This window comes from Budorcas taxicolor, chromosome 4, assembly GCF_023091745.1.
Source record: "Budorcas taxicolor isolate Tak-1 chromosome 4, Takin1.1, whole genome shotgun sequence".
Lineage (NCBI taxonomy): Eukaryota > Metazoa > Chordata > Mammalia > Artiodactyla > Bovidae > Budorcas > Budorcas taxicolor.
The window spans coordinates 30772606-30844694 of NC_068913.1; the positions used below are offsets into that span (position 1 = coordinate 30772606).

Here is a 72089-nt window from a genome sequence, read left to right on the forward strand (position 1 = left end):
CGACTTAGTGACTATAGTTCAATGAATTAATTGAATGTGCACATGGTTATGCTTAATACTGGTTTTTATAAACAAAAATAACCACTTTGACAAATATCCTTCCCATATGCTGCTGCTGCTAAGTCACTTGAGTCGTGTCCGACTCTGTGCGACCCCATAGACGGCAGCCTACCAGGCTCCCCCGTCCCTGGGATTCTCCAGGCAAGAACACCTTCCCATATACTGCTCAGTAAATGTGCACTTTTTTTTAACCACTGTGTGTTTTTTTTTTTTTTACTGAACTAAGTTAATAATTCAGTGCTTTGTGGTCAGAGAAACTGATAATTAAGTAACACACTTACAGGTATCATTCCAAAGATTATCCACATCAGAGTGGCAAGAGTTTTATCAGTTCTGCTCCTCAGCTACAATTGTAGTTAGCAAAGTTTGCATTCATTATCTCTCCCTGTCAACTTTTGCACCTTGTACTTACTTTCAGTTTTGCCCATTTCTCAAGACAATCCGTCTCCAAGTCAGTGACACATTCTTGGTACTTTCCATGTCTCCCTTCAGCTATAAAAATATCCCATGTCTTTTTCTAACACAGCTTTAAGTATTGTGATTATTTGACCCTATGGTACAAAATGCCTGATAATGATTGAAAGAGTTATCCTTCCCAGTTGCCACTCTTATTTTCAGCAGTATCTTTCAGTGTTTTATACCTAGAGTGACCAACTGTTTCAGTATGCCTGGGACTTTCCTGGTTTCAGCAAAGAAAATTCCAAGTCTCAGGAAACCCCTCAGTTCCAGGCTTGTTTACCCTGATGTTCCTGAAAGGCCTGTGAGAAACAATGGTGGGGAAGACTTTTCACCCTTCACTCTCAACTGCTGTTTCCAGCTAGAGATTTTTCTGCCGTTTCTCTCAAATCTCTGCCCAGGATGATGTACTCGACTCCCTCGGGAGTCTAGCATACCTCTTCTTCCCTCCCCACCCACACACTTGTCAGGACAAATTTCCCAGATTTGCGCATTTTGCTTTCTGGGTGATCTAAGCCTCCCTTTATTTTATTTTGCTCAATAAAAGATATTTGCTTTCCCAGGCATATCTGTGTTCACACCAAAAAGTCCAGAATCATGTCATAATCCTTACCCACAACACTATTCTTAGACTCTCTTCATGTTCTCCACCTGTAGAAAGAGCATTCTTTATTTGCAGCACTCAGATCCTAAAATGACAAGAAAGAAGAGCCAAGGAAAATCATCTACAGGTATCTTTATCTACACCGATATTTTCCATTCGTTCTGACAAGCAGAATGTGATGCTACATCTTGCTTGAAATAAAAGGACAATGCAGTGAAAAGGTCCAGCTGTCTAGGTGGGTCACCTCACTACAATCTGCTCATTCTGTGGCTCTGGAACATCCATCATTTCTCAGGCATCTATGATTTGCCTATGATAGAGAAGCAAGGACGCAACATTTTTATAAGACTCATTGCAGGATTATATAAAATGCATTCAAACAAAGTAGCTGATTTCACTAAATTTTTTTAAAAAAATCATTTTTGTTTTAGGCTGAATAGTGTCCCCTCCAAATTCATACGTTGAACTCCTAACCCCCCAGGGCTTAAGACTGTGATTGGATTCGGTGATAGGGCACTTTAAAGGGTAATTAAGATAAAATGAAGTTACTAGGATCAGCCTCACTCCAAAACTGGAAGCTATTAGGACACAGACACACGCACCAAGACAAAACCACGTGAAGACACAGAGAAGACAACCATGTGCACGAGACAGGAGACAGGCTAGGATACACCCTTCCCTCACAGCCTCTCAGGAAACCAACCCTGCCAGAGAGTTGATCTTGGATTTCTAGCCTCTAGAACTGGCAGAATATAAATTTTTGTCGTTTAAGCCACCCATTTTATGGTACTTTGTTATGGGAGTACTAGCACACTAATAAAATTTTCTAGTAGATAAATACAGAACATACTAAGTGGTCAAAATGAGCTCTCATTAAAAAAAGATTTAGAACCTTGCTCAAGGCAAGAACCCAGGGCATTGGATTAATTACTTACAGGGGTTTGCAGCTCTCACATTAGAACTTGGACTGTTATCCCTAGGCATATAGTAAACTTCTCAGCAGTCCAAATGGAAATAAATAGAAACGTTCTCTAAGAACATGAAAGTAGGACTTTAGATTCTTTTTCTTCCAACCTATCAGTGAAACCTCTTGAAAATAGCTTTAGGAATGTAACATCAAGTGCTCTCTCATCTTCTCCTGAATAACCTTGATCACTAATCTCTTATTTCTCCACAATCCACAGCATTTAACTTCATCCTAAAAAAACATAATATGATATTCCCTCCTGAAGAGCATTTCTCCACTCAGGGTAATTGATGACTATAAGTGAACATATATTAAACACATATTAAACAGAAACTTGTATTAAGAAAGAAAATGTTTATAGGCTCTTAAAAATGGACCAGATGAATTGTGAGTTTTATCTTTATAACGTTGCTCTGTATACAAAACAAGCAAAGAAATACACCACCCTTGCCCGTGTATCCCTTTTGTATCATTTTGGATTTTTCACTGCTGTCTTAGAATCATCTGATTTACTTTGTTCACACTGCTGTTCTACATTTCCCTTGGGCAGCATTTAGAGGTTATTACTGATTCAGAAGTAGAGATAAAGGTCTCCAATGAAAAGTCAGATGGCTGAAAAAGATAGAAATACTCCTGACCTTGGACTTGCTTTCATGATTTTCAGAGACTGTTCAAAGGATTTTGCCATCATTTCCACCCCCCACCCCCACCCCCCCACAGGCAAGTGATGCCTGCCACTCAATCTGAACTACAATTTTCTCAGTTAGTCATTCTGGGAAATCCTCCTCTCTCTCTCTCTCCCAGTCAGCTTCTTTCTGGCAGCAGTTGAGGTGCATGGACTAAGTTACAGATACTGCTTAAAAGAGAACAATTAGGAGTAATAGGAGAACTGCCCCTGAACCTCCCGGGTCAGGTGAACTCAGAATCTTGATGGGGTTTTAGATGGCTCGGCCATGTCACCCATATTTTATAAAGTGGTATGTGAAGGGCAGATTGCTGGTGAGGTTTCACTTACTTAGCATTTGATTTAGTGCAGAAGTTTATAGAAGCGGGCCCATTGCCCAGTCTCGTGAGAAGGGCTCAGATGACTAGAGTCTTGAATTACACTCGAGGGAAAAAGTTTTTCCTGGTATAGGAAATAGTGCTGAGATTATATAACTTCACATTTTAAATGGAAAATTGCTGTTGACATCCCCAGCATCCACCTCCTCCCCATTCCAGGAACAAAACTCAATTCTATCTGTTGACTGAAAACTCCCAAATCCAGTGGTTTGAATAGGGTGGTGGTGGGGGTGAAGGAAGGAGCAAAAGACCCAGGTCTGACCAAAGGTTCACTGGTTACAGCCCTTAGTGATTGACTGAAAGATGAGCACAAAACCGAAAACCTGGCCTCATCAGGACTCTTCTACTGGGGTTATCAGGAAATACTTACTATTGCCCTACCTATCAAAGTCCACTAAGGAAAGCAGAACCATCAGCATTGATATACAATAAGGATTTATTACAGTGACTTGATTTGATGCATATGTGAGAGCTGGTCAGAGTCTTGGCCTGGCTCTTCCTTCTGCCTATGGCACCGAGCTTGAAGTTTAAGGTCAGGCTGAGGGAAAGAAAAGATAAATACTTGACTGAGGAAGAGCAGGGACAACTAGACTCTCGTTTGTCTGTTACTGGCACAGTTGTTGGTCCCTCTCTGACTCCAAGCCTGCAACCCTGCTGCTGTGGATATTCTGCAGGACAAGTGGCACTCTGGCTGCAGAAGGGCAAGCCAATCACCTGCCCCTCACCAACAAGCTGAGTCGGGAGCTGCCGTGGAGACATGCCTACATTCACCTTCCAAGAATCACAGTGGCTACTGCTCCACGGTGACCTTCCAAATCGTCCACAGATGACTCTTGTTACCAAGCCTAACGGGAAACAGTTAGTCAGGAGAACTCGGAGAAACATCATTTAGTTTAGCCCAGATGACACATTACAAAGCCACCACAGTCTGAAACTAGAAATGGAGAAATGTGAGCCTGGAGCTGCCACAGTCATCAGGTCCCAGGAAGGGAGAGCCCAGAGTTGCTGGGCTGCTTTGTGGAGCCCAAGGATGAAACTAAGATAATCAAAGTCAGAGAAGGGTGAAAAACAGTCAGTTTGATCACACCCTTCGAGCCCAGAATCCTGGAATGCCTGAAACTACCCCTGGGGTTTTCAATTGTGAGAGACAATAAATCCTTTGTGCTTAAACCTGTTCAATAGGTTTTCTGACACCAGCTCCCGAAAGACTGCTAAATGACAATCTTAACACAGAGCCACTGTATTTGCTCTAGTGAAGTTTCTTAATAGTTTCAAGGAACAGTTTTAAGTAGCATTAAATCCATCCAGAGGAAACCAAGCAATAGTTCATTTGTACCTTATTACTGATCATATAAAGAGAATCAATGAAATATATTTTCCATTTTTAAAAAGACCAGCAAAAAGAAGTTTCCATTGTCCCCGAATAGTCTCCTTTCATTAGACCATAATCAAACTAGTTCCTATCTCCCCTTCACATATTCCTTGCTTTCCACCATGATATAGAGGGGACTAGGTGAGCTCTGAATACACATTTTTCTGGAATAAAAGAGTATATTTTCCTCCTGTAGAATGAATTTTTCTACTATACAAAAAAAAAAAAAAGAGAGTATATAATTTTATTGTGCTATTTAACCTAATAAGTGTAAGGTCAACATCATACCAAACTTGTCAGTCACAAATTCTATTTAAATGACTTAGTTTTGCAGAATCAGCTTAAGTGAAAGCAGTAATATCATGGCTAAGTTTGACTTTCAACTTAAATATAATCATATTTATATAAATATGTTAAATATTTCAGCATATTCCAAGGGTTTAAATGTCAATTTACATATGAGGAACACTGAAAATCTGCTTCCAAGACCCAAAAAAGAGTCTCAAATGTCTCTAAGAACAAATTTTAAAAAAGTAATTAAAAATAAACTTTTAGCAAAGGATGAAATATGATACATTAATGTCAAAGTGAGGTTGCTCAGCTCATCACCTATTGTCAGAGTCACCATCCCTTTAAATGTGAAACTCCTCATTGGAAAGAGAATATCTATCTACCTTAACAACAATGTTTGTGATCACTTTGTAATTCTACAAAGAAAATGGGTGTATTGATCACATTAGTTAGAAATGTTTACTTTTTCCCAAATGGGGAAAAATTAATTCAGCAAGACATTTAACAAGTGATGGGTCAGTAAAAAGAAGGCTTTCTCCCAAGAAGTTTTATAGAAACAGTGGATATATTTTGCAAAATCATCTTAACACACAATAAATTTCTCAAATTGTTAATCTTTTTATTCAAATGTGATTACATTTTAGGTGAGATGCAGAGATCTTTAATTAATTTTCTAATAAAATTCATTTTGAAGCTTTTATGAGTTCATCAACAGTTCACTTTATATATGAAAATGGAGCCATTATATAATCTTTTTTTTTAATTCAAAAACTATTTTTTGATGGAGTAACATAAAAATTTGTTACCCAGAAGTAAGGTTTTCTGGTTTTATAAAAACTCCTTTATTCTTAGAGATGAAGGATGTGTAACACTGTGGTTCTCAAAGGAGCGTCTTTGGACCAGCAGCATCTCTATCACCTGAGAACTTACCAGAAATGCAGATTTTCAGGCAGCACCACAGACCCACTGAATCAGAATTGTGGGGTGGAGCCCAGAAGTTTATGGTCCAACAAGCCCTCCAGGTGATTCTGCAGTTGCTAAAGCTGAAGAACCTCTGCATAGAGGTTGCTTGGTTGAAGGCCTTTATAATGGGAAGGGAGCATGTTTTGACAGTGTGCTTTCGGTAGCTCTGAGCAAAACCATTGGTGACCTTCTCATACCTCTAGTCTAGTTTGTTCTGAATAGTTGATGGTTTTCAACTATTCAAAATAGTGCATACTGTGTAACCTGAAACTTCAGGCGATGTGAGTAATAAATGACATAGTATCTGTGCATAGCTTATGTGTGTTATGCCTCACATGCAGGACTTTATGTTAATGTAGATAACTGATATTCAGACTATAAGTTTTAGTTTATACTTTTCCCTCATAGCAAAATAAATCTATAAAACCTATAAAATATCCCATTCATTATACATTCATAATGAGTGAAGTGAGTGAAGTTGCACAGTCGTGTCTAACTCTTTGCGACCCCATGGGCTGTAGCCTACCAGGCTCCTCTGCCCATGGGATTTTCCAGGCAATAGTACTGGAGTGGATTGCCATTTCCTTCTCCAGGGGATCCTCCCGGTCGGGAAGAGTTGGACACGACTGTGCAACTTCACTCACTTCACTTCACTCACTCTCTCATAGCAAAATAAATATATAAAACCCATAAAATATCCCATTCATTAGCCATTCATAAATATTTAAGCCTAAGAGGACTTTAGAGACTACCCAGTTGGAGCCCCTTATTTTACAGATGAGAAAACTGAAGCCTGGGGAGGCTGAATGACAGGTCAAAAGTCTCTTAGGAAGTGATAGGAAAAAATTAGAAGCCACAGCTGCCATCCCTGGACTAGTATCTTATAGAATAAGCCTTTCATGTTGTACTCACTACTACAACAGCACTGCTTGCTCTGGAATTTTCTCCTTTGCCATAATTATTCAGTTCAGTTCAGTCACTCAGTCGTGTCTGTCTCTTCGAGACCCCATGAACTGCAGCACAACGGGCCTCCCTGTCCATCACCAGCTCCTGGAGTTCATTCAAACTCACGTCCATTGAATCGGTGATGCCATCCAACCATCTCATCCTCTGTCGTCCCCTTCTCCTCCTGCCTCCAAATCCTCCCAGCATCAGAGTCTTTTCCAGTGAGTCAACTCTTCGCATGAGGTGGCCAACGTACTGGAGTTTCAGCTTTAGCATCATTCCCTCCAAAGAACACCCAGGACTGATTGCCTTTAGAATGGACTGGTTGGATCTCCTTGCACTCCAAGAGACTCTCAAGAGTCTTCTCCAACACCGCAGTTCAAACGCATCAATTCTTCAGCACTCAGCTTTCTTCACAGTCCCACTCTCACATCGATACATGACCACTGGAAAAACCATAGCCTTGACTAGATGGACCTTTGTTGGTAAAGTAATGTCTCTGCTTTTTAATGTGCTATCTAGGTGGGTCATAACTTTCCTTCCAAGGAGTAAGCATCTTTTAATTTCATGGCTGCAATCACCATCTGCAGTGATTTCGGAGCCCCCAAAAATAAAGTCTGCCAATGTTTCCACTGTTTCCCCATCTAGTTCCCATGAAGTGGTGGGACCAGATGCCATGATCTTCGTTTCCTGAGTATTGAGCTTTAAGCCAACTTTTTCACTCTCTTCTTTCACTTTCATCAAGAGGCTTTTTAGTTCCCTTTCACTTTCTGCCATAAGAGTAGTGTCCTCTGCATATCTGAGGTTATTGATATTTCTCCCGGCAATCTTGATTCCAGCTTGTGCTTCATTCAGCCCAGCGTCTCATGATGTACTCTGCATAGAAGTTAAATAAGCAGGGTGACAATATACAGCCTTGACGTATATTTAGAACCAGTCTGTTGTTCCATGTCCAGTTCTAACTGTTGCTTCCTGACCTGCATATAGGTTTCTCAAGAGGCAGGTCAGGTGGTCTGGTATTCCCATCTCTTTTAGAATTTTCCACAGTTTGTTGTGATCCACACAGTCAAAGGCTTTGGCATAGTCATAAAGCAGAAATAGATGTTTTTCTGGAACTCTCTTGCTTTTTCCATGATCCAGCAGATGTTGGCAATTTGATCTCTGGTTCCTCTGCTTTTTCTAAACCAGCTTGAACATCTGGAAGTTCATGGTTCATGTATTGCTGAAGCCTGGCTTGGAGAATTTTGAGCATTACTTTACTAGCATGTGAGATGAGTGCAATTGTGTGGTAGTTTAAGCATTCTTTGGCATTGCCTTTCTTTGGGATTGGAATGAAAACTGACCTTTTCCAGTCCTATGGCCACTGCTGAGTTTTCCAAATGTGCTGGCATATTGAGTGCAGCACTTTCACAGCATCATCTTTCAGGATTTGAAATAGCTCCACTGGAATGCCATCACCTCCACTAGCTTTGTTTGTAGTGATGCTTTCTAAGGCCCACTTGACTTCACATTCCAGGATGTCTGGCTCTAGGTGAGTGATCACACCGTGATTATCTTGGTTCTGAAGAACTTTTTTGTACAGTTCTTCTGTGTATTCTTGCCATCTCTTCTTAATATCTTCTGCTTCTGTTAGGTCCATACCATTTCTGTCCTTCATCGAGCCCATCTTTGCATGAAATGTTCCATTGGTATCTCTAATTTTCTTGAAGAGCTCTCTAGTCTTCCTCATTCTGTTGTTTTCCTCTATTTCTTGCTGTGATCACTGAGGAATGCTTTCTTATCTCTTCTTGCTATTCTTTGGAACTCTGCATTCAGATGATTATATCTTTCCTTTTCTCCTTTGCTTTTCGCTTCTCTCCTTTTCCCAGCTATTTGTAAGGCCTCCCCAGTCAGCCATTTTCCTTTTTTGAATTTCTTTTCCATGGCGATGGTCTTGATCCCTGAATCCTGTACAATGTCACGAACCTCCGTCCATAGTTCATCAGGCACTCTATTAGATCTAGTCCTTTAAATCTATTTCTCACTTCCACTGTATAATCATAAGGGATTTGATTTAGGTCATACCTGAATGGTCTAGTGGTTTTCCCTACTTTCTCTAATTTAAGTCTGAATTTGGCAATAAGTTCATGATCTGACACATAGTCAGCTCTGGTCTTGTTTTTGCTGACTGTATAGAGCTTCTCCATCTTTGGCTGCAAAGAATATAATCAATCTGATTTTGCAAGCGCCCCGGCTGCAAAGGACCTCACAGAAGCGTGGCCAAGAGGAGCTACCCTACATCCTAGGTCAGGGGCGGTGTCCGAGAGGAGCTACCCCGCATCCGAGGCCAGGGGTGGCAGTTGAGAGGAGCTACCCTGTGTTCAAGGTCAAAGGCGGGGTCCAAGAGGAGCTACCCCACCTCCGAGGTCAGGGGCGGTAGCCGAGAGCAGCTATCCCACATCTGAGACCAGGTGCGGGGGCCATGAGTGCCAGGCTGTGACAGCACAGGAGCGGCCCAGAGGAGCTACCCCATGCCCGAGGCCAGGGGCGGCGGCCGAGAAAGGCGACCCCACGTCCAAGGAGCGGTGGCTGCGAGGGTGCAGGAGGGCCGAGAGGAGCTACTCCATGTTTAAGGTCAGGAGTGGCGGCGGTGAGGAGATACCCCTCCTCCAAGGTAAGGAGCAGCGGCTGCACTTTGCTGGAGCAGCTGTAAAGAGATACCCCACGTCCAAGGTAAGAGAAACCCAAGTAAGATGGCAGATATTGCAAGAGGGCATCAGAGGGCAGACACACTGAAACCATAATCACAGACAACTAGTCAATCTAATGCCACTAGGACCACAGCCTTGTCTAATTCAATGAAACTAAGCCATGCCCTGTGGGGCCACCCAAGACGGGCGGGCATGGTGGAGAGGTCTGACAGAATGTGGTCCACTGGAGAAGGGAATGGCAAACCACTTCAGTATTCTTGCCTTGAGAACCCCATGAAAAGTATGAAAAGGCAAAATGATAGGATACTGAAAGGGGAACTCCCCAGGTCGGTAGGTGCCCAATATGCTACTGGAGATCAGTGGAGAAAGAACTCCAGAAAGAATGAAGGGATGGAGCCAAAGCAAAAACGATACCCAGTTGCCAAGGTCCAATGCTGTAAAGAGCAATATTGCATAGGAACCTGGAATGTTAGGTCCATGAATCAAGGCAAATTGGAAGTGGTCAAACAGGAGATGGCAAGGTGAACATCGACATTCTAGGAATCAGCGAACTAAAATGGACTGGAATGGGTGAATTTAACTCAGATGACCATTATATCTACTACTGCGGACAGGAATCCCTCAGAAGAAATGGAGTAGCCATCATGGTCAACAAAATAGTCCGAAATGCATTACTTGGATGCAATCTCAAAAACGACAGAATGATCTCTGTTCGTTGCCAAGGCAAACCATTCAATATCACAGTAATCCAAGTCTATGCCCCAACCAGTAACACTGAAGAAGCTGAAGTTGAACGGTTCTATGAAGACCTACAAGACCTTTTAGAACTAACACCCAAAAAAGATGTCCTTTTCATTATAGGGGACTGGAATGCAAAGTAGGAAGTCAAGAAACACCTGGAGTAACAGGGAAATTTGGCCTTGGAATACGGAATGAAGCAGGGCAAAGGCTAATAGAGTTTTGCCAAGAGAATGCACTGGTCATAGCAAACACCCTCTTCCAACAACACAAGAGAAGACTCTATACATGGACATCAGCAGATTACTAATTATTACCCAGTACTAATTTCTCCATCACTCCTTCATGTATGTGTGTGTGTGTGTGTGTGTTAGTTGCTCAGTCGTGTCTGACTCTTTGTGACCCTATGGACTGTAGCCTGCCTGGCTCCTCTGTCCATGGAATTCTCCAGGCAAGAATTCTGGAGTGGGTTGCCATACCCATCTCCAGGAGAACTCCCAACCCAGGGATAGAACCAGGCAGATTCTTAACCATCTGAGCCACTAGGGAAGCCCCCCTTCATGTGTGAACTGACACTATTATTCAGAATTGCAAAGCTATTAGATTTAAAGCTTTCTGGCCCCCATAGGCCTAGAAATGTATAAAAAGAAAAGGTAAAATATGTATTCAAAAGCCACAGATTTCTACAACAGTTAGTGAAATACTGAAATACTGTAGTGTATCCATAAGTCACTTATTTCATGTTGTGGTCTAGAAAATAAGCATGCAAGAAACCAAATTTCAACAATTATGTTATTCTGAAGAAAGTCTTTGGGTTAACCCCACCTCTTTAGAACTCTGGAATTCACTAAATTATACAGCAGCACGTGAAGGAAACTTCATATGGAAGGGGAAGAAGTTTGTAGATATAAAAAGAAAAAAAATCTACTTAAACAGGAAAAGCCTTCAGAGACATAATTTTTATTATCTCTCTTTCCTTTATAGTGCCTAAAATATTCCTTAGACATGAAAAAATTATAGGAAATATAATTTACAACAGCACAGTATGAAAATTCATTTTGAAACTTCCAATTATGTATTGTATTGTATGATTTTGAAAGCATTTCCTTCATTGTATTTACATATAACATATTCAAAGCTATTTAGCAGTAGCAACATTTCTTAGACAAACACCATCCATTAATGTAATGCATTCTGCTCCTTCCAGAGACCTAGTTATCCCCAGTTTCAAAACTTCATGTGGTATTTTCTACATTACAGAACATGAAAGTGTGCTGTACTCATGACTGGCATGAACAGTTAATGACACACTATTACTTCCACCTCCTTAATTGACTTTCATATTAAGGCTTTAACAGAAGGAAGTAGAGGATCTGTGGCTTACATAGAAAAATTACTACACTGCAAGCTGAGCACCAAACAAGAATCTCATCCTAATTCACCATTAGGCGAAAAGCCTGAGGAACTGAAAGAATCAGCTATGCTTTTTCCAGTTTCCAAATGCTTGAAGAAGTTTTACATTAATGGCTTTTGATGCTTTTAATGATGTCAAGGATGGGATTTAATTGCCTTATTAATTCTCTTGATTTGCTGCCAAATGTTAAAGGCAATTTGTGATTACCGAGCTAATCTTTTCTGATTATGAAAATCCATTATAGGAAGAAAAATATAAAATTCAGAAAAGTGGAAATGATTTATAAAAATGTTAGAATATATTTAAAAGAACAGAATGTTTGGACATGGGTTTAAAATTCCTCTGAAAGGATTTGTTATGAGATTGTAAGATATCTTTGTGTATATTAATATTTAAACTGTTGTTTCATCCTTAAATTAGAGATAATACTGTTCATTTTTAAAACTCTTCTTAAACTTCCCAACCACAATCACAACACTCTGATGTGATAAACCTGAGTGATTTATTTAATCTTACTACCCTAATCAACTCACAAGATCTCTGTTGTCTCAGATCTTAGAGCCTGGAAAAACCCAGTTATTAATTCCTTATTATCCTTTCCCGAAATTCTCTGGTTTGCTGACATGCTAATAAGATTCCAAGAATGTTCTAAAGAAAGCAAAAGCAAAATCACCACTAAAAATGATGGTGTTCCGAACTTACAGATTGTTTCTTTTTTCTCCCTTCTCCCTGAATTCATTTTCAACTGAAATAAATTCTGTCCTTGAATGTGTGTACATAACTTCTTGGGCAGGCTGTATTCACTTATCATCAAATATAAATATTAAAAGCCTTAAAGATCTTAAATCCTAATTCAAATTACCTTTGCCAGCATACCAAATACCTCAGGGTGGGTGTATTAAAAGCTCTAAAATGATTCTGCTTTTACTTTTTAGCCAAATGGACATGTTTTATTCAGGATCCCTAAATAAAATCCTTATTCAGCTCATCCACATTACCTTTGAAGACTTCTCTTTCTTTCCTTCACTCCTTCACCCTTCCCAGCCCTTCACCTTGGATACCTGCATCTCCTGAACTCCCTTCCTGCTTGAGGTCTTCAGTGCATTGAGGAACTGCCCCCTCCACCCTCTCCAGACAAGAAGCAATGTCTGATCCTCCTTCAGGCTCATCATTTCTTTACCAGGGAAAACCTATGTGATCTCCCTGGTCCACATGATCCCGCCCACCCCTCCCCCCACCTCTCCCCCCACCCCGCCAAATCTATATCTCTTGGCATTCCAGCCTTTCCTCTGCAGCTGGTATTGCAGATGCCATTTTAAATAAAATTAATTGTATAATTCTTTATTATTGCCTCTATCACTTCAGCAGTATTGAAGTCAGGGGGATCATGCTGTTTTTCTCCCATTATTAACCTCAAACATCTATGCATCTGCCACCAAGTGGGTACACACACTCTGTCAACTGAATGACAATAAATGAGTGACTGTCTAGAGCACATAAACAGAGGCAGGCAGCCAAAGGACTGGACACAGGAGTAAGCACAGACCATCCCTTATCAACTCTCTAACAGTTAGCATTTATACTTGCCTACATTTCTATACAATCTTTGTATTCCAAAAGATTTATAAAACATTCTGAAATACACACACATACACATGATTACATAAACATCTGAGCATGTACACACACACACAGGTATCAGTGTTTCTGGTAGACAAGATGGCTGCATTCAGCAGCTAGAAATCAGGCTTTTAAAAAATAACCCTCCTTCTTAAAAAATCTTTGACAGTTAAAAGAATTACTCTGCATTATGATCCTGAAGGAAAAGTTGAAGGATTAGCTAGACCTCAAGATGGAGGAAGGTGGTAAAAATTCCAGTTGGTGGATGCAGAAAACAGATTTCCAGTCGTATCTTTCTTCTGGCACTTTCATGAGATGGTAGAATAGAGCGGAGAGCTTAATTAAAAGGAAATAATTACCCAAAGTTTTAATATGCATTGTGTTTTTTTTTAAACTATATTCCCATGTGCTGTTTTCTTAAAAAAAAAAAAAAAACAGAGCCAGATTTTGCAAACAGACAACCTGCTTCACACTGGCTGTATAGCCCTGACTGTCCTCTCCAGTCCTTAGTTTCTTCACATGAAAAATGGGAATAATCCTAACAAATGCCACTGGAAATAAAAGAGATCAGCTAGAGAAAGTATGTAGTCTGGTGCCTGGCCGCAGAGCATTGCTTCCTTCTCCTCTCCCTCTACCTGTCTGCTGGCAAAATTCCAGTGTTTTTATTGAGAGCCTCTGGATTATCTGGGTTTCTGTGTGATGTAATTATGCCGGCAGTCATTTAACTAAAAGAAATTAAGAGTAACTTTGAAAGGGAGAAAGAGCTTTTTCTTTCTTTTCTCAACAATAAAGCAGCTTAATGTTTGCATGTGAAAGGGAGACACAAAAATACATATTTGATTATAAAACCCATCCTTGGATTTTGTGTTAGGCTATGTTTTCACCAGGAAAAACTTTTTTTTTTTCTTAAAAGCAATACTTTTATGAGATTCTTTTCCTTTCTCTCTCTCTCACACACACCCCTTTCTCCCTCTACTCCTTCCTCTCAAAATGTATCCTTCATTTCTATACTTCCTCACAAGTGGAGAATGCAGTTGCTCTCAAAACCTCTAAAGAATTCACTAGTATTAAAGCTCCAGTTAAGTCTCGCCACTGTTTGGTCACAGGGTTTTTCATTCTGTCCAAAGCTGATTGTAGGTCTTGTAACACATCTCTGTAGCTGTTTCCATAGTGAGCACTCCAAGTATAAAGAAAATCATAGGCAGGTTTCCACATCATCTATAAAGAAAAAAAAAATTAGACTAGTTTGTAAATAAGTCAGAGAGGAAAACAGATGCTTTAAAAAAGGGTTAAAAAGGTTCTTAAAAATTGAAAACAGAATACGTATATATATATTTACACACACTTATTTAACGTCACAGATGATGCTCAGTCGCACAGTCAGGTCCAACTCTTTGTGACCCCACGGACTATAGCCTGCAAGGCTACTCTGTCCCTGGAATTTTCCAGGCAAGAATATTGGAGCGGGCTGCCATTTCCTCATCCAGGGGATTTTCCCAACCCAGGGATCAAACCCATGTTTACTGTATCTCCTGCATTGGCAGATGGGTTCCTTACCACTAGTACCACCTGGCAAGCCCAGTATCACAGAAAATATGTTTTAATAACTATCACTCCTGTTATATCCCTGTGTTTCTAAAACTCTAGATTTTAAAAACAGTGACCATAATAGGGCCTTTTTTTCTAGATTCATCTAAATACTGCTCATTTTCTTCATGTGAATTCCTTGTGCAATTCTTTTATTATAACAAATATTACTGATAAACTTTTCACTCTCTGACACAATTTTAAGGTTTAAGTCATAACTCTTTTATTGTTATATATGTATCTGTGGTGATCTTTACCACACCATATATAACAAGAAGGACCTAAACAGTATATCTAATGCTTTAAGTCACTGTATTTGAGCAAGTCTCAGTTCAGTTCAGTCACTCAGTCATGCCCAACTCTTAGCAACCCCATGGACTGCAGCACGCCAGGCCTCCCTGTCCATCACCAACTCCTGGAGCTTATTCAAACTCATGTCCATAGAGTCGGTGACACCATCCAACCATCTCATCCTCTGTCGTCCCCTTCTCCTCCTGCCTTCAAACTCTCTCAGCATCAGGGTCTTTTCCAAAGAGTCAGTTCTTTGCATCAGGTGGCCAACATATTGGTGCTTCAGCTTCAGCATCAGTCCTTCCAATGAATACTCAGGACTGATTTCCTTTAGGATAGACTGGTTGGATCTCCTTGCAGTCCAAGGGACTCTCAAGAGTATTCTCCAACACCACAGTTCAAAAGCATCAATTCTTCAGTGCTCAGCTTTCTTTATAGTCCAACTCTTACATCCATACACGACTACTGGAGAAATCATAGTTTTGAGTAGACATACCTTTGTTGACAAAGTAATGCCTCTGCTTTTTAATAGGCTGTCTATGTTGATCATAGCTTTTCTTCCAAGGAGCAAGCATCTTTTAATTTCATTGCTGCAGTCACCATCTGCAGTGATTTTGGAGCCCCCCAAAATAAATTCTCTCACTGTTTCCATTGTTTCCCCATCTATTTTTCATGAGCAAGTCTATAAATAAGTAAAAATGTAGCTTCATGATCAAGTCAAAAGGAACACAGAAATATACTTCTCTACTTAAAAAATAATTTAATGATATATTTTAATAACCAAAAGAAGAATAGATATTCAATACTTCATTGCGCTTTCTCTAAAGCACCTACCCATACCAATGATCTCATTGTTTCCATAGAAATAAATGTACGTCAAAGAGGAACCTCACAAAAGAGGGTGTATATAATGGTAACCAAGGCAACCAGCGTCAGAGAGAATAGAGACAAAGGCTGACCAAATAAGACAAACTGTAGAAAACACACACAGACACATAGCCAGGTTAAAATACATTTTTTCTAGGATAATAACAAAATGAACCCTGTACTTGTAATCAGAATATTTGGAATATAAACTTTGTTACTTGCTACTTTCTGGGTTCGCTAAACTAATTCATTTGTGATTTTATCACTTGCAAAGTGCAGGAACACAGACTGTGAGTGACATATTATGCAGAGCTGCCCCTTTAAAATAGAGCCTCCATTAATAGTAATATCACGTGAAGCAGGGCCTTGAGATCTAATTGTCACCCTTCACTGATATCGCCATATACTCTACATTGAAGCTAACAGAATGAAAGACCTAAATAAGGAGTTCTGCTATGTTTCATTTCAATCTATATATTAATGAAACAGTAGGCATCAATACCAAAGTATAATTTTATGTTATTTATTCAACTGGCATTCCTGGGAAGCCATGAACACCTGTATTTTCACCTCTCCAGGCAAAGCTTGATTCTTCAGGATACTGAATGGAAGAAAATTATCAGTTAAACCATATTGATGTGGTCTTGATGCAGCAACAGAAATCACACCATATTTCTGTATGTAAGATTTATCCTCACCAAGCACTGTATCTTCCATCACAGTAAACTGTGAATGAGGTGTTCTCTCATCTACTTTCCTGAACACTCACACTGAAACCAAACTTCCCAAAGTGTAGGTTCCACCAATACTCTGCCATGCAAAATGAGTTGAGGCACAGTAATAGAGCCTTCCTGTCAGATTCAGTCTTGCCTATCACTGCTAAGATGCACAGAAACACTAACTGAATAGTTTATTCTGTAGCGGGTATATCTCAGTTCAGTTCTGTTCAGTTGCTCAGTCATGTCCAACTCTTCGTGACCCCATGGACTGCAGCATGCCAGGCCTCCCTGTCCATCACCAACTCCTGGAGCTTATTCAAACCCATGTCCTTCGCATTGGTGATGTCATCCAACTGTCTCATCCTCTGTTGTCCCCTTCTCCTCCTGCCTTCAATCTTTCCCAGCATCAGGGTCTTTTCAAATGAGTCAGTTCTTTGCATCAGGTGGCCAAAGTATTGGAATTTCAGCTTTAGCATCAGTCCTTCCAATGAATATTCAGGACTGATTTCCTTTAGGAGGGACAGGTTGGATCTCCTTGCAGTCCAAGGGACTCTCAGGAGTCTTTTCCAACACCACAGGTCAAAAGCATCAATTCTTCAGCGCTCAACTTTCTTTACAGTCCAACTCTCACATCCATATATGACTACTGGAAAAACTATAGCTTTAAATAGATAGACCTTTGTTGGTCAAGTAATGTCTCTGCTTTGTAATATGCTGTGTAGGTTGATCATAGCTTTTCTTCCAAGGAGCAAGCATCTTTTAATTTCATGGCTGCAGTCACCACCTGCAGTGATTTTGGAGCCCCCAAAATTAAAGTCTCTCACTGTTTCCATTGTTTCCCCATCTATTTCGCATGAAGTGATGGGACCAGATGCCATGATCTTCGTTTTCTAAATGTTGAATTTTAAGCCAACTTTTTCACTCTCCTCTTTCACTTTCAACAAGAGGCTCTTTCGTTCTTCTCCACTTTCTGCCTAAGGGTGGTGTCATCTGTGTATCTGAGGTATTGGTACTTCTTCTGGCAATCTTGATTCCAGCTTGTGCTTCTTCCAGCCCAGCATTTCTCATGACGTACTCTGCATATAAGTTAAATAAGCAGGATGACAATATACAGCCTTGATGTACTCCTTTTCCTATTTGGAACCAGTCTGTTGTTCCATGTCCAGTTCTAACTGTTGCTTCCTGACCTACATACTGATTTCTCAAGAGGCAGGTCAGGTGGTCTGGTATTCCCATCTCTTTAAGAATTTGTTGTGATGCACACAGTCAAAGGCTTTGGCATAGTCAATAAAGCAGAAGTAGATGTTTTTCTGGAACTCTTGCTTTTTCAATGATCTAGCGTATTTGGCAATTTGATCTCTGGTTCATCTGCCTTTTCTAAATCCATATCTAAATCTATATCCTATACCTCTGTAAAAGCTTTAAACTTGTAATCTATGTTGAATTCATTTAAAATTCCCTGATGTTCAACTAACTGGTACATTATTTTTCAACTTTTTATATATTGTTTAAAATGCTAATGTTTATAGCTAAAGACATCTAGGACTTTATTTTAAGCCCCCCAGTGACTGAGTCTGATGAAAAGATGTGTTTGATGATATGATAAACAGCAACTGAGAGCATTTCAGTACCGAGATAATGACACAGTATCACAGAGAACAGATGTCTCTTAAGGACAGCGAATGGGTAATTTTCAGGTTGTGCACTACAATGCAGATTCAAAGTATATACCTTCACTAACTTTCTTGAGTAGAAAAGCTCTGTGTCAAGTATCTTGTCACAGTACAGCAGATTGTTATGTACAGAAAACACCTGAGGCATACTCAGTCACAAAGCAGCTCCTTGGTGCTGTCAGAAGCAGGTAATACACCAAGGTGATATGGGAATTAGAAAGTACAGATTCAGAAATCCAATGGTATATCTACCCACTTACTAAGGCAGCTGCTGCTGCTAAATCACTTCAGTCGTGTCCAAATCTGTGCGACCTCATAGACGGCAGCCCACCAGGTTGCCCCATCCCTGGGATTCTCCAGGCAAGAACACTGGAGTGGGTTGCCATTTCCTTCTCCAATGCATGAAAGTGAAAAGTGAAAGTGAAGTCACTCAGTCGTGTTTGACTCTTAGCGACCCCAGGGACTGAAGCCTACCAGGCTCCTCCAACCATGGGATTTTCCAGGCAAGAGTAGGGGAGTGGGGTGCCAAAGGCAGAGGGCCATATAATCCCTTCAAGTTTGGTAATTTGTACTGATAGCATAACAGTATCACCAGTTTTTGCAATTCAGCGGAATGTGGATAGATTGCTGAGTCCCAGATCCTAATTAGGACCTCTGAAGTGGGAAATGACTTCCCAGGAGTCTCCTGTATTTGTCAGAAATACAAGGAGACATTGCCCCTACACTCATTAGAAATCCCCTGGAGTCTAAACTATAAGATACCTAGAAATAGGTATAGTGGTTTTGAACTATAAACACATGGTAAACTTCATGATTTGTACTAAAACATGAGCACATTTTGCATCCCGTTTTTGCTCCTATTGGCTGCGAACTAAACCTGGATATTCCTTTGGTGGAAAATTTGTTCTGCTATATATAATATCATTGGTGGCTCTCAATACAGATGACAGAGAAATACCACTGTGGTACACATTCAATGAAAATGTTTGAAATACATTGTTGTTAGTTATTTCACTTTTTAAATCAAAATTATTGAGCAACTGCTATAAGGAAAAGGAATAAAATGGATATAGCAGAGCTCTTGTTTTTGGAAGTTTTATAGCATGGAAGGGAGATCGATTCTTGTGGAAACACTGGCCCAATGTATGAACAGACAAGATTTGGTAGTAAATAATAATTTAGAAAAATTCAAAACTACTTGCAGATTGTAATTCAATGTAAGACCAAAAAAAAAAAAAAAAAAAAGGCAGTTCCATCAACTGAGAAGCACTATGCTGTAATCAAAGATGAGAATTGATTTCAGAATCCTGGGTTCATATCCAATTTCCTTTTTCTTTTGGAGCATTCTTGCTTGGAGAATCCCATGAAGAGAGGAGTCTGATGGGTACAGTCTATAGGGTCTCAAAGAACATGACATGACTAAAGCAACTTAGCACCGTATGTCAAGACATGGGATAGTTACAGTAAACTTATCAAATTATCAGAGCTTTTAATTTCTATTCTATAAAACAGTGATAATAATCTCTGTGTCTGTGTCCAAAACACCTCATGAAGTGTCTGGCATATAGGATGCATTTCATACTTTTCAATAGGATATGATTGTACTTTTTGGTGAGGGAAAGATAGGCAGTAGGGTTTCAGCCTTACTAAGTTTGAAGTAAAGCAGGGGCTATCTGTTATCCCCAATAAGAAACTGAAATAGAGAGACGACCTCTAGGGAGCAGGCAAGGGTTTAGCATAACTCATGCTAAAGTGATGGTGAAAAGAATGAGAGTAGAGGAAAATGCCAAGGAGGAAAATAAAGGTGTAAAAAGTTTAAGCCATAATAAAGTCTACAATTGGGGACTACAATCAAGAAACAGAAGCAACAAAAGGGTGGAGAAAAGCTGGTGTTAGAGTAATAGAAAAATGAAACAGATTGCTTCATGCTGCAAAAGTTAAAGACTAGATAGCATCCCCCAAAGGACATTCAATGGTTTGCTCACACAAATTTATGTTCATGCAGTTTCCCAATTCCATGTTCAGTGATACACTGGAAGATTAAAGTCATCCATGTTGGAAGAATTTACACCAAGGACAGTGGTAAAAGCTATAAATTAGGGCTTTTCCTCCCAGGACAAACTTGTAAAACTTCTACCAGCATAGCACTTTCTCACTGAAGATGTCTCTCTTCTGTTATTTCTGCTACTTGGAACATCAAGTGATGTGGAAACATGAAAGAAAATGGAAAAAGTTCAGGATTTTGGCAATTAATAGGAATTTGGTAACCTTGGAGGAGGCAGTTTCAAGAGAGTGAAAGGCAGACTGCAGGTATAAGCAGGCACCAAGGAACTGGAAGCCAAAGAACAAACGGGTCGCATCTGGGATTTGGAAGTTAAGGGAAAAGAGACAACACTAGAAATGGAGGCAGTGGAAGATAAAACTACGTTTCAAAGGAAAATAATCTGTAAAAAGTGATATTATATAACTGAAAGGAGAATTTGGTTTGAATCCTAACTTAGCCAGATGGAGAATTTAGGGCTGCTGGGGATTAAAGAGGTAGCAAATGCAACATATTCAAGGAGAAAAGTCAACTTTCTTTAGGCAGAAAAGACATAAACACAGACAAACATTAAAATAATTATGGATTGGGGCAGGTAATTAAGGGGGCAAGTATCAAGAATAATTGAGAAGGGATTAGATCAAAAGCATATGTTGTAGTTATGTACTTGATACACTGATGAGAAATATTAAATTTGAGGATCTATATTTTCCCTCAAAAAGCAAACCTCTGCCAAGTACAGTAAATATAACTTTTTCTATATTAAGATTTGCCTTAACAAAGCATGATAGAAGTCCAGCTTTCATCAATGCAATAGTCTAATCAGTTGTTTGTTGTCCTATATGGTATAGGTATATGACAATAGGACTCAAATTCTTAAATACTTACATTTTTCTTTCTTCAGCACTTTTTATTGTTTAAAATCATTCTAGTTTTCTTAGCAAGTGAATATATGTTATCATAGGCAAAGACAAAAAACATAACTTGCATACATTAATTAACTATGGCCTTTATGTCCATCACTAACTCGATGGACATGAGTTTGAGCAAGCTCTGGGAGTTGGTGATGGACAGGAAAGCCTGGCGTGCTGCAGTCCATGGGGTCACAAAGAGTCAGACACAACTGAGTGACTGAACTAAACTGAACTGATGGACTTTATGAAATTATATCCAAATAGACATACATAGTAAGACAACAAAGGATTCTAAACTTTATAATAAATTAAAGAGAAAACAAAATTATTTGCTCTGGGAAAGTTTGAATGAATAAAATGAATAGAATTAACAATTTTCTTTCTAGGATGATCTAAGTTAAAAACTCTAGGATGATCTAAGTTGAATCTAAAAAAATTGGAAATGAGTTGTGGACTGCCAAGAACTCTTCCAGGTTTATGTTATCTTATATCTATTCAGTGGATTAAAAATAGTTCTTCCTCTCTTGCTCAATGCTATGATCTAAGGAAAGATATTCAGGAACTCTGCACTAATGCTCTGACTAATCAAAAGGACAACATGCTCTTGAAGGTTTGTTTTTGTTGAATTTTTCCTAATGACAAAACAATTTCCTCAGCCTTCTCATCTTTATCATAAGTATTTGACACAGAGGCATCATTCTCATCTCTTTAAGATTTTTTATGTTAACTTCATGGTATTTATGGGTTCATCTTTGAATAGGAAGCATGAGGCTGATGAAAGCCGAGAGTTGTTAATTTCTCACCTCTGTGCTATGATCTCTTTGTATAAAGGGCAGCAGCATCACTAAAGCATTTAACCTATGAAGTCTGAGCAGTTTCCAAATCCTCAGAATTTTTATAGTAGAAATATGTCTTTGATTTATCTTTCAGATATTAGAAGACAAATAAAAAGGTAAAGGAGCAGTGAAAAAGTAATGTGTGTTGCTCAAAGAAATGAAACAGGATAGAGTTTTCCAAATTTAGAGTGCTTGTTCCTGGAAGCCAATCAGATGTGTTAGATAATGCAATAGATAATGAAATGCAACATGAACAAAAGCAATTCAAATTGAGCAAAGCATTCCTCATCTTATTTTAGCTCATAAAATATGAATAGTATAAAGAACACAAGTGGTTTTAACTACCTTGAGATAATTACATTTTGCCACATTAAAGAATTAATAATCCACCTACTTTCCTCATGAAACTATAGAAGCAATGTTTCATTTTAAGTGCAATTATCTGATGTATCAAGGCAAATTTGCCTCATTAGTGATAATTATATGCGTTCTATCTTCAGTGCATCATTTACAATATCCAGGTGGTCCTTCCATCACTTGTAGTCGGTAAATACATAAATATTACTGAAGATGAGGTTGCCATTATCTTCAGAAAAGAAAGGAGGCTAACATATCAGGCATCCTTATTTCCTTAGAAAGGAGACAGCACTTGGACTTGGTTAAAATTTGACCTAAGATTCTCTTGGAAAAGTCTCTTTGGGCGGAGACAGCTGTGTTTGCTCTAGAAATAACCTCTTGAAACTTCAGGGATTAAGCAGGGGCTGCCGTCTTCGGGGTCTCACAGAGTCAGACAGGACTGAAGCGACTTAGCAGCAGCAGCAGCAGCAGCAGAGGAAGATAGAAGACCCATTCCTTGCTACTACGTCAAAACAGTCTAACATCTTAGGAAAACCTAGGTAGGAAACAAGTCCAGGTCACCTGGCTATAAATATGAGGCCATTTCACTAAAGTATTACCACAAATTTATTTCAGTATTAGATTGTTAATAAATACTAATTTAAGTCTTATAATTAGCTATGCTTTGGTTTTTTGAATTTTTTTGTGATCGTTAATAATAAAACTTGATGGAGAAAAATCTAAATTCTAATACAAATATTAGTGTTTATAAATACATTTTTAAATATCTTTGTAATATTTAACCTAATATGACTATTACTTCTATCTGATTTTTAGTGTGCTAATCAGACACATTGTTGTTGTTGTTTAGTCGCTCAGTTGTATCTAACTCTTTGTGACCCCATGGACCGTAGCCCTCCAGGCTCATCTGTCTGTGGAATTTCCCAGGCACGAATACTGGAGTGAGTTGCCATCTCTTATACCAAGGGATCTGCTTTCCCATGGGTCAAATCCGCGTCTCCTGCACTGACAGGTGGTTTCTTTACCACTGAGCCACCTGGGAACCCAATCAGATATATAATGCGGAATTAAACCACATATCACAGGAATACAGTGTGTTACCCCATATATTACACTGTGATGTCTTTTTTCTTTATTCTATCATCTCAAAAAAAAAGGAATGTATATTTTTAGAATTACAGATTATAGCACCAAGCATTATAGTACTCTACAAAATAAACCATGATAGTCTAAATGTTATGTCACTGTGCCAGATCTCTAGTACAAACAATGAACATCTGAGAAATTATTCTAAACACTTTACCACTGGTAGATAAATTTTCATATAATATTTTCTCTTTTTAAAGAAACTATTAATATATTTCTTACTGTAAAACAGCAGCAAACCATTGGCATAAGCACCAAGGCTAGACCTGAGCCAGGCCCAGATACAAAACCAGGCAATACCACGCTCTATAAGCAGAGTCCCTACGTTGCAGTGTGAACCAGAAAACCATAAGAGTACAAGGATGTTCCTTTCACTTTTTATAAGAGATATTTTCCAAAGAAAATTAAATGCTGTTAACCCAGTAAGAAAAATCTGATCAGCCAGGTTTTTTTTTTTTCCCCCCTCATTTTTTCTGCACATTACCATTTGCCAGTCTCTCAGAAGAGAAGGTTTAAAATCACTGTGGGGCTGGTGCACTGAGACGACCCAGAGGGATGGTACGGGGAGGGAGGTGGGAGGGGGGTTCAGGATGGGGAACAACACGTGTATACCTGTGGCAGATTCATGTTGATGCATGGCAAAACCAACACAATATTGTACAGTAATTAACCTCCAATTAAAATAAATAAATTTATATTAAGAAAAAATAAAATAAAATCACTGTGGTTTTTCCCTTATCTACATTCTTTCTATGGTTACTCTTGGCTATATTACTTAAAAATTATTATACTTCATTCCCTTTTTCAAAATCACGCATTGTCACACCGTTGTCACATTCACCTATTCCTCTTAGACAAAATAATAAATAACATGTATTTAGCTATTACAATGTGCAAAGCATTGTCCCAAATATTTCACATGTTTCAATCCTTCAAACATCTGAAGAATAGGAGAGTATTATTTGCTTCATTTTACAAGAAAAAGTGATTCCTAAAAACAGTCAAGTAATGTGTCCAAGGTCTTAGGCTAATAGCTGGTAGAGCTGGGACAGAAATCCAGACAAGGAAATTTAACCAATGCTCTGGCAGTCATTCAAGACTCTCCAAAATATATCTATGTCCAGCCATATCTCCTCATAATTATTAAAATGACCTCTCTCCTCAAACACTCAGTGGTCTCCTCAGTGGCCTCTAGAAGTCACTGTATCCTGAGCCCTGAAATCTCCTCTAGTCCTCACCAGTTAGTAACATGTTACCTATCCTTCAGGACTAAGATATGCCCTCTGAAAGCTCCTGATTCTTTGATTTTCTTTTATTTAGTTAACTCTGAAAAGAAGTTATCATCAGCAGAGCACAGTGAATAGAACTGTGTAAAACAAACCTAGATTTAAATCCTATTTCTGTCACTTATCTGCCACGTAATTCTGGATAGCTAACACAAATGTATTCACTCAGTTTGCATATCTGCAAAAAGAAAATGGTTTAATATTTGCCTTGAAAAGTTTGTTGAAGTAAAGGAGATATTGTAAAGAAAACACTCATAATGATTGGATGACACACAGTAAACATATAACAACTATTATTCTCATTATTATTTATATTCACTTATTTTAGCATCTAATCATATATGTCTTTGAAATATAACAATGCAAATATTAACAGTTTATCCCAATTCCCATGCCAAATGAAATGTGACTTCAGAGAGAAAAATATCATATCTTTCATTCTGTGTTTGTTGTAGTTCCTATGTTCCAATGCTGAGAACTGATAATCACAGAAAACATGTTAATTGTATGGATGATTTAAATACTGAATAAGGATACAGAGGTGAGAGTCTAAAAAAGTAGGAAGAACTCCATATAGAACTTTCATTCAGCTATAAAAATAATAATAAAATTACCTGTTTAAGGATTCCTACTTTACCATTTTAAAGCTAGACTTAAAATAAAGTGCTCTGAACACTGCAGCAGCCAATTGGAGAATGGGGAGGGAAAAGATTGCTAGAAGATAAGACAGAGAATTATCTTCTCACTGATTAAGTGCAGATGGCAAAACATAAATATTGCCTAGTACAACTCTCTATAAGTGAATGGATTCTGAGATGAAAAAATATTACCATTAGGAATGTTGACTTCACTGGACTTTTCTACGGGAGGATGGCCCATTTTGGTAAATCAGACAAGAGATCAGCCTCAGCAGGTTTATTGGTGCCTGTTGAGGTGGAGGTGGAGCCCAGTGGGCACTGCCAGAGGTAGTTTAAAAGGGGAAGTGAACCTTTAGTGTCCTTGGTGAATAAATGTTCATACTGAGTAAGATGGAAAGAGCACAGCCTTTATTGTTAGGCAGGGGACCAATGTGAGACAGTTGCTAAGGAAATTACTTCTGTCATAAATGGTAATAATCTCCAGAAAGTTAAATAAAAAATACCTAGTTTAGGCTGGTGAGTATCTTGACCCCTAAATCCCCAGCATTCTACTTGTAAAATACAACTGCTTTTAAATATGGACTCATTTTTAAAATGTTTTATTGCTACCTATTTTAAAAAAAATAGGCTCAGAAAAACTCAGGAAAAAATTTTACTAACATTCACAGGAAATTTTTCTTTGTATAGTGTAAATATACGCTTTTCTCAAAAGAAATACTCTGAAAAACACGTTTTGCTTATAATCATATTCTAGGTTGTGTAATTTTGCTTTTTATGTAGGAATTGTGACATCATTAGAAAAACTGAATAACTTTTCTTAAAATTTTACTTGGGGCAATGGTTAATTTAAAATTGTTGTTCTCAGACATCTCCAGAGAGAAGCTTTTTGCATCTTATAAAAGAATAAAAAGTGGCCAAAAGAAAAATGTGACACTCTTTTGATAATCCATTCTTAAACTGGCTGAGGCGTTGAGACAAATTTTGATAGAATCATGACATGGCTTGAAAAAAAGAAAAAAAAAGAAATGAGCTTTTTAAATTCCCCATCCCAACCATAACTCCCAGCTCTGCCACTCAGCCACTATACTGTATTTGAATTGGCGGTCAATGTGTAGGGGTTAAAGTATAAGGACCCCAAAGTCAAAGGTCTGTGCTCCAAACTTGGTTCTGTGAGTTTCTAGCTATGCGCATTTGAGCAAGTTACTTAGCCTCCCTACAGCTCAGATAACATTAGTATCCACCCCACAAGTTTTTTGTTGAAAGGATTAAATAAGTTAATTTTTGAACTGTTACTGGAATAGCGACTGGCACAGAGTAAGTGCCAGATAACTGTTAGATAAAATAAAAATAGAACAAAGGAAAAAGGGAGAAGTTGAACAGCAAAAAAAGTAAGTGAAAAGAAGCTGATTGTAGGCATTGGCACACACAGGAGGAAATTTTCTAAATGCATGTCCACTGAGGAAGTGAGATAAAGGAAATAAAAAGCAGCATGGGAACCACAAGAACTTGTTATCTCCTTGCCCCAGTTTCAATACCCTCCCTCTGCATACACTATCCAGAACTAATAAAAGTATGTTTTGAAATCAACTGCTTAACCTGTAAATTAGTCTCATTGAAGAATCATCTCCTTAAGAAAAAAATATTGTACAGGTTTTTTTCTTTTTTCAGAGACATGGAAACTAGCACACATTTACCCTTCACAGTACATAGTCTAAAAGGTAAAGAATCTCATAGATTATTTGGAATAGCTTGAAGCCAATATACTATGAATTAGTTTCTAAACATTTAACCATATGCACCAAAGTGATGGGGGCTTCCCGGGTAAAGAAAACAGTGGTAAAGAAGACACCTGAAATGCAGGAGCCGCAGGAGACGTGGGTTCAATCACTGGGTCGGGAAGATCCCTTGGAGGAGGGCATGGCAACCCACCCCAGTATTCTTGCCTGGAGAATCCCATGGATAGAGGAGCCTGGCAGACTACAATCCATAGAGCTGCGAAGAGTCAGACACGACTGAAGCGACTTAGCACAGCAAGCACCAAAAATTGAACAACAGGCCCTAGAAAGACACACAGAGGTTTTCCTTTCTGCTTCTGAGTATTTATCAGCCTCAGGCATAGACTTAGTCATTCGTGATTTGGGCTGTGCTAAAGTAAATAAAGGAAAAGTAGGCTGTTAGCTGGCCTCTATGAAGATTTGCAGGGAGGACAAACTGAAAACAACCACAATTTGAGAGAAGTTGGATATTTAACAAAATTCCTTGATAAACAACTCTATGTAAAATCTTTTTAAAATCAGAGCTTAGTGAGAAAAAAAAAAAAGCCCTGATTTCAACTGGACAACTTTTTTTGGAAATATATATATATATATATTATAACTGTTTTAGGTTCACAGCAAAATTGAGAGGAAGATGCAAAGATTTCCCATTTATCTCCAGCCTCCACACATGCATAGCCTTCCCCATTATCAACATCCTTCACCACAGTGGTATATTGGATACAACTGATGAATTTACACTGATACATCATAAACACTCAAAGTCCATAGTATAGGGTTAACACCTAGCTTTGTACATTCAATTGGTCTGGACAAATATAAAATGATATGTATTCATCACTATGGTAAAAATCCTTTGTATTCTGCCTATTTATTCCTCTCTTCCAAACTCTGGCAACCACTGATCTGTCTCCATAGTTTTAGCTTTTCCAGAACATCATATGTTTGGAATTGTACAGTATATAGCGTTTTCAGATTGGGTTCTTTTCTTTAGTAATGTTATTTGAAGGATCTTCCATGTCTTTTCATAGCTTGATAACTCATTTTTTTATGTGCTGAATAAAACTTCATTGTCATGTAATATTCTATTATACCACGGTGTACTTATCCATTCACATTCACCTACTGAAGGACATCTTGGTTACTTCCAGGTTTTACTAATTATGAATACAGAAGCTTTAACATTCATGTACAGGGTTTTGTGTGGACAAAAGTTTTCAATGCCTTTGAGTAAATACCAAGGAGCATGACTGATGGATCATATACCAAGAGTATGTTTCATTTGCCGGAAACAGCCAAGACACTCCAAAGTGACTGCGTATTTCCACGAGCAATGAATGAGGGTTCCTGTTACTCATATTCTCAATAGCATTTGCTGCGGTCAGTGTTCTGGATTTTGGCTACTCTGATAGGTGTGTGAGTGTGTGCTTGTGCTCAGTTGTATCCGACTCTTTGAGACCCCATGGACTGTAGGCTGCCAGGTTCTAGTCTGCAGACACACACTGCACACACAGGTGACATAGTTACTTCAAAGTAAGAAAATGTTCTCAAGACATTAATACCCAGTTCTATGCTCAAAAAGGAAGCAGAGAATATAGATTATGCCTACTGTCAAGTCATTATCTAACTAGAGAGACAATTTTTCCTTAACTGAAGTATCTTGAAAATGTTTGCACTCATGTGAAAAAGAGATACAGGCCATTTTATATGTGCTCATCACTGGAATATTTTTATTTCAGTTCAGTTCAGTTAAGTTGCTCATTTGCAACCCCATGAACTGGAGCATGTCAGGATTCCCTGTCCATCACCAACTCCCGGAGCTTCTCAAACTCATGTCCTTCGAGGCAGTGATGCCATCCAAGCATTCATCATATGTCGTCCCCTTCTCCTCCTGCCTTCAGTCTTGCCCAGCATCAAGGTCTTTTCCAATAAGTCAGTTCGCATCAGGTGGCCAAAGTATTGGAGCTTTATCTTCAGTATCAGTCCTTCCAATGAATTAGTTCAGTTCAGTCGCTCAGTTGTGTCCGATTCTTTGCGACCCCATGAATCGCAGCACGCCAGGCCTCCCTGTCCATCACCATCTCCTGGAGTTCACTCAGACTCATGTCCATCGAGTCCGTGATGCCATCCAGCCATCTCATCCTCTGTCGTCCCCTTCTCCTCCTGCCCCCAATCCCTCCCAGCATCAGGGTCTTTTCCAATGAGTCAACTCTTCGCATGAGGTGGCCAAAGTACTGGAGCTTCAGCCTTGGCATCATTCCTTCCAAAGAAATCCCAGGGTTGATCTCCTTCAGAATGGACTGGTTGGATCTACTTGCAGTCCAAGGGACTCTCAAGAGTCTTCTCCAACACCACAGTTCAAAAGCATCAATTCTTCGGTGCTCAGCCTTCTTCACAGTCCAACTCTCATATCCATACATGACCACAGGAAAAACCATAGCCTTGACTAGATGGACCTTAGTCAGCAAAGTAATGTCTCTGCTTTTTAATATACTATCTAGGTTGGTCATAACTTTTCTTCCAAGGAGTAAGCGTCTTTTAATTTCATGGCTGCAGTCACCATCTGCAGTAATTTTGGAGCCCAAAAAAATAAAGTCTGACACTGTTTCCACTGTTTCCCCATCTATTTCCCATGAAGTGATGGGACCGGATGCCATGATCTTCATTTTCTGAATATTCAGGACTAATTTCCTTTAGGATGGACTGGTTTGATCTTCTTGTGTCCAGGGGACTCTCAAGAGTCTTCTCCAATACCACAGTTCAAAAGCATCAATTCTTCAGTGCTCAGCTTTCTCTATGGTCCAAACCTCACATCCATACATGATTACTGGAAAAACCATAGCTTTGACTAGATGGACCTTTGTTAGCAAAGTAATGTCTCTACTTTCAATACGCTGTCTAGGTTTCTCATAGTGTTTCTCCAAGGAGCAAGTGTCTTTAATTTCATGGCTGTAGTCACCATCTGAAGTGACTTTGGAGCCCAAGAAAACAAAGTCTGTCAGTGTTTCCATTGTTTCCCCATGTATTTGCCATGAAGTGATCAGACTGCCATGGCCTTCATTTTTTGAATGTTGAGTTTTAAGGTACCTTTTTCACTCTCCTCTTTCACTTTCATAAAGAGGCTCTTTAGTTCTTCTTGGCTTTCTGCCATAAGGGTGGCTTCATGTGCGTATCTGAGATTTTTTTATATTTCTCCCAGCAATCTTGATTCCAGCTTGTGCTTCATCCAGCTTGGCATTTTACATGATGCACTCTGCACCCTGTTAAATAAGCAGGGTGATAATATACAGCCTTGATGTACTTCTTTTCCAATTTGGAACCAGTCCATTGTTTCATGTCCAGTTCTAACTGTTGCTTCTTAACTTGCATACAGATTTCCCAGGAGGCAGGTCAGGTAGTCTGGCATTCCCATCTCTTTAAGAATTTTCCAGTCTGTTGTGACCCACACAAAGGCTTTAATGGTGTCAATGAAGCAGAAGTAGATGTTTTTCTGGAATTCTCTTGCTTTTCTGTGATCCAAAGGACGTTAACAATTTGATCTCTGGTTCCTCTGCCTTTTCTAAATCCAGTTTGAACACCTGGAAGTTCTAGGTTCATGTACTGTTGAAGACTAGATCAGAGAATTTTGAGCATTACTTTACCAGCATGTGAGATGAGTAGAATTGTACAGTAGTTTGAACACTCTTTGGCATTGCCTTTCTTTGGGATTGGAATGAAAGCTGACCTTTTCCAGTCCTGCAGCCACTTGTGAGTTTTCCAAATTTGCTGGCATATTGAGTGCAGCAATTTAACAGCATTATTTTCTAGGATTTGAAATAGTTCAGCTGGAATTCCATCACCTCCTCTAGCTTTGTTCATAGTGATGCTTCCTATGATCCACTTGACCTCATAATCCAGGTGGTCTGGCACTAGGTCAGTTATCACACCATCATGGTTATCTGGGTTATTAAGGTCTTTTTTGTATAGTTCTTCTGTGTATTCTTCCCACCTCTTAATCTCTTGTGCTTCTGTTAAGTTCATACTGTTTCTGTCTTTTATTGTGCCCATCTTTGCATGAAATGTTCCCTTGGTGTTTCTAATTTTTTTTTGTATTTCTAAATGTTTTGTTCTCTTGGTATTTCAAATTTCTAGTCTTTCCCATTCTGTTGTTTTCCTCTATTTCTTTGTATCTATCACTTAGGAAGGCTCTCTTGTCTCTCCTTGCTATTCTTTGGAACTCTGCATTCAGATGGATATATCTTTACTTTTCTCCTTGCCTTTTGCTTCTCTTTTTTTCTCAGCTCCTTAGACAACCATTTTGCCTTTTTGCATTTCTTTTTCTTGGGGATGGTTTTGATCACAGCCTCCTGTACAGTGTTACAGTGTTCTTCAGGCACTCTTTCTATCAGATCTAATCCCTTTAATCTATTTGTCACTTCTACTGTATAATCATAAGAGATTTGATTTAGTCAATAAAAAAAGACTCATATGTCTTTATGGTAAATAGAGAAAATATTTATATAACTTACACTGTATAGTATACTTTATTTTAATATTAATAAATTTTTTGCATTTTACGTATTTGCTTTGTTTTACATGCTGTGAGAAAGGGAATATTTCCTGCCATACCAGCAAACAAGGATTACAGTCATGAGTGATTTCAGCCCTTCAAATGTGAATTCCTGAGTCCTAAGGGTACCCAGGAAGAGTACCTGAGCTCTCTGGCCCATTGGGCCACAATCACTCCCTACAGTGAGCATGGAGGAATTCAGGAAGTGAAAAATGCAGGATGCTGGGCCCAGATGGCTGAGATGCATATTAAAGGAATGATTTCAGTAAGCCCAGACTCTTGTATTTTCCCATACACAGAAAAGTGCTACATTGCTTAACTTGAGATATCTGGTTTTCTGTAATTTACCAAATACTTTTGATGTTCAGACTGCCTGCCCTTTGTTGCAAACTTCTATGTGACTTGACTCTTTCCCCCCACTTCCTCAGAGCAGTTCTTTCAGGGCTGCTCAAGATGCTGCCTCCCAGGCTTAACTCCGCAAAATTTCCAAATAAAACATAACTCTCAACTTTTAGTTTGTGACTATATTTTAAGTTGACATCTGTCATTCTGTATTTGATGTCTATAGTTACTGTATGCAAAATTGTGAAGGAGATAGATAACGCACACAGATATCTCTAGCTATTGTTACCAACGACCTCACACCATTTACTCTCTTAAATTTTTTTGTCACCAAACGTTATTTACCACCAAAGACTAATTCTATTTTTGAAGCTGATAAATACTTACTATTGTGTCCCTTTTCCTTGTCCTGACTGGGTCCCAACTCCTTCAAAGTTTATCTTTTCTCCGCCTCAAGTTCTTATAGCCCTTCATAACAACGGTCTATCTTATTTGGTCAATTTATTTGATAAAAGGCCATATGCAGTCCAGTAGGAAAAACATCAATATATCTTAAAGGTTCTTAATACCATTAAAGAGTGACGTGTATATTTCAGATAACATCAATGGTTATAGATTCAGTGATTTCAGTGAGTGGATCCTTTAGGACACTCCCTCAATCAGTTAGTATATGCAGTGGACTCTTGACTGCATTTGATTTACTTTGTCTGCAGTTTTTTACTACTTAGATGAACAGAAATCTTACCTCTACAGCCACATCTCCAGATTTTCCTTGGTGAGGAATTTCATATGCCTCCATTTGTCGCTTTGTGAGTCGCACTAACTTTTCAGCTAGTTCCCTCCAGCCTTTCCCAAGCTTGACAGCTGAAGTCAGAATAGCAGCCTCCTGGACAAGATGCACTACTAATCCTTGGCAATCAATCTTCAGCAGAGCCTGCAGCAACAACTACATGTCATAACTTAAAGCAACTAATTTGAACGTTTATCTAGAAATTAAATTTGTTATTACATATTCTAGAAACTGGAATCCTTTTTTTCACCACACATATATATTTGAGTTTTCTAAAATTCAAAGAGTTGATTTACTTTTAAGCGAATCCAACAAGCAAAGTACAGAGGATACAAACTAGACCAGAATTAAGGGGAGTTTCAGGGCTAACTTGGTAGCTAATTATAGGGCCTTAAGTAAACCACTTAACTAAAATGTCTCTTAATATCCTTAATTACCAAAGGAGGAAGTTGAATTAGCCACTTCCAAAGATACCCTGAGGTTTTAGCAGTTAATAATTTATTAACCCATGATTATTCACTATACAAACAGTAATTACTTTCCTTCCAGAGGACTGGCTATAGGATTTCTAGAGTGAGCACACAGCTGTTGGTAAACATTATTTAATTTTTTAATCAAAATATGATTTAAAACTCCCCAGAATTATATGTATTGCATAAAAATGAGAAACTTGGACAACCTTCAACAAAGCTATTGCTATTAATAACTTAAAAAATTAACTCTCTCCCTTTACCATCAATGTGCTGCTGCTGCTAAGTTGCTTCAGTCGTGTCCGACTCTGTGCGACCCCATAGACGGCAGTCCACTAAGCTCCCCCGTCCCTGGGATTTTCCAGGCAAAGTACTGGAGTGGGTTGCCATTGCCTTCTCCATACCGTCAATGTAGTTAATGCTAAATTTAAATCACAACGTATCAAATATAAAACACTTGGGTTTCAACAATGCAAAAAAGAAAAAATTCAGACTTTTTTTTCTTCCTTAATTAAGCATTGAGCTTTGTCAGTCACCATGCATGTTTCAAACAAGTCTACAAGTTTCTCTTTTGTCTTGAATATATTTTTAAAGTACAAGAGATTTATCTATATTTCTTTTCTGTTCAAATAAAAATGTTCAGTAGTCCTTCATCATTTAATGGCACTTAAAAGCTTTTTATCTATCATTATGAAACAATAAGTAAAAATGAATGACTAAGTGAAGCAACTATTAAAGTCCAAGGAATGTTCATTCTTATGGATGCATTAGGAGAACTACCCATGATCTCTATACATGGACTATATTTACCCGTAAATTTATGGAGAGGAGTTGTGACCTCAGGGAGAAGCAGTGCTGAGACAGCAGGCCCCTGAGGGTGCTTTTAGTAAACTGTGGAGTGGGTTTAGTTTATCCCAGTTCCTTGTTTTAAGGAAAATAAATTTTCACTTAAAGTTATAAAACCTAAGTTTAAAATCCAACTCCACAAAGAATAGGAATTTAGATAAATTACAAAATGTCTCTATTTAATGACTTTTAAAGTGGATATTATAGTAATACTACCCCGTCTAACCCCTTAAAATCATTATGAAAGTTGAATCAGATGCTGAAGTGCTTAGAGTGTCAAATTCCAAAATATATAAAGACAGTCTTAATGTCTAGATACGATTGAGGAGATTGTAACCCACAATCTTTATAAGTTCATTTCCAGCTACTCCAAGCTGGAATCCCAAGTATACAATCCAAGAAAAAGGTACTCCTAATTCCATTGACTGTATAGTCCATGGGGTTGTGAGAGTCGGAAGCAACTGAATGACTTTCACTTTCACTTTTCACTATACAAATAAAGTTTCAAGAGGTAGCCTCTATACCATATGCTTCATCATCTTCTGGTTAGATAACTAGGCCTTAGCTCTTTCCTTTCAGAAATTTTGAAGCCTCCACTGAGGCACAACATGAAATTGTAGGAAATACTCACTTAAACGAGCTCTCCACCAGCACTGTCTAGTCACCAAAGTGACTCAACTGTCATACACTAACATAGAGTAAGTGTAACCCAGCTTAAACTTTAAGACCATTTGGTCAATATAACCTTTTCTGCCACAAACAGAAACAAGAAAGCAATTTTCAGTTCAAACTTTCATGGGTCCATGCTGAACACAAGCTATGAGAGGTCATGAGCTATTGCAAAATGCATGTGCAGCTTCAACCAGGTAGATTAGCCAATGACTGTAAGTATCCTGGATTAAGTGAAAATGCATCACACCATCATAAAACCACCTATTTAATTGGATATTGGGTTTTAAAAATTCACCCTTCTCAGTATCACTGTAGAATCATAAAAACAATTGAAGAGTTATCTCTGTGTGTGTGTGTGTGTTAGTCGCTCAGTCATACCTGACTTTTTGCAACCCCATGAACTATATAGCCCACCAGACTCCTCTGTCCATGGAATTCTCCAGGCAAGAATACTGGAGTGGGTTGCCATTCCCTTGTCCAGGGGATCTTCCTGACCCTGGGACTGAACCCAGAGCTCCCACACTGCAGGCAGATTCTTTACCATTTGAGCTACCCGGGAAGCCCATAAGCCCACATGTGTGTGTATATATATATATATACTATATCATGTTAGCTATTGTTAACATCACAGAATAAACCCCTTGCCAAAAATTTTTTCTCCCATTTTGCACTTGACTCCTCTACATGAATCTGCCTCACTTTACATGAACCACTCATCTCTTATAGGGCACTTGTTTTGCAATTATAATATATTTACTACACACCAATACACATACTTAAATATCTTTATATACCTATGTACATTGTTAAAAACTTTGTTCAGGGAAATATAGTGGTTTTCTGTGTGGCTTTGGAACCAAAAAGATTTCAAATCCCATCTCTGATACTAACCAACTGGCAGATCTTGGGCAAGTTGCCCAACCTCCCAAGACTCTGTTTCCTCTATTTGAAGATAGAGGTACTAACTAGACTTATCCTGTATTGTGATTAAAATGGCCAAATGAAAGAGTATGTATACAGTGCTGGGCACAGTGCCAAATATATAGAGATCCTTAGGAAAGTGGTATATATCATTATTATTATTTATACAGTCACATTTTAGCCATTTTTAGAAATATGCTCTTGATTTTTTTAAAATAAATTACTGAATATCCAAATGTAAGACAAAACAGTTCTTCATGTTTTTTATAATTCTCTGCTGAGCCTTACACTGGGGTGAATGCTATGTTGAAAAAAAAACATGATTCTTAGAGTCCTATTAAAACATAAAGAAGAGAATTAGCAATATCACTTTTGGATTGTGATGCACCACATACATAAGACAAATGTTAAATTGCTAAAGTTAAGGACATTGGTAGCACATCTAAAAAACACTAAAAAGTGAATCTACGGCAATGCCCAAGTTAAGTAGTTTTGTTTCAGTTTTGTCTTATTTACTTTCATGTAATTGGAACTCCTCTGATATTTTAAGAGCTATCTAAATATTTGAGAGAGGAAAAAAGGGATCTCTTAATTGTTATGTTTTAGCACAAACAGAATCTTTAATCTTCCATTAAAGGATGATCCTTGGGGGCCTAGTTTCTGGGAAAATCACAATTGAATGTCAAATCTAAGACACTAGTTATATGATCTTGTACGCAAAGCTCTGAAGTGACTTCAGTGTACTTGAGACTACTGAGAGTTTTTCAAACTACTCTCATATGTTTACTTATAAATATTGCCAAGTTAATAAAGTTCTCTATGGTAAGTAAATTCCTGTGATCAAGCAATACTCACCACAGTAAGTTCATAAAGAAACTTCCTGGTATTTCTATCTGCATGGCAATCTTCCTTTAACTTCTTTACAACATAAGCAACTTTTTCTGATTCTTTGTCTGCTTGTAGCTGATCAAAGTCTTCTAGTGCCAGATGTGAATAGCCTAGGACATAAGCTAAAACTTTCCAATCATACACTTTTTCTGATACCAAGGTCAAGACAACTGAGTAGATGTAAGTCAGTTTTTTAAGAGGCAGGGTAATTTGTTCAAGAAGATTCTGGGTTGTGAAGACAGTATCTGACGTAGACATTACTTGTTCCTTTGCAATCACCCTGATGTTTTTGCAATGTAAAAGTCCAATCTTACCTCTCAGGACTCCCACATACCATTCTTTCACTTTGGACTGTCCAATGGCTTTTACTTTACCTTCTCCAAGAAGAGCTACCGTGTCCCCTTTGAAATATTCAAGTAAGTATTCAATCTTATTTTGTCTTATCACTGTCTTCTGGGTTATTCCATAGCTGGTAAAGTTCAATTTTTTGTCTTGAAATGTAGGATATTTAACATGCACTGTTGGTAATAAAGGAGAAGATTTGCTTTCCTTCTTCTTCTGCAAATCACTTGGAAGATTTGACAGACTTTTTAGGTTCGGAGCTGGATCAGGTGAAGTTATAAAGAACTGTGTCACTGGCCTACCACTGCACGGCTCCACCTGAACACAGAAAACAAACAAGTGCATTTCTCTGGAGTCAACTAAAGAGAAGAAAAATTGTTGATGAACTACTTGACCTGATTGCAAGTGCTTTTGCTTAATTTCTTTCCTTTTTCTTTCTGCTTTTACTTCAAAATCAGGATCACATGATAAGACAGATACACTTAAATCTTGTGGCTTTTCAAGTAAGAAGGAATGCTTCCCCCAGAGCTGAAACACAACTGGAGATGTGTTGGGTTTCCCACCTTTTTTAATATCAGAGATAGTAAGCTTTTCTGGCATATAACTATGTCCACAAACTGTGAAAACAGCAGTGAAACTGGGGTGGATATATTTGGGTCCATAAATTCCAACTGAAATGGTTTTGTGGATATAATCCCAAATGGTGGCAGCTGGTGATTGAGTACCTTTAGTTTGTGCGGCAACCACTAGATACATCACTTGACTCAAGTCTACTAGCTTGACCTGGACGGTGTCTTTGTAAATGTAGCAGTTGTTTAATACTTTGAAAGGGCCTTCTTTATCCAGACTGTGTAAACACACTATTTCTGCCATGACTTGGCTGAAAGGATCCTTTTTCACTTCAGCCCCAATTTTCATCTCCAGCAAAATGGCTTCCATTGTGTTGAGGTTACCTAACATGATTTCCAACAGTGGGCTTATGGTGCATGAAAGATCATGGTTAAGCTTTTGTGGAGGATCTAGAAAAGCTCTTAGAGATACCTCTTGGAATTCCCCCACAGCTACATGGCCTTGGGGCACATGAACAGTGATATCTGATTCAGGTAACTGTACTGACCCTCCTTGGTGGTTTAATTTGCAAAGGACTGTAGTCTCTGCAACTTGTGTTTGGGCCCATCCAGGACTCTGATTAATTGTACTCAAATCTAGGCAGGAACGGGCAAGGTGGCGCTGACTTAACCAAGCCATTTTATAAGCCTCTCGATCATTTTGAAGCCATTCTAAGTCTTGTTCTAAAATCTGGTCAAAGTTATGTATATTCTGACGGGCATGTGCTGTGTCATCCAAAATGTCCAAAAGTTCTGAAACACTTTTAGATCTTCCAGATTTTCTTGAGGAAGACTGCCTAAGCAACTGATGCACATCAAGTTCATCACCAGAGGAATCAAAAGAGTTTCCAGTTTCTATTTCTCTAAAAAAAAGAAGAGGATCTTCCTTCAAGATAGAAATATTATCTCTCTTCTGGTTATTTCTTAGCTGAGTTATATCATCCAAAAATGGGTTAGATGCAGACAGTTCATTCCAGAATGGATTTGTAGCATTGGAAGCATTATTGCCGTGAAGTGTGAAATCCTCTGGCCAATCAAGAGGCAAACCTGGATCTGGACATTCTTGTTATTTAAACCAAAATAAAGCAAAACAAAAATGAAATGGCATTCTGAGATACAACCAAGATTAAGTTTTACTATAGCTTAAAAATTGAATAATTTTTATTTGTCTTTGATCTCCAGTCTAAGTACTACAAAATCAATGTTAATTTCGGTCAAATTTTCATGTTGAGAGGAAAGAGAAATTGTTTGACCAGGTTATTTTGACTCTATGTAACATTATTTTATCTTAATACACTATGATTTATAAACAAAAATATTTATAAATTTCAGTAATAATTATTTAACACATATTTGTGAAAATGACCCAGACTACATACATTTATGCCTTGTTTAATATGTCATTTTCATAAACGAGTACCTCTGAATAAACAGAATAATTTAGTCTATTATCCAGATTTTTCTAAATATACAGTGGTTGGTCTCATTACATCTAGATTATTTATTTAACATTTTCTTTCCTGATAATATTCGATATGTGAAAAATATCAAATATATCTATAAACAGCTAAAATTTTTTAAAAAAAATAACAAACTAGACAAGCATGGATTCCTTAGAATATTTTCTGAAAATTTCATATTGATAAATTTTAACAGGTTGAATTTTTTTTCATGAAAAGTGAACATTTCATGAAAATAAGCACAGAAAAAATAGACCACCATTAGATTTACTACTTGAAGGAATTCTTTGAGCTTTTTAAAGTTTAAAATGGCAAAGAACAGTCTTATCACCACCACAAAAGGGAAATACGCTGTTACTTTGGAAAGTGGATATTTTAAGAATCAGCAACACATTCAAATACTTGTATATCAACTATAATGAATTTCTATATATCTCAAAAATACTGAATATTTATGTTTAGAGCAAATTATATTTGATCACTTTTTCAATAAATATTGATAATGATTCTGTGGACTTTGTAAAATTGTGGCTGCTTTAGAGAAAATGAAAGCTGAAATAGAAACAATGAGTTCAAGTAAGCTTTCAGACATTTTTGTTATATATAGAACTATATATTGATTGAAATTAGTTTTAAGTGTCATATATTAAAAATGTTAAGATATATTTTGAAAAACAATTGCTGCATTTCTTTTATTTTCACAATTTTCTTTAAATCCAGGACATTCAAAGTCTCTTAAAACCTACATTTCCTCTGAGAATCTATTCAATTCTTTTATACTGGATTTGTTGGCCCACTGCAACCTACAGATGTCTCTTTAACCTCAAAATTCACTGTATTTACTGCATATACTGCTCATTTAATAAAGAACTTTGTCTCCTTATAATACTTATCATTACCTGTTTTATTTTGACTATTTTATTGTTCGCATCTTTTTAATGATAGTGTAAGTATTTCAATGATAAAGTTGTGATTTTACAATTCTCTTAATTGTTTGTAATACTTTTCAGAAGTAGTCCCCCAATAATTAGTCATGATGGATTAAAAAAAAATTCAATAATTATAAATTCCTATACCTGTAATATCACAATTTCTTGAGGATTTTCGGGCTTCCATATCAAACAGATTTCCTTCAGACATACTTCGTGAAATTCCTCCTGACCAAAAATGGGCTTTTTCATTGGTTAACATTATTCCACCTACAAAGTAAACAATACATAGGCATATATACGTTATATATATATGTATGTATATTTCTTATAAGATAATATAAGCAGGTTGGCATAGAAACCAAACTCAAAGAAATCCACAGATTTAAATAGAAAACTACATATAAAAATACTCTTCATAGATCCTCTACTTCTGGTAGGATGCTTGACAGATATCCTGATACAGCTATTAATACTCCATTGAAAAACACTCAGATCCTGGATTAATAGCAACAAACAAACCTAGAAATGCATTAGGGATACTATACTATAAAAAATGTAATAATGAAAAACTCAAGGATAACAAAAAGAATAGTAAGTTGAAACTCCACTAAATAGGCATTTCTTGTTTGATGACTAAAAAACTAAAAAAATCATTAAACTAGATATCCTCTCCAAATCCTCCTATAAATTCAATGCAGTTCCAGAAAAATCACATATTACATACATGTTTGTAACTTAGGCTGTTTTGAAAATTATGAAGAAAAGCAAAGAACTATTCAAGACAATCCAGAAGGACATAATAGAAGTGATATGTGATACCAGATATCATAATTTATTAGAAATAAGTGCTAAGTAAGACAATGTGTATTGGAATAGAAATATACTAAGGACACACAATATCCCCAGAAGTAGTATCACCCTCAAACAAGAACTTAATATTTATATATGATAGAGATAGTCAGGCAGAGCAGTGTGGAAATAGATAATTCAATTAACAGTGATGGTACAATTGATGGTTCATGCTGAAAAAAATTACATTGATCATACGCAAAAATTTATTCTAAGAGATTTAAAGACTGAAAAGCAAAATTTTAAAAGTAGAGTCTAAGGATTTATCTTGATGCTGTTTAGAAACAATTTTTAAGCAAAGCACAAACACAAAGCAAACCATAAAAAAAAAAATGATATCCTATATATCAAAGTACATTGTTCACAAAAAGTAAAAACACAAGCCAAAAACCTGGAGAAGATATTTTCATTATATATGACTGAAGATGAAAAAAGGATTGGATTCCAACATATATTGAAGACTTCTACAAAACAATCATCAAAATAAAACATTACTAAAAAAACTTGAAATAATATCTGAATAAGCATTTATCACAAAAAACAAAAATAATCAATCCCTAAATATATTAAGATTGAAGGCAAGAGGAGAATGTTGTTCAGTTGCTAAGTTATGTCTGACTCTTTGCAACTTTAGCACATCTGGCTTCCTTGTCCATCATCATCTCCCATAGCTTGCTCAAACTTATGTTCGTTGAGTCAGTGTTGCCATCCAACCATCTCATCCTCTGTCGTCCCCTTCTCCTCATGCCTTCAATCTTTTCCAGCATCAAGGTCTTTTCTAATGAGTCAGTTCTTCACATCAGGTGGCCAAAGTATTGGAGCTTCAGCATCAGTCCTTCCAAAGAATATTCTGAATTGATTTCCTTCAGGATTGACTGGTTTGATCTCCTTGCTACCCAAGGGACTCTCAGGAGTCTTCTCGAACACCACAGTTCAAAAGCATCAATTCTTCGGCACTCAGCTTTCTTTATGGTCCAACTCTCACATCCATACATGACTACTGGAAAAACCATAGCTTTGACTAGATGGGCCTTTGCTGGCAAAGTAATGTCTCTGCTTTTTAATATGCTGTCTATGTTGGTCACAGCTTTTCTTCCAAGGAGCAAGCATCTTTTAATTTCATGGCTGCAGGTACCACCTGCAGTGATTTTGGAACCCAATAAAATAAAGTCTGTCAGTGTTTCCATTGTTTCCCATCTAAGTGATGGGACAAGATGCCATGATGTTAGTTTTTTAAATACTGAGTTTTAAGCCAGCTTTTTTATTGTGTCCTTTCACCATCATCAAGATGCTCTTTAGTTCCTCTTCACTTTCTGACATAAGGATGGTGTCATTTGCATATATGAGGTTATTGATATTTTCCCCAGCAATCTTGATTCCAGCTTGCAATTCATCCAGTCCAGCATTTTGCATGATGTACTCTGCATATAAGTTAAATGAGCAGAGTGACAGTATACAGCCTTGACATACTTCTTTCCCATTTTGGAACCAGTCTGTTGTTCCATGTCCAGTTCTAACTGTCGCTACTTTTTTATTTATTTATTTTTTATTGAAGGATAATTTCTCTACAGAATTTTGCTGTTTTCTGTGAAACCTCAACATGAATCAGCCATAGGTATACATATATTCTCTTCCTTTTGAACCTCCCTCCCATCTCCCTCTCTATCCCACCACTTTTCTCGACACAGAGTCCCTGTTTGAGTTTCCTGAGCCATATAGCAAATTCCAATTGGCTATCTATTTTACATACGGTAATGTAAGTTTCCAAGTTACTCTTTCTATACATCTTATCCTCTCCTCCTCACTTCCCGTGTCCATAAGTCTATTCTCTATGTCTGTTTCTCCACTGTTGCCCTATAAATAAATTCTTCAGAACCATTTTTCTAGATTCCATATATATGCGTTAGAATATGGTATTTCTCTTTCTGACTTACTTCAGTCTGTATAATAGATTCTAGGTTCATCCACCTCATTAAAACTGATTCAAATGCATTCCTTTTTGTGGCTGAGTAATATTCCATTGTCTATATGACCACAACTTCTTTAGCCATTCATCTGTCAATGGACATCTAGGTTGCTTCCATATTCTAGCTATTGTAAATAATGCTGCAATGAACAATAGGATACATGTGTCTTTTTCAATTTTTCTTTCCTCAGGGTATATGCCTAGGAGTGGGATTGCTGGGTCATATGGTGGTTTTGTTGATAGTTTTTTAAGGAATCTCTATATCGTCCTCCATAGTGGCTGTATCAATTTACATTTCCACCAACAGTGCAAGCGTGTTCCCATTTCTCCATACCTTCTCCAGATTTATTGTTTGTAGGCTTTCTGATCATGGCCATTCTGACTGGAGTGAGGTGATATCTCACTGTAATTTTGATTTGCATTTCTCTAAGATCAACCCTGGGATTTCTTTGGAAGGAATGATGCTAAAGCTGAAACTCCAGTACTTTGGCCACCTCATGCGAAGAGTTGACTCATTGGAAAAGACTTTGATGCTGGGAGGGATTGGGGGCAGGAGAAGAAGGGGACGACAGAGGATGAGATGGCTGGATGGCATCACTGACTCGATGGATGCGAGTCTGGGTGAACTCTGGGAGTTGGTGATGGACAGGGAGGCCTGGCGTGCTGCGATTCATGGGGTCTCGAAGAGACGGACACGACTGAGCAACTGAACTGAACTGAACTGAACAATGAGCGACATTGAGCATCTTTTCATGTGTTTGTTAGCCATTTGGATGTCTTCTTTGGAGAAATGCCTGTTTGGGTCTTTTCCCCACTTTTTGATTGGGTTGTTTGTTTTTCTGGTATGAGTTGTATGAGCTGCTTGTATATTTTGGATATTAATCCTTGGTCAGTTGTTTCATTTGCTATTATTTTCTCCCATTCTCAGGGTGTCTTTTCTCCTTGCTTAGAGTTTATTTGCTGTCCAAAAGGTTTTAAGTTTAATCAGGTCCCACTTGTTTACTTTTGTTTTTATTTCCATTATTCTAGGAAGTGGGTCATAGAAGATCTTGCTTTGATTATGTCATCAACTGTTCTGCCTATGTTTTCCTCTAAGAGTTTTATAGTTTTTGGTCTTACATTTACGTCTTTAATCCATTCTGAGTTTATCTTTGTGTATGGTGTTAGGAAGTGTCCTAATTTCATTCTTTTACATGTAGCTGTTCAGTTTTCCCAGCACCATTTATTGAACAGGCTGTCTTTGCCGCATTATATATTCTTGCCTCCTTTGTCAAAAATAAGGTACCCATAGGTGCATGGGTTTATTTCTGGGCTTTCTATCTTATCCATTGGTGTTTATTTCTGTTTTTGGCCAGGGCCATGCTGTCTTGATGACTGTAGATTTGTAGCATAATCTGAAGTCAGGAAGGTCGATTCCTCCAGCTCCATTCTTTCACAAGACTGCTTTGGTGATTCTGGGTCTTTTGCATTTCCATATGAATTGTGAATTTTTTTGTTCTAGTTCTAGTTCTGTGAAAAATGCCAATGGTAACTTGATAAGGATCACATTGAATCTGTAGATTGTGTTTGGGAGTATAGTCATTTTCACAATATTGATTCTTTCTACCCAGAGACATGGAATATCTCTCCATCTGTTTATGTCATCTTTGATTTCTTTTAATAGTGACTTATACTTTTCTGTATCCAGTTCTTTTGTCTCCTTAGGTAGGTTTATTCCTAGATATTTAATTCTTTTTGTTGCAATGGTGAATGGGATTGATTCCTTGATTTCTCTTTCTGATTATTCATTGTTAGTATATAGAATTGCAAGTGATTTCTGTGTATTGATTTTGTATCCTGCAACTTTGCTAAATTCACTGATTAGCTCTAGTAATTTTCTGATACTATCTTTAGGGTTTTCTATGTACAGTATCATGTCATTTGCAAACAGTGAGAGCTTTATTTCTTCTTTTCTGATATGGATTCCTTTTATTTATTTGTCATCACTGTTTGCTGTAGCTAGGAATTCCAGAACTATGTTGAATAATAGTGGCAAAAGTGGACACCCTTGTCTTATTCCTGATCTTAAGGGGAATGCTTTCAGTTTTTCACCATTAAGAATAATGTTTGCTGTATGCTTATCATATATGGTCTTTACTATGTTGAGGTAGGTTCCTTCTATGCCCATTTTTTGAAGAGTTTTAATCATAAATGGGTGCTGAATTTTGTCAAAGGTTTTTTCTGCATCTATAGAAATTATCATGTGGTTTTTATCTTCTAACTTGTTGAAAGATGGTGTATCACATTGGTTGATTTGCATATATCAAAGAATCCTTGCATTCCTGGAATAAATCCAACTTGATCATGGTGTACAAGCTTTTTGATGTGTTGCTGAATTCTGTTTGCTAAAATTTTGTTGAGGATTTTTGCATCTATGTTCATCAATGATATTGGCCTGTACTTTTGTTTCTGTGTGTTGTTATTGTCTGGTTTTGGTATCAAGGTGATGGCTTGGAAGTGTTCCTTCCTCTGCAATTTTTTGAAAGAGTTTTAGAAGGATAGGCATTCAGTTCAGTTCAGTAGCTCAGTCGTGTCCAACCGCATGAATCGCAGCATGCCAGGCCTCCCTGTCCATAACCATCTCCTGGAGTTCACTCAGACTCACATCCATCGAGTCCGTTAGGTAGCCAAAGTACTGGAGCTTCAGCTTTAGCATCATTCCTTCCAAAGAAATCCCAGGGTTGATCTCCTTCAGAATGGACTGGTTGGATCTCCATGCAGTCCAAGGGACTCTCAAGAGTCTTCTCCAACACCACAGCTCAAAAGCATCAATTCTTCGGCGCTCAGCCTTCTTCACAGTCCAACTCTCACATCCATACATGACCACAAGAAAAACCATAGCCTTGACTAGACGGACCTTAGTCAGCAAAGTAATGTCTCTGCTTTTTAATATACTATCTAGGTTGGTCATAACTCTTCTTCCAAGGACTAAGCGTCTTTTAATTTCATGGCTGCAGTCACCATCTGCACTGATTTTGGAGCCCAAAAAAATAAAGTCTGACACTGTTTCTACTTTTTCCCCATCTATTTCCCATGAAGTGATGGGACCGGATGCCATGATCTTTGTTTTCTGAATGTTGAGCTTTAAGCCAACTTTTTCACTCTCCTCTTTCACTTTCATCAAGAGGCTTTTTAGCTCCTCTTCACTTTCTTCCATAAGGGTGGTGTCATCTGCATATCTGAGGTTATTGATATTTCTCCCAGCAATCTTGATTCCAGCTTGTGTTTCTTCCAGTCCAGCATTTCTCATGATGTACTCTGCATATAAGTTAAATAAGCAAGGTAACAAATTACAGCCTTGACGTACTCCTTTTAGGTGATGGCTTGGAAGTGTTCCTTCCTCTGCAATTTCTTTAAAGAATTTTAGAAGGATAGGCATTAGCTCTTCTCTAAATGTTTGACAGAACTCTCCTGTGAAGCTATCTGATCCTGGGCTTTTGTTTTTGGGAGATTTTTGATCACAGCTTCAATTTCAGTGCTTCTAATAGGTTTGTTCATAATTTCTATTTCTTCCTGGTTCAGTCTTGGAAGATTGAACTTTTCTAAGAATCTGTCCATTTCTTACAGTTTGTCTATTTTATTGCCATATAGTTGTTCATAATGGTCTCTTATAAGCCTTTGTATTTCTGCATTGTTTCTTGTAACCTCTCTTTTTTCATTTCTAATGTTGTTGATTTGATTCTTCTCTCTTTTTTTCTTGATGAGTCTGGCTAAAGACTTGTCAATTTTGTTTATCTTCTCAAAGAACCAGCTTTTAGTTTTATTAATCATTACTATTGTTTCTTTCATTACTTTTTCATTTACTTCCCTTTGGATCTTTATGATTTCTTTCCTTCTATTATTTTTTTTTTCTTTCTGTTCTTCTTTTTCCAGTTGTTTCAGGTTTAAAGTTAGGTTGTCTATTCGATGTTTTATTTTATCCTTGAGGCAGTATTGTATTGTTATAAACTTCCCTCCTAGAAGTGCTTTTGCTACATCCAATAGGTTTTGAGTTGTTGTTTTCTCATTGTCATTTGCTTCTAAAAATTTTTTGATTTCTCATTTGATTTCTTCAGTAACCTGTTGGATTATTTAGAAATGTGTTGTTTAATCTCCATGTGTTTGTGTTTCTTACAGTTTTTTTTTTCTTGTAATTGATATATAGTCCCATAGCATTATGGTCTGAGAAGATGCTTGATACAATTTCAATTTTCTTAAATTTACTGAGATTTGATTTGTGACCCAAGATGTGGTCTATCCTGGAGAATGTTCCACGTGCACTTGAAAAGAAGGTGTATTCTTCTGCATTTGGATAGAATGTCCTGAAGATATCAATGAGATCCACCTCATCCAATGTATCACGTAAGACTTCCATTTCCTTATTAATTTTCTGTTTTGATGATCTGTCCATTGGTGTGAGTGGGGTGTTAAGATCTCCTACTATTATTGTGTTACTGTCAATTTCTCCTTTTATGTCTGTTAGTGCTTTACTCATGTATTGAGGTGCTCCTAGGTTGGGTGCATAGTTATTTACAATTGTTATGTCTTCCTCTTGGATTGATCCCTTGATCATTATGCAGTGTCCTTCCTTTTCTCTTGTAATCTTCTTTAAGGTCTATTTTGTCTCTACGAAGATTGCTACTCCAGCTTTCTTTTGCTTCCTATTTGCATGGAATGTATTTTTCCATCCTCTCACTTTCAGTCTATATGTGTCTTGAGGTCTGAAGTGGGTTTCTTGCAGATGGCATATATATGGGTCTTCTTTTTGTATCCATTCAGCCAACCTGTGTCTTTTGGTTGGAGCATTTAATCCATTTACATTTAAAGTAATTATTTATATATATATATGTGTGTGTGTATATATATATGTATATATATATTCCTATTGCCATTTAAAGTAATTATACATATATATATATATATATATATATATATATTCCTATTGCCATTTTCTTAATTGTTCAGGGTAGATTTTGTAAATCTTTTTTCTCTTCTTGTATTTCTTGACTATATAAGTCCCTTTAACATTTGCTGTAAAGCTGGCTTGGTGGTACTGAATTCTCTTGTCTAAATTTGCTTGTCTGAAAAACTTTTTATTTCTCCATCAAATTTGAATGAGATCCTTGCCAAGTACATTTTTCCTTGCCAGGTAGATTTTTCCCTTTCAATACTTTAAATATATCCTGCCATTTCCTTCTGGCCTGCAGAGTTTCTGCTGAAAGATCAGCTGTTAAGTGTATGGGGTCTCCCTTATGTGTTACTTGTTGCTTTTCATATTCTTTCTTTGTGTTTAGTCTTTGTTAGTTCGATTAGTATGTGTTTTGGCGTGTTTCTCCTTGGGTTTATCCTGTGTGGGACTCTTTGTGCCTCTTGGACTTGATGGACTATTTTCTTTTCCATGTTGTGGACATTTTAACTATAATCTCTTAAAATTTTTCTCATACCTTTTTCCTCTTCTTTTTCTGGGACACCTATAATTTGAATGTTGGTGTGTTTGACATTGTCCCAGAGGTCTCTGAAATGGTCCTCAGTTCTTTTCATTCTTTTTACTTTATTCGGCTCTTCAGAAGTTATTTCCACCATTTTATCTTCCACCTCACTGATTCGTTCTTCTGCTTCAGACAGTCTGTTATTGATTCCTGCTAGAGTATTTTTCATTTCAGTAATTGTGCTGTTTGTCTCTGTGTGTTTATTCTTTAATTCTTCTAATTCTTTGTTAATTGATTCTTGCATTTTCTCCATTTTGTTTTCAAGGTGTTTGATCATCTTTACTATCATTATTCTGAATTGTTTTTCAGATAGTTTCCCTATTTCCTCTTCATTTATTTAGACTTCTGTGTTTCTAGTTTGTTCCTTCACTTGTGCAGTATTTCTCTGCCTTTTCATTATTTTTTTTTAAGTTATTGTGTTTGAGGTCTCCTTTTCCTAGGCTTCAAAGAAAATTGAATTCTTTCCTTGAAGAAGGTTGAATTCTTTCTTCCTTTTGGTTTCTGCCCTCCTATGGTTGCTCCAGTGGTTTGTGTAAGCTTTGTATAGGGTGAGATTTGTGCTGAGATTTTGTCTGTTTGATTGTTTATTTGTTTTTCCTCTGATGGGCAAGGCTGAGTGAGGTGGTACTCCTGTCTGTTGATGTTTGGGTTTGTATTCTTGTTTTGTTTGTTGTTCAGATGAGGTGTCCTGCACAGGCTGCTACTGGTGGTTGGGTGATGCCAGGTCTTGTATTCAAGTGATTTCCTTTGTGTGAGTTCTCACTATTTGATACTCCCCAGGGTTAGTTCTCTGGTAGTCTAGGGTCTTGGAGTCAGTGCTCCCACTCCAAAGGTTCAGGGCTTGATATCTGCTCAGGAACAAAGATTTCACAAGTGGTTTGTTATGGCATTAAATGAGACTAAAATAAATATCCATAAACAAGAAACCAATGATGAACTCCAGATAAATGGCAGTTACAAAATCAGGCAAATAATAATTAAAATAATGGGATATACAGATACACCCATGAACAAAGTCAAAACAGCCCAACAAAAATAAAGTACAGTAGATTGATGCAGAGAACAAAGGAAATCAAATATTATATTTATCAGTTAAGAACAAAACTAAATAAAGCACAGACTGGAAAACAAAACTAAAGCAAGGTGCTTAGTGGGAAATAAAGAAATGAAAACAAAGCTAACAAATATGTTGAGAGAAAAGGAAAGAAAGAAAAGAAAGAACAGATATGCAAAATTAAATAGAGGTAGATTTGTATATATTAAAGATTAACTGCAAGAAGAAAAGAATAGTAGGAAAGGAAAATAAAGGAATAAATGTAGAAAAAATATAATAGGTTTAAAAAAATTAAAAATTAAAATTATAAAAAAGAGGAAAAAAGAAAAATCAGAAGAAGAAAGAAAAAAGAAAAAAAATAAAGGAAAACTCCACAGAACTGCCAACGCCCAATGAAGAGGCAGAGGTTTATAACAACAATAAAAAGTGTAACTGAATATACACATATACATATATACCCATAAGCAAAATCAAAACAGTCCAGCAAAAATAAAGTACAAATAGATTGACCATGTGAACAAAGGAAACCAAAAATTACATCTACCAGAATGAAACTAAAGCACAAACTGGAAGACAAAACTAAAGCAAGGTGCCAATTGGGGAATGAAGCAATCAAAATAAAACTAACAAATCTGTTGAGAGGAAAGGAGAGAAGGAAAGGAAAGAAAAAGTAGATATGCAAAGTTAAATAGAGGTAGATAAAGAAGATTTATATATGTTAAAGATTAACTGCAAGAGGAAGAGAACAGTAGGAAAAGAAAACAAAGGAATAAATGCAGAAAAAAATAATAATAGGCTTAAAAATTAAAATTTAAAAAAGAGAAAAGAAAAATAAAAAAGGAAACCTCCACAGCTGCAAAAGCCCAATGTACAGGCAGAGGTTTATAACAATAAAAATGTGACTAAAAAAAAAAAAGCTCAAAAGCTTAATTGGATTTCTTAGTGCCAATAAAATCGACAACTACAACAGAAGGGGGAAAAAGGAAAAAAAAAAGAAAAAATATTGAAAAGAATCTACAGAACAACTCAAAAAATAAGAATAGTAAATCTTTTTCTTGAGTTACTGCTGTCAGAGTCCTTTCCCTTGCTGCAAGTCACAGTCCACTTCACCTCCCTAGGATGCCCTCCAACACTGTGCTGATCTCTGGACCTGCTGTGGGGGCAGCTCAGATTTTAATCTGGTCCTACTCCTGTGTGTCTTGCCTTCAATGTCCACAGCTATCAGAGCTACTGCATTTTCTTTTGTGGGAGCTCTCAATGGCCTTTTATATAATCCATAGACACAAAGTCTGCCCAGTTGATCATGTGGATTTAATCTGCAGCTTGTACAGCTGTTTTGAAAATTTTGGGTCTTCTTCCTTAGCCACACTGCCCCTGGGTTTCAATTGTGGTTTTATTTCCACCTCTGCATGCAGGTCGCCCACTGGGGTTTAGCTCCTGAGGCTGCCCTTGAGGACCTGGGTTTGCCTCTGTGAGGGCCAGGTGCAGAGGTGGTGCAGCTGCTTGGTTCCCAGGGGTTCTGGCAGCACCAGGTACTCAAAGGGGCTGACAGCGAGGGCAGCAGGAAATATAGTGCTCTAGAAGAGTATGGCAACCAGTATTGGCCAATACTCTTTAGTATTCTTGCCTGGAGAACCCCCTCTCTGAAAGAGAAGTCTGGCAGGCCACAATCCACAGGGTCGCCAAGAGTCAGACACAACCGAAGTAACCCTGCGTGCATAGACGCAAGAATTTTTTTTTTTGCCTCTGGCAGCTCTGCCCCAGTGAGAGTTGAGTGTGAAACTGGAGCAGCTGCTTGGCTTGCAGGGACCCCGGTGGAGCCAAGTGTGCAGGGACATGCACTGCCTCTGCTGCAGGAGTTATGGCCCTATAAGAGTCTTGTTTTGAGCCTCTTGTAGCTGGCAATCAGAAGGCCTCTTTGGTCAGTCTTTGTAGCTCTGCCCTTTCAGGCACATAGAGGGGCCCCCCTGACTGGGGTTTACTCTGTAGATTGGCGCATCAGTTACTTAAAGGAGCACTCTGGGTGGGGTCCTACTCTGTAGTTCAGTGCGTCAGGTGTTTGATGGGCCAGCCTCTCTATTGTTCAGCTGCCGGTGGTGGTGTGTGGAGAGAGAAAGGCTATGGTGATGTTTCTACCCACTACATGTGACTCAGCAGCATTGCCTTGCTTCCATGGCTGCCTGGCTTTCCTCCACAGGCATTTCCCACCATGATCTCCTCCCTCACATCCCCTCAATCCGTCTCTCTGGAGTCAAAGCAGCCCTTGCCCTGGGATTGCCCCACAATCCCTAAACTCCAGCTCCCAGCCACTGTGCCTTCCAGGGGACCAGCGCTCCTGTCCAGGGTACATATGGCTGCAGCAAGGACTGTCTGATTCTCATTCCATTTAGGCTGCCACAGAACAGCTGTTTCACTCTCAGCCTTAAATGTTTGTCCTCTGACTCAGTCAATTACCCTGACATGGGGATCAGACCCCTGCTTCAGTTCCCCATCCACAGAGGGCAGGTCCAGTCCTACTAACATTCCTGTTTTTTCCCCTAGTTCCTTATCCTACAGAGTTTTGCGTGATTCTATATATTCTTTTCCACTGGTCAGGTACTCCTGTCCCCTCTCACCTGGTGTTCTCCATGCACTTCTGTGTCTGAAGGTGTATTCCTATTTGTATCTGTGGAGAGAGATGTACTCCACATCCATCTATTCCTCTGCCACCCTGTTCTCTAACTGTTGCTTCTTGACCTGCATGCAGGTTTCTCAGGAGGCAGGTAAGGTGGTCTAGTATTCCCATCTCTTGAAGAAATTTCCACAGTTATTGTGATCCACAGAGTCAAAGGCTTTAGTGCAGTCAATGCAGCAGATGTTCTTTTCTGGAATTTCCTTGCTTTTCCTATGACCCAACAGATGTTGGCAATTTGATCTCTGGTTCTTCTACCTTTTCTAAATCTAGGTTGAATATCCAGAAATTCTCAGTTCAAGTACTGGTGAAGCTTAGCTTGGAGAATTTTGAGCATTATTTTGCTAGTGTGTGAGATAAGTGCAATTGTGCAGTAGTTTGAACATTCTTTGGCATTGTCTTTCTTTGGGATTGAAATGAAAACTGACCTTTTCCAGTCCTGTGGCCACTTGTGAGTTTTCCAAATTTTCTGGCATATTCAGTGCAGCACTTTAACAGCATCATCTTTTAGGACTTGAAACAGCTCAGATGGAATTCCATCACCTTCTCTAGCTTTGTTTATGGTGATTGTTCCTAAGGCCCACTTGATTTCGCACTCCAGGATGTCTGGCTCTAAGTGAATGATCACACCATCATGGTTATCTGGGTCATTATGACCTTTTCTGTATAGTTCTTCTGTGTATTCTTGCCACCTCTGGTTAATATCAAATAAATATATTAAATATGCTCAATTTATCAGCAATCAGGGAAACATAATCAGGGATGCCACATGAGATACAATTATCAACCATGAAATTTGGAAAAGTTTTAAAATCTGGCAACACTAATTATTGGAAAAGATGAGGAGCACAGCAAACTTATATACTTCTAGTGGAAGCGTCAAAAGCACAACCACTTAGAAATCAATCTAGTATTATCTAGGAAAGATGCTTACAGGGTGCGTGTGTGCGCGTGCGCACGCACTCAGTCCTGTCCAACTCTTTGTGGCCCTATAGACTGTAGCCTGCCAGGCTCCTCTGCCCATGGGATTTCCCAGACAAAAATGGGGTGCCATTTTCTATTCCAGGGATCTTTCCCACCTGGGCCTCATGGGTTGCAGGTGCATTCTTTACCACTAGCGCCACCTGGGATGCTGGTACCTAGCAATTTTAATTCCAGTTATTTGTTTCTAGTAAACCTTGCATATGTGCATTAGAAGAAATATATAAGAATGTTCTTTATATATTTATCAAAAAACTAGAATCAATCAAAATATCCTTTGCTATATAAGTTAACAAACTGTGGTGTTATAATACAATGGAGTATCATGCAACTATGAAAACAGATGAATTACAAGTAAAAGTATCAGTATGTACTAACTGTAGACATGGCATTGCTGAGCTTCAGCTTTCTTTACATATATGTTTTCTCTGAGACCTATGACAACACTGAAAAATAGGTATATTAAATCAGATTTCAGAGTCCAAAAGTGAATCTTAGCCATGGGACATAAGTAACCTACAAGATCAAATAGCTGGTGAGTGGCTGACCAGTCATAATTACCCATGCACATTACAGCTATCCCATACACTCCATAATGCAAGCTGCCATATACCCCTTCTCAGACTCAAGATTCCCAACATTCTATTCTGAGCCTATCCTACCTTGCAGTTCCAGTTTCCACTGTTGCTTAACCTTGCTTTCTGTTGTCCATCTGTTAACCACACCTCCTTCACCTCTCACTTGTCTTTTTTGCCATACATTACTTTCAAGTTCTTGACATTTTATTTCAAAAACTTTTTTTAAGAAATAAAAAGCATTTTCTGATATAAAAGAAAAAAATTAAAAAGGAGAAAGGAAAATAGGGGAGGAAGGAAAACGAAAGAAAAAAGAGGACCTTCCTTGCCAGTCCCCTGGTTAAGACTCCCTCCATGCTCCCAATGGAGGGGAAGCAGGTCCAATCCCTGACTGGGCAGTTAAGATCCCACATATTGTGTGGCATGGCCAAAGGAAAGGAAGGTGGAGAAAGAAAAGGAAAAAGCAGTCATATTTTCCAAACATGATATATAAGCAAATGCAAAAATTATCTCATTAAAATATGGTGCAATAGCAGTTTTTTTCTCTAACAGGTAAAGCCACATGGAAAGTTTCAGTGAAAAGCAGAATTTTATGGGCATTTTATACCGAACCTCGTTTCTTGGCAGATTCTCAAAATTCTCTGGTTGATTTTGCCAAATGTAATGCCCAATACTAAAATCCTTAGAACACTTTGAAATAGTGTAGCCAAAACTTTAAAACAGGAAAACTAAGTTCACATCCTTCAGTAAAATTAAGCAAATTAAAAGGGGGGAAAATACTTAAATATAAAAAGTATTTTTCAAAAAGATAAAGTACATTTTAAAAGGAAAACCAGTTTAGACAGAAATCTACCTAAACTCTTTAATTTCTTACAGAAAAAAAGACAGAAAGGAAAAATTTTTACCAAGGATTATTTAGCAGCAAATAACCCTTGATGTAAAACATAATTATAACCCAATGGAATACAGTGAGAATATCTCAACCATGTAAGAACCAGGAATGATGCCTTATGACATTATGCTCCTGTAGGATCATAACTCCTCACAAAGGAATAAGGTGGTTGTGCTGGAATATTTTGTAGAGTAGTCCTCTTCTCCAGTCACCTAAGAAGATCTTCACTGTCATTTAAGCCAGTAGTTGTAAAATGCAACCCCACTAGAATGACATGGAAGGTCTGAACAAACACCAAACAAAACGGTTTGCTGGAGCCACCCCATCAGTGCTTCTAATCTATTAACAGAAGGGCTGGGGTTGCACTTGAGAATTTGCTTTTCTAAGGAAGTGGCCAAGTGATAGGATGCAGTGGTTCTGGGGACGCAGAGGACACATTTTAAGAATCACATTCTAAAAACCACCCTGCTGATTTCTTTCCCAATAGATTTCTCCTATCTTCTGGCTGTTCCCACTACCCCTCAACAGATCTTTCTTCTTGTAATTTTTTTCTGTATGAACACACACACAGGATTACACACATACATACACACACACACACATGCACACACACCTCACTGGACTCTCTCCTAAATCTGGAATTCTTTTCCTATAAATACAGGGACAGGCAATATAAGGGAAAAGCTCTTGACTGGAAGGAACATGGTGCCGGCATGCAGAGGGTAGTGCATGTTTACACAGGTGCAAATAGCACTAGACCCATGTATCATTTATTTCCTTGTGTTTTCTTCTAGTTAAACTTTACACTCAGTTGCAATTGCTGTCAGAAACAGGAAATTTTAAACTTCATCTAAAGAAGCGTGAGTCAGTCTTTTCTGGAATGAGTAAGCAGGAAAAGAACAATCTAGTACTTTACTAACTTAACTGGGGACATGCTCTGGCCAGTATGCTTTTACAACACAATCATTCTGACTCTACATGATCTACCTTTTTCTTTCTTAAAGAACCAATGAGTAAAGTTTTGACCTTCATTTATTTTACTGTTTCAATTAGGCCTGAAGTGACTTAGAAAATTTACCAACTGCATAATTTAGTAAAAGATTACAGATTTTTTTCAGAAGGGGGGCAGTGTTTCCAAGAGTAACCTGGGAAGCAGTATCATTTAAAAGAATTACTCCTTTAAAATGCATTCATTTGAAGTTGTTATGTTTATGCTAGTCATTATACAGGGAAGATTGCTATTTTTAGCCACCAAGCAGGTTCAAAGTATTTTCCAACTTATCCTTGAATATCTCAGGTCTCCTTTATATTTCTATGATCTCTACTGCATTTAATTCTTGACCTATGTGATATTAAAAATACTTCCATCTAGGCTATAACTCTTATAGGTGACAGTACATGCTAAAATGTCAGAAGAGCAATTATTGGACTAGTGGACTTCACTCCCAAAAGCCCAAACCTACCTAAATAACTTTGCATTTTCCTGAAAATGCAACTGGTACAAAAAGTCTCAGTGGAACACAAAAGAACTATAAGCAAAAGAAATAACTGTGATGATGCTTACCTGCTGTGATTTCACTGGATGTTTTCATCATGTGTATGGCCTCACTGGATATTAACCCCAGGGCACCTTCTGATTGTATACTGGCAATCTTTTATCGGTATATATTCTTACCATTAGTCATTAAACCATGACTAATGGTTTAACGTTTTTGGACGTTTGGTTTTGAGTGTTACCTCTGGTAATCATGATCAAAGATTTAAAAGACCTGACAGGGAAAATATCAGCAGTCACTTTTCCTAAGAAAAATAGCTTTAGGCTCTTCTCCAGGGAGGGCAGCAGGGACCCTGGTGCATTAGGCAGTATTAGTAATAGACAATCATTTCTATGATGCCTCCGATTGTTGTGACTCAAAACATTCTATCAATACATCATATTGTTAATATAACCATGTCAAGATTTCCATCATGTCCTTTTTATCTTACCACCCTTCCATCACTGGCAGAGCTGAAGTTTTGGTAAATTACAATAATTATGCAGGATAACATCATATTAGCAAGTACAAATCAGAAACAGAGAAAGAGTAGAATGGAAATTGTTTTATGTTCAGCTTCATGATGTAGCCAAGAAACCTTCCTAGGAACCATAGTCTGAAACAGAAAGTGTAAAGGACTCTAAACAAATACACAAAAGGAATACTTCAGACCTGAAAAATAATAAAACATATCCATAATAAATGGAAAAGGAAATAGTAACCCACTCCAGCATCCTTGACTGGAAAATATCATGGATAGAGGAGCCTGGTGGGTTATAGTCCATGGCGTCACAAGAGCCAGACACGACTTAGAGACTAAACAACAACAGCAATTCATAGTAAGAGCTACTATTATTATTATCCTCAATGCCATGCATGAATTTTCTCATTTGTAACTTGCAACAACACTAGAAAGTTGGTTCTAAAGATAAGGGAATTGAGCTTTGGGAGTTTATTTGCCCAAAATTATGTAGGTACTAAACAGCAAAGCCATTGTTTGAACTTAGGGATAAATGATTCTAGAGAACAAGCTTTTGAACCCTACACTATGCTTCCTATCCATTGGTCAGAACAAGGAAGTAAGATGAGAGGCTATGCCCAGGCTTGTTGCTGGAGAGTATCATCAAGTCACAATCTTGACCCCAAAAGATCGTCACCAAGTTAGCAGGACCCACAAGAAGAATGTATCAACCAGGGTCCCACTCTCAGCAGGGTCTCATGCTTGGTCTAATACTCTGCTGTTGCCATCTTGAAGTACTATGTTTGAACAAGGGCTTCCATATTTTCATTTTGCACTGGGCATTGCAAATTATGGAGTGGCTCATGCAGTTGGCAACTTTCAGCCTTCAGAACTAATGCAAGTGACTGCAGTTACAAGTGACCATGAAGAAAAGAGAAAAGCATTATTTTAGACAAAGAATGCTCATTTTTTGCAGATGGTAAAACTGAGCTGAAGAGAGGTTAAATGAGTTGCCCAGGATACCAGGATCATTACTGGTAGGGGCAAGAATCAAACTCTCACCTCCTGATTTGAACTCTGTGAGAAGAAGGGTAGAATATTTCTAGCCATTTCCATGAGTTCTATAAGAACAACACATAGATCTTTTTAACTTCTGATGCTATAGGATGTCAAAAGTAACAATGGCTTACATTTTAAGACTTTGAACCAAAAATAATAAAAAGTTTAATTCAAGGAGAATAAAATAAAGTGGTCTCCAGCCTCATGCACTGTACCTCCTAGCAAACAAGGACTTTTTAGGTAGGACATTTAGCTAAAGCAAGAGAAGATCACTTCCTTGGCAAAGTTAGTTCTACTCCTCCTGACTTTATCTCATTCTTGCAACATCCTGTCTTTCACTTCAGAGAGCAGAACTATGTAACCAACACTTAAAAAATGGTAAGAAACCTTTCAAAAGTTCAGAAGCTAATCCATGGAGGGAGAAGTGTTTCAGAGAGTATTATATACTTCTTATAAATATTCATTATAAATCATCAGTATTTAATATTGACCTAAGCACATAATTGATAATCAGTAAACATTTGTTTTATTAATTTGAAGTCCTTTCAGTATGTTCATTTTAAGAGTGTTGTGTGTGTTTTTTGTGTGTGTGTATGCATACACACACTTTGGTTTAAAAAAGAATTTGAAAATGTTTACAAATACTCAAATAGCACAATGCAGTTACCCAACAAGTAAGTGTGTGTTGTTCTTCAGTAAAAAATAAAATATATAAGCAAATAAATTAGGGTGATACTTGCAGAGAGTTGGTAGGAAAATAAAAATAAATAATTTTACCAACATCATGCCGTACGTTCCAGTATATTATTAGCAATAGACCAAAAATTTGTCTCTCCACTTTCTCACAGAGACTACAATAAGGAAAACATTCCTAGTTACAGCTACACAGTGAGCATTTGATACAAACAAACCACTTACCGGAAGCATCAACATCACTGGGAGTGTTGGGGACCTTATAACTGCTAGGAAGGACATCTTTGGCCCACCCTTTAGTGTATGTTGAACAGTGTGAGTCTCTGTCATGGAATTCTCTCTTAACATGTGCTGATGGCATCTCTCCCAGGGCAATTCTGTCAAATTGGATAGAGAGCAGGGGTTCCAGCTAAGCAGCTCTTTATTTCCCCGTCCTAATATAAGAATGTTAGGTTACAAAAGGGCAGCACAGATCATCTGGTCCCGTAAAGCCCACTCTACGTAGTTTCTCTCAATTGAGTTTCTGTTTACACATTTCAACCCACACAAATTTATATGCTCCAGTTCTTGATGAGGATCCAGAGAAGCATTATCTCTTGATCCAAACAATCGGCTAAGCTAAAGATGGGATTCACCCCCACTTGTGCAATTAAGAGGAGTGGCTAAATTGCAGACCTGAACAGACCACTCTACCTCTGCATATTAGTTAGGACATCGGCTGAAATCTTCCTGAGATCATAGCTATGTTAATGCTCCCACATAGAAACACGGATACTAACCTTCTGAGTCATAGAACAAAGTTAGTACTTTTACTGTGGAAAACATTTAATGAAGGTGTTTTCAAATGTCTGTTGCTACCATGTAATATTCCTAGTAATATGTCTCTCAAGTTTAACTGCCAGTATATGTTCAATACAGGATACAGGATGCTTGGAGCTGGTGCATGGGGATGATCCAGAGAGATGATATGGGGTGGAAGGTGGGAGGGGGATTCAGGATTGGGAGCTTGTATACATCCGTGGTGGATTCATGTCAATGTATGGCAAAACCAATACAGTATTGTAAAGTAAAATAAAGTAAAAAAATAAATAAATAAATAAATAACAATAACAAAAAGAAGAAATATATCTTCCTTATGCACACACACAATTTTTCTTGATTTCAAAAAAATTGAAGACTGCTTACAAATACTCAAATAATACAATGCACTTAAACAAGTAAGTATATATCATTATTCAGTTTAAAAAAAAAAGAAAACAAAACAAGTGAATAAATTAAGGTGACACTTTCACAGAGCTGGTAGGTAACTGAACAAGTTTAACTGTTGCATGAGCTTCTGGATATGATTTTGACTGTCTAAATGACCTTAAGCAATATTTTTTTGCATTGTTTAGTGCAAGAGAAGTCTCTCAGCTTGTATTTTTTAAAAGGTACAGAGGTCAAGTACTGATTCTGAAAGGGTGGAGCTAAAGTAGAATTATTGCGATTAAGGGGGCTGAACCTGTAGGTCTTTGACTTGCACAGCCCTTTTCAGCACCCTGAGACTAACGCTGTATTTGTTTTCTTTTACGTTTTATACCCTGTAAAACTCTACCACTTTATAGAGTACTTGACATTATGAGATCTCAGTAGTTTTCCCCTATCAGCAGTGTTTGTTTCTGTTTTTATGTGTAAATGCATTTCTGCAAAATACAAAGAATTGAGGCTTTGAAGTTAGAATTCTCTTGTTTTGGACCCCTGGGTATAAACTAAGGAAAGTTACTAAACATTCTGTGACTCTGTTTATCATCTGTAAAAAGGAAGACTAATAATAAGTATTGTTGTTGTTATTGTTATTAATGAGCCCACATTGATAGTGCTGCTTTAATAGTCAAAGTACTATATAAAAAGTGTCAGGACCAGTTGATTCTCTTTCTTTTCCTCTGACCCCTCCTTCCTATTATTCCTGTGCATATAGAAATAATTTCTCCAACTAGGCCTATTCCAGAAGCTTCTCCTATTATTCAGTTGGTTTGAGACCCTGACCTCAGCCCCTAAGGGAAAATAAATAATTGCTGGTCAGTTGTCTTTGGGGCCCCTATCTCCTATCCATCATTCTTCTTAGAACATTTTAACAGGTATTTGCATTACTCCTGTCAAAAACAGTGGCGGGCTCATGACAACAGAGGAACTGGGGTGCAAGAGAAAGAATGCAGACCTTGAAATTAGACAGATATAACTTCAAGACAAAGCTTACAAATGAATTCACTGTCTGAGCATCACTTTCTTGACAACAAAGTATAAAAATATTTTAAAAGTTGTTTTAGTGGTATGTGAATTATATATCAATAAAGCTGCAGAATTTTTGGTAGAAAAGTTGTTGTAAAGATAAAACTGAATAGCATAAATCCTGAATTAATACCAATTACTGCTGAAAATGATAGCTCTTATTTTTCTCATATCTGTGAAAAAAATCACATCAATTCTGTTGGTCTTAGCATAAGTAATGAGTAGCTACTGACAAAGATACTTAAGAAATATTGGAAAAGAGGAACCCGAAAAAGTACTTTGGAAGTTTAACTGCTTTCAACATGATTGATTATTCAACTATGATCTTTTTACCTCTCTAAGGAGAGTAATTGAAAAATTACTGTATTTTTTTCTAACTTGTTTTTCTCAGTCCTTTTGCAACAAAATCTAATGCTTTTTAGCCAATACTTGCCCCATTGTTACTGAACTGAATTAATTATAAGATTCCCCAAATTCTTTGCCAGGAAAGAAAACACCCTCTGACAAATCTTTTGTGTATACTCAGTCTTCCTAGGTTTGAACTTAAAATGCTAGTGTAAATCATTTACATATCTAAAGTCTACCTTCTTGACAGAAAGACAGTACAAAGGTTCAGCTGCTATTAAATGATAACAGCATGAACACTGATGTAAAAAAGGCTTATAGTGGATCACTAATAAGAAATGCTGAGTCCTACTCAAAGGCATGAATAACAGGAAAACACAGCTGCCTGAATGAATATATGGGTTACAATTTATGAGGGTTTGCCCAGGACTGTCCTGTTTTGAAACTAAAACCTCTCAGTCCAGGGAAACCAGGATGGTTGTCACTGTAATTACACTATGCTGTTTAGTTGCTAAGTCGTGTCTAACTTTTGTGACCCCATGGACCATAGCCTGCCAGGCTCCTCTGTTCATGGGATTCTCCAGGCAAGAATATTAGAGTGAGTTGCCATTTCTTTCTCCAGTAATTACACTATATTAGAGTAATTACACTATATTAGACAAACACATGGTCCCACATAAATGATGTGAAATAGTCAATATACATTCCTTCTATCTGCAAATATTTTTAAATATTTAAAATCATCATGAGGAAAAAAGTAAACATAGCCACAACTGAGCCATCAGGAATGGCAAATTTTAATGTTTAAATTAGACTTTGTTGGTTCTATTTTCATGTGTTAAATTCTAATAGAAATAGCAAATTAAATACAAAGGAAACCATCCAGAATGGGATGAATAGACTTTTCCATAACTGTCCTTTTTACTTCATTAAATCAGACTGAAAAATTGAACTCTCTCACTTCCCCCAAAAGAAATTCGAACATTTCCAGAAGGAACTCTTCCTTTCCCTTCCTCCGCCTCTCCCCTTTCATTTAAAGCACTTGGAACACTCAAGATAAAGGGCTGCGTTTCCCTCTACTGAGACCCTCACTGCTCTGTGAGAGTTCGTGGATTCCGTGTGTTCAGCTGAGGAAACCGGAAGGAGGCTCAGATTTGTGCCCACAGCGCCACCTGGTGCCAGGTCGGGGTCCTCCTAGATTGCTGCTTGGGAGCTTTGTGATGGTCTTGCTTCCAGCCCCCGACTGACTACCCTAACTAGTTTAGAGTAAAATGGAGATTTGCAGCCATTCTTCTGCATCATCAACCATGGAACTTAAAAACAAATAAACAAAAAAACACTGATGTCCAGAACTTGTTACAAGAGTCTGGAGAAACGTGCCAGAAGATTCCAATGCACAACAAACATTGAGAGCCACTGAATCATAATTAAAGGTGATGAGAATATATTGTAGACTATTAGAATATTATCATATATATGAGAATATGTTGACTATATTTGTTTCATTTTGTTTTGTTTTGGACAAGCATAAAATATACACCATAAAACATAGGAAGCTCAAGATGCCCATCTCTACAAGTCAAACCTTCTGGGGCAAAAACACTTATTGGGACATTGTAAGAGACATGGGATTTCAAGGTGATAAAACAAACATGTAGGATTCTCTCTTCCCTGTAAGTGGCATGGCCCTTCCTGGTATAGCCCAGGGATCATTTCTAAGACCAGTGCTACTTTAGGCTTTAAGGACAAATACTCTCTCCCTTATCAGGCTTTGTTGGGGCTTATGTATTCCTCTTTTCTTTCTCTTAGTACTATAAGATCTATATGGAGACACTTTTGGATACCAAGGTAATATAAAAGCCTGTTTTTAGCATAAACCTTGGTTATGTTAGGCCAAAAGAGTTTTCTTATGTTCAGGGAAACATTTTCTAGCTTACCACATACATATATATAGATATATCCCCAAAGAGCATCTCCCTAGTTAACATTTCCCAGTAAAAGCTTTCCAGCTTTTATTACACAAATTTTACATAACATGTGAACCTCTCATTAGGACCTACTGGCAGCCTCTCTAGGAAAAATATGTTTATTTCTCCTAAATTCAAAATAATATTTTTAGCTAAAAACCAAAAGTTTCATGGATCAAAGCCATGTCATGGCAAAGGGGCTTGTATAACTCAATAAAGCTATAAGACATGCCCTGCAGAGCTATCCAAGATGGATGGGTCATAGTGAAGAGCTCTGACAAAACATGGTCCCCTTCATGGACCACAGACTTGCTGTGGCAAAGGGGTTTGCATAACTCAATGAAGCTATGAGCCATGCCATGCAGGGCAAAACAAGATGGACAGGTCATCGTGAAGAGTTCTCAAAAACATGGTCTACTGGAGGAGAGAATGGTAAACCACTCCAGTATTCGTGCCACAAGAACCCCATAAAAAATATGAAAAGGCAAAAAGATATGACACCAGAAGATGAGCCCCCACTGGTTAGAAGGTGCCTAATATGCTACTAGGGAAGAGTGGAGAAACAACTCCAGAAAGAATGAAGAAGCTGGGCCAAAGTTAAAGTGACGGCCAGTTGTGGATGTGTCTGGTGGTGAAAGTAAAGTTTGATGCTAGAAAGAACAATATTGAATAGGAATCTGGAATGTTAGGTCCATGAATCAAGGTAAATTGGATATGGTCAAGGAGATGGTAAGAGTGAACATTGACATCTTAGGAATCAGTGAACTAAAATGGACAGAAAAGGGTGAATATAATTGGATGACCATTATATCTACAGCTGTGGGCAAGAATTCCTTAGAAGAAATGGAGTAGGCCCCAAAGTCAATAAAAGAGTCTAAAATGCAGTACTTGGGTGCAATCTCAAAAATGACAATGATTTTGGTTTGCTTCCAAGGCAAACCATTCAGCATCACAGTAATCCAAGTCTATGCCTCAAACACTAATGCTGAAGAAGCTGAAGTTGACCAGTTCTATGACAAAACCTTCGAGGAATAAAACTGAAAAAAAGGTGCACTTTTCATTACAGGGGAATGAAATAGAAAAGTAAGAAGTCAAGAGATACCTGGAGTAATAGGCAAGTTTGCCTTTGGAGTACAAAATGAAGCAGAGCAAAGCCTAACAAAGTTTGTCAAGAGAATGCATTGGTCACAGCAAACACCCATTTCCAACAACACAAGAGACAACTCTACACAGGGATATCACCAAATAGTCAATACCAAAATAAGACTGATTGTATTCTTTGCAGCCAAAGATGGAGAAGCTCTATACAGTCAGCAAAAACAAGACCTGGAGCTGATTGTGGCTCAGATTATCAGCTCTTTATTGCAAATTCATGCTCAAATTGAAGAAACTAGGGAAAACTACTAGGCCATTAAGGTATGACCTAAGTCAAATTGCTTACAGCCAAACTGAAGAAACTAGGGAAAACCACTAGGCCATTAAGGTATGACCTAAGTCAAATTGCTTACAGGAGGCAATGACTAAAACCATCCCCAAGAAAAAGAAATGCAAGAAGGCAACATCGTTGTCTGAGGAGTCTTTACAAATAGCTGAGGAAAGAAGAAAAGTGAAAGGCAAGGGAGAAAGGGAAAAATATACCCAACTGAACACAGAGTTCCAGAGAATAGGAAGGCGAGATAGATAAGAAGCCCTTCTTAAATGAACAATGCAAAGAAACAGAGAAAAACAATAGCATGGGAAAGACTAGAGAAGTCTTCAAGAAAACTGGAGAGATCAAGGGAATATTTCCTAAAAGGATAGGCTTGATAAAGGACAGAAATGGTAAGGATCTAACAGAAGCAGAAAAGATTAAGAAGAGGTGGCAAGAATACATAGAAGAACTATACAAAAATGTTCTTAATTACCTGAATAACCATGATGGTGTGACTACTCACCTACAGCCATACATCCTAGAGTGCAAATTCAAGTGGGCCTTAGGAAGAATTATTACAAACAAATCTAGTGGAGGTGATGGAATCCCAGGTGAGCTATTTAAAATCCTAAAAAGATGATGCTGTTAAAGTGCTGCACTGAATATGCCAGCAATATTGGAAAATTAAGAAGTGGCCACAGGACTGGAAAAGGTCGATTTTCATTCCAATTTCAAAGAAGGGCAATGACAAAGAATGCTCAAACTACCATACAATTGTGCTTATTTTACATGCTATTAAATTTATGCTCAAAATTCTTCAAACTAGGCTTTGGCAGCACATGAACTAGAACTTCCAGATGTATAAGTTGGATTTAGAAAAGCAAGAGGAACCAGAGATCTAAATGCCAACATTCGTCAGATCATAGAAAAAACAAGAGAATTCCAGAAAAGCATCTACTTCTGCTTCATTGCCTATGCAAAGCCTTTGACTGTGTGGATTACATCAAACTGTAGAAAATTCTTAAAGGGATAGGAGTACCAGACCACCTTCCCCGTCTCCTGAGAAACCTGTATATAGGTCAAGAAGAAATAGTTAGAACCAGACATGGAACAACAGACAGTTTCAAAATGGGAAAAGGAGTACAACAAGGCTACTGCCATCCTGTTTATTTAACTTCTATGCAGAGTACATCATGTGAAATGTGGGCTGGATGAATCACAACTGGAATCAAGATTGCCGGAAGAAATATCAACAACCTCAGATATGCAGATGATACCACTCTAATGGCAGAAAGTGAAGAGGAATTATGGAGTTTCTTGATGAAGATGAAAGAGGAGAGTAAAAAACTTGGCTTAAAACTCAACATTAGAGAAACTAAAATCATGGAATCTGGTCCCATCACTGCATGGCAAAAGAAGAAGAAAAAGTGGAAGCAGTGGCAGACTTTGTTTTCTCAGGCTCCAAAGTCACTGCAGACAGTGACTGCAGCCATGAAATTAAAAATCTTGCTCCTTGGAAGGAAAGCTATGACCAACCTAGACAGCATATTAAAAAGCAGAGACATCACTCTGCCAACAAAAATCCATAGTCAAAGCTATGGTTTTTCAAGTAGTCATGTACAGATGTGAGAGTTGGACCATAAAGAAGGCTGAGTGCTGAAGAATTGATGCTTTCAAACTGTGGAGCTGGAGAACACTCTTGAGCGTCTCCTGGACAGCAAGATCAAACTGATCAATCCTGAAGGAAATCAACCCTGAATATTAATTGGAAGGACTTGTGCTGACGCTGAAGCTTCAATACTTTGGCCACCTGATGTGAAGAGCTGACTCATTGGAAAAGACCCTGATGCTGGGAAAGATTGAGGGCAAGAGGAGAAGGAAGAAGCAGAGCACGAGATCATTAGATAGCATCACTGATTCAATGGACATGAATTTGAGCAACTTTCAGGACATAGTGAAGGACAGGAAAGTTTGGCATGCTGCAGTCCATGGGGTTGGAAAGAATCAGACAGGAGTTAGTGACTGAATAGCAACAGCAAAGTTTCTTTTCAAATTCAACCAATAGAACATCAGAATCATAAGCAGTCACTGCAAAATAAAGATAGTATAAATAAAGGGGTTATGAATTTTTAAGCTACTGGAACTAAGTGGTATTTTGTTATACATCTATATTAACTACATAGTATTTCATGCACGTGTATTTTAGTAGTTTCCTGTTACATTTGTAGGAAAGAAGTTCAGGATTTTGTGTGATATATAATACATTTTAATTTTTTTCATTTTAAAATTTGGAAATACACAATATTTGAAATTAAAGGACAAATTACTAACATTATGCATGAAATTGTTCTATCCAGTTTTACTTATTAGGAAATTTTTAAGCTACTTTTTCAAGCTTACTCTATCCTTACAGTTATTTTACACCTGTTTGATTTATAAATTTCTGCTGGAGATATCATAAAATTGCCAAACACATTTTTAAATTGTCAAATTTTCTTCAAATTTCGTCAGTTTTTTCTTCATAAGGCTAGAGGCTTTATTGTTAAGACTAGATACATTTCTGCTGCTGCTGTTTAGTTGCTAAGTCATGTCCAACTCTTTGTGACCCCATGGACTGTAGCCAGCCACGCTCCTGTCCATGTGATTTCCCAGGCAAGAATACTGGTGTGGGTTGCCATTCCCTTCTCCAGGGGATCTTCACAACCCAGGAACTGAACCCATGACTCTTTTATCACAAGCAGATTGTTTACCACTGTGTCACCAGGGAAGCAGTAGTTATGTTTCTTTAACGGATTTTCTCTTTATTTTTCTCTAGCATTTCTCTTTATCACTATAAATGTTTTTTGACCTAAATTTTATTTTATGTGGTATTAATACTGCCTACCAACATACTTTTCATTATTGTATTTCACAATTTAAGGCACTTTTTTACACAGTTTGAAATCTTAGAAATCAAAATGCATAAACAATTATTAGAATTGAGATGACTTTCTGTTTTCTGGTATTATATATCATAAGGGTGTGTTTTAAAATGGAATGGTGCCTGAAACTCAAGGAAATTCAGTATTTGTGTGACATCTTTTTCTCTTTATTTCAACACTTTTGATTGGTTATTAGGTATGCTACCATAAACAGCTAACAGATGAATTTTTAAGAATTCACATTGATTGTTAATCTCTGTCTTTAAATAGTTGAATTCTATCATTTTATAATCATTTAAAAGTCATCAAATGTCATGATTTTTACTTATTTCTCCCACCTCATATTGTATTTTTACTTATTTGTCTTTCTTTTCTTGGTTTGATAAAATTTTCAATATTCCTTTTATTCCCTATTCCAAGTTTCTAAACATATATTATGAGTCTCTTTAGCCTCTTGGTGAGACTATGGAAGAGGAGTCTCAGTCTTCTCTTAAGAAGTAAAAAGCTGAACTCGAGTTACTAACAAATAGTTATTTGTACAGAGGTTTACAATTTGCTGTTTTAAGAATTAATAAGAGACTGACAAATTGCTCTTTAAAATTCCACCACTATCTATCTACAATACCTATTGTAAGTTCTTATAAGACTGTAATATCTATTTTATATTATTATATTATCATTATTACAATATATATCTTACAATATCTATTGCAAGCTTTCATAAGACTATATAAAAACATGTATTATTCTAAAATATATATTCTGATATTCAAACAATAACCAAAATGAACACTCCAACTTAACTCAACCAAAGAGACAAATTGACTGAAAATGACATGTAATCATGGAAGAAAGACAAGAATATAAGGAAGTTTCTTTGGATAAGGTTGGATGTCCAAGCTAAAAATGAGATGGCACTTAGAAAATATATGGAAGAAAATAGAAACATTCATTTAAGTAGATTATAATCTATGAAGAAAATTTGTAAAAGAATACCTAATCTGCTTAGTTACAAAGGGAAAAAGGTAAAAACAGAGAATACAGTAAACATTACTATTAATATTTACAAATGATTGTGAATAAAATAATAGAAAATAAAGAGACTGGAAATAAGGGAAATCTGACAGAAGTAAGAGTTTGTCTAATATAGGTAAACTTAAACTTGCAGTAACTAATAACAGCTAAAGATTACTAGGTATACTCTGTGCTAGGTAGTGTTCTAAGGACTTTACATCTGTTATCTCCTCTAACCTGCATAGTGAAATGAAAGTGAAGTCACTCAGTCGTGTCCAACTCTTAGCGACCCCATGGACTGCAGCCCACCAGGCTCCTCTGTTTATGGGATTTTCCAGGCAAGAGCACTGGAGTGGGGTGCCATTGCCTTCTCCAAATCTGCATAGTAGGTAAGTGATATTATTATCTCCATTTTGCAGTGAGGGAAACTGAGGTATGTAGAGATTAGTTTACTTACCTAATGTCATATAGCAAAGGAGTAAAAGAGTCAAGAGCCGAAGTGCAAAAATATTGCTCTGGGGTCCACACTGTCATAGAGTAAAACCAGAGTAATCTGTAGGCAATGTCCCTGAAAATCCTAAAGCAGAAGGCCTTGAGTAGCTCCCCTGAAGGACCAACCACACCTGCCACCACACGGCCAGAGCGCTGGTTACATCCGTAACTGTATCCCAGGTCAGCAAAGCCCTGCTCATTGGTTTCTCACGTTGTTTTTCTCTCTAACATCCTCATGTTGCCTCTCCATGACCCCTTGTAATCTAAAGGCATCTTTGATTCTTATAAACTCAAAGGGACCTACTAACTGGGATGTTTTTGAGTTTTACAATATAAATGAGATGAAGCATTTATCAACATTCTTAATGGGTCTGGAAACTTTCAACATAAAAACTGATCCATAAGCATAAAATATTTAATGCCAAACTAAGTAACTAGAAGTTAGAATAAATCATTATCTTAATCAAGAAAACAACAGGACATGTGAATTTACAGCTGTGGTCAGGATGGAGCATCATAAAAATATAGTATCATATTGAAAAGTGGGAAAGATAATAAAATAAATAAAAGGAGCCCAAAATACTGAAAATGAAAGAATGATCTGTTATATTTAAATTCACTGGAAGAGGTTTTAAAATACTATCTGGAAATTTTGAGAGGATTCACTTGAAGAAAATAAAAATGTCTAAGGACTGGTTTGAGGCATTTGAATAATTTCATTTAAAAAAAGGAAGAATGAACATATAAAATTCCTTAGGAGATCTAAACAATAATTTTAAAATCATTCATAAAACATTAATCACCACACAATTTTAATGCCAAAGTAAATTAGTATAAATATCCCATAATGTAGAAAAAAATGAATGGAATACAAAACACACCCGCATTAGAACATTATAGTCATTAAAGGTAATCTTGGTGGAAGTATGTAATAGCATGAAGTTTGTTTGTTTTTTTTTTTTAATAAGTTATGCTTGGATGCACTGAAATGGAGAGGAGTTGGGGGCAGACAGGTAGGCCTGCACTGGAGGGAGCTGAAATGAAAGGTCAGAGATGCACTTTTTAATTTTTTTAAAGAATAATTTCTTTACAGAATTTTGTTTTCTGTCATAAATCAACAAGAATCAGCCATAGATATACCCATGTCCCCTCCCTCCTGAACCTCCCTTCCATATCCCTCCCCATCCCACTCTTCTAGATGGTCACAGAGCCCCTGTTTGAGTTCCCTGATTCCTACAGTAAATTCCTGTTGGCTTTCTATTTTACATATGGTATTGTAAATTTCCATGTTACTCTCTCCATACATCTCACCATCTCCTTCTTCCCCTCCCACCATGTCCATAAGTCAGTTCCCTATGTCTGTTCTCCAATGCTGCCCTGAAAATTATTTCATCAGTACCATCTTTTTAGATTCCATATATATACATCAGTATACACTATTTACATTTCTCTTTCTGTGTTACTTCAATCTGTATAATAGGCTCTAGGTTCATCCACCTCAATAGAACTGATTCAAACGTGTTCCTTTTTATAGCTGAATAGTATTCCATTGTATTTATGTGCCACAGTTCTTTATCCATTCATCTGTCAATAGACATCTAGGTTGCTTCCACGTTCTAGCTATTGTAAACAGTGCTGCAATGAACATTGGGATAAATGTCTCTTTTTCAATTTTGGATTCCTCTGAGTATATGCCTTGGAGGTCATATGGTGGTTTTATTCCTAGCTTTTTAAAGAATCTCCATTCCACCTTCCATAGTAGCTGTATCAATGTACATTCCCACCAGCAATGCAAGAGGGCTCCCTTTTCTCCACACCCTCTCCAGCATTTATTGTTTGTAGACATTTTCATGATGGCTATTCTGACTGGTGTGAAGTGGTATCTCATTGTAGTTCTGATTTGGATTTCTCTAACAATGAGAGGTGTTGAGCATCTTTTCATGTGTTTCTTAACCATCTGTATGTCTTCTTTGGAGAAATGACTTTTTAGGTCTTTTTTCCCACTTTTTGATTGGGTTGATTGTTTTTCTGGCATTGAATTGTATGAGTTGCTTGCATATTTTGGAAATTAATTCTTCATCAGTTGTTTCTTTTGCTATTATTTTCTCCCATTCTGAGGGTTGTCCTTTCACCTTGTTTGTAGTTTTCTTTGCTGTGCAAAAGATTTTAAGTTTAAACAGGTCCCACTTGTTTATTTTTATTTCCTTTACTCTAGGAGGTGGGTCATAGAAGATCTTGCTTTGATTTACATCATTCAGTGTTCTGCCTATGTTTTCCTCTAAGTTTTTATACTTTCTGGTCTTACACTTCGGTCTTTAATCCATTTTGACTTTGAATATCTCTCCATATCTTTGTGTGTGGCATTAGGAAGAGTTCTAATTCCATTCTTTTCCATGTAGCTATCCAGTTTTTCCAGAACCATTTATTGAAGAGGCTGTCTTTGCCCCATAGTATATTCTTGCCTCCTTTGTCAAAAAATAAGGTACCCATAGTTGCATGCATTACCTCTGGGCTCTCTATCTTATTCCATTGGTCTATATTTCTGTTTTTATGTCAGTGCCATACTTCCTTGATGACTATAGCTTTGTAGTATACTCTCAAGTCAGGAAGGTTGATTCCTCCAGTTCCATTCTTTCTCAAGACTGCTATAGCTATTCAGGGTCTTTTGGGTTTCCATATGAATTGTGAAACTTTTTGTTCTAGTTATGTGAAAAATGCCATTGGCAATCTAATAGAGATGGCACTGAATCTGTAGACTGCATTTGGTAGTATAGTCCTTTTCACAATATTGATTCTTCCTACCCAGGATCATGGAATATCTCTCCATCTGTTTATGTCATCTTTGATTTCTTTCATCAGTGTCTTTTAATTTTCTGTGTCCAGGTTTTTGTCTCCTTATGTAGATTTATTCCTGGATATTTTATTCTTTTTGTTGCAATGGTGAATGGGATTGATTCCTTAATTTCTGTCTTATTTTTCATTGTTTATATAGGAATCAGTTCAGTTCAGTTCAGTTGCTCAGTCGTGTCTGGCTCTTTGTGACCCCATGAACCACAGCACGCCAGGATTCCCTGTCCATCACCAACTCCCAGCCCACCCAAATCCATGTCCATTGAGTCAGTAATGCCATCCAACCATCTCATCCTCTGCCATCCCCTTCTCCTCCTGCCCTCGACCTTTCCCAGAATCAGGGTCTTTTCAAATGAGTTCTTCGCATCAGGTGGCCAAAGTATTGGCGTTTCACCTTCAACATCAGTCCTACCAATGAACACTCAGGACTTATCTCCTTTAGGATTA

The 72089-nt window shown here is 37.6% G+C and overlaps 1 protein-coding gene across 1 annotated transcript; it reads right to left on the minus strand.

The window, feature by feature from the left end:
• Positions 1-14187: 14187 nt before the first annotated feature.
• Positions 14188-40391, minus strand: MACC1 (MET transcriptional regulator MACC1). The gene is made up of 4 exons (XM_052639224.1): positions 40277-40391; positions 36758-38802; positions 32949-33137; positions 14188-14400 (listed from the first exon to the last, which is right to left on the minus strand). Exons 1-4 carry the CDS (start codon positions 40389-40391, stop codon positions 14188-14190), a joined length of 2562 nt encoding a protein of 853 aa, XP_052495184.1.
• Positions 40392-72089: the final 31698 nt, after the last annotated feature.

Bases quoted from the DNA above. Each gene is read 5' to 3' on its own strand.
- MACC1 (XM_052639224.1), bottom strand. From the start codon at position 40,391: ATGTTAACCAATGAAAAAGCCCATTTTTGGTCAGGAGGAATTTCACGA. The intron at 38,803-40,276 runs GTATAGGAATTT...TTAAATAACAAG, and splicing joins AAGAAATTGTGATATTACAG to AATGTCCAGATCCAGGTTTG. The intron at 14,401-32,948 runs GTAAGATTTCTG...TTTTCTTTATAG, and splicing joins CTGGAGATGTGGCTGTAGAG to ATGATGTGGAAACCTGCCTA.